The sequence below is a fragment of the Apium graveolens genome, chromosome 4 (genome assembly GCF_009905375.1).
Source record: "Apium graveolens cultivar Ventura chromosome 4, ASM990537v1, whole genome shotgun sequence".
Classification (NCBI taxonomy): Eukaryota; Viridiplantae; Streptophyta; class Magnoliopsida; order Apiales; family Apiaceae; genus Apium; species Apium graveolens.
In genome coordinates this window covers 29,401,137-29,473,225 of record NC_133650.1, presented here as the reverse complement: position 1 = coordinate 29,473,225, position 72,089 = coordinate 29,401,137, and the positions used below count along the sequence as shown (strand labels likewise).

Below are 72,089 nucleotides of genomic sequence, written 5' to 3'. Positions count from 1 at the left end.
AAAGTACAAAGTGCAGATCAGTTCAATATTCAAGATTAACAATCAACAAATAATCCAACCAGCTGGATTGACAAGTCTACAAATAGCAGCTTGAAGAGTGTGCAAGATCAAGGGTGAAGATTAACTGACAAAGGAAGATCAAAGTTAACACAGTATGCAAAGATATGCTAAGCCAGAAATGGAAGATATACTTTTCCTAAAATGTAATGATTAGTGATAGTTTAATAAAGTAAATAGCATCTCTTATTGTAAACCAGTAGTTAACTATCATATAAAGTTAACACCGGTCCTTTGTTAGAAGTAACAATTGAGATAAGAAAAATCTTGTATTCTCTCAAGGAAGAAGCTAAGCTCTTTATCAACAAAGAGTCTAGAAATTTTGTAGCAAAACATTCTTAATTTTTAATATAAAATTAAGTGAGTTTTGAAAGATTTGTGTTCAATGTTATTGCTTGTTTAATCACAGTTTTAACACATCTCACTACAAGATTTAATTTACTTTGTTCATAACCATAAACACTTCAAGAAAAGCATAAAAACACAAAAACACATTCACCTCCCCCTGTGTGTAATTCATTACCTAACAAGTGGTATCAGAGCAAAATCTGAAAGCAAACAGATTCAAGATCTTGGAAGAATGAATACACAGAAAATCAGTAGCATCAAAATTCCTACTTTTGATAAAACTAACTACACTTTATGGAAAAAGAAAATGTTGTTGTTTATCGGGATGGCCAATCCATTATATATTCAGATTCTTAAAAATGGGCCTTTCACTCCTATGATTAGAGTTGAGGAATATACAGATGGAGACATGGTCATCCCATCTCATTATGCTCCCAAAGATCCTTCTAAGTACACTGAGCCTGAAAAAGAAAAAGTGTCCCGGGAAAGTGGCTTGCAGTTTATACTAATAGAGTCACTTGACAATGTAACGTACAATAACATTGTCAACTGTGACACTGCTAAGCAGATCTGGGAAAAGATTGAAATACTCTATAAAGGAACTGAGGAAGTTAGATTGAATCAAATAAGGATATTGATTTCACAGTATGAGGGTTTCATGGCTAAGCCAAAAGAAAGTATCACTGATATGTTTGAAAGGTTTAACAAGCTGATAAATGACTTGTAGCTCCATGACAAATACTATGAAGCTGAAGAAGTGAACTTGAAATTTTTTCTTACACTCCCTGATCATTTGGAACAGAAAATTTCAGCAATCAGAGAAGGGAGAGACTTGAGCAGAATAATTCTGGAAGTTCTGTATGGAATCTTAAAAACATATAAATTAGAGATGATTCAAAGGAAATTATTAAGAGCTAGTCAAGGGCATTTTGTAGATAGTTCAATTGCTCTAATTTTCGATGAAAGCCAGACCTCTAATGATGAGCCAAGATCCCAGACTCCAGTTGTCTCAGCAAGTGAGCAAAGAAACAATGATTCACATGAACAAAAGTCATACTGGAATTGGAAGAAGATGAGTTCTACACCCTGAATGAACTTGATGAGCTTGATCAGTCAATGGCCTATCTGGCAAGAAAGTTCTCTAATATTAGAGTAAAGAAGCCAATATTCTTCAAGGGTAAAAGACAATCATTTAACAAAGACAACAGTTGGAAAGGAAAAGGGAAGTACACATCTGATAGAAAATATGTTTACAAAACTGGATCTGTTGACGGATAAAAGATAAGGTGCTTCAACTGTGATGAACTAGGCCATTTTGCTACAGAATGCAGGATACCCAAGAAAGCAAAGAAAGACAAAGCTTATCTTGAACTAGAAGCAAAGTATGAAGCTCATCTAAAGAAACAGCAAATCAAAGCTTATATTGCAGAGGAAATAAGTTGGGATGATTCTGATAATGATGAAGATGAGGAAGTTGGAAATTATGCACTAATGGCCTTGGAGCAAGGAGAGTCACCCTCATCAAAATCACAGGTACTAACTCTCACTACCATTGATTTAAATGTGAGTCAATATAAGGAAACTGTAAAAACCCAAATTTTTGACATCGATAAAAGACCTTTATGAATAATAACCTTGCGGTTTAATAAAAACTTTTGTGACCACACCATATACGAGTTTTTAATTTAAGTTTCCGAGTTCATATTGTGGTTATACGTACTAAATGAGTGTATGCAAAAGTTGTGAGTTTTCGAAGAAAACCAATAGCTCAAATTTTACGACCCATCAAGGAATAAGAGAATTATACTACGACCAAGAAAATATTGAGAATTATAATTTCATAACTCATAACCAAGTACGAGCACTGAAAATGGTAATGATTTACGATAAGCGAAATTGTTCGACGTAGCATTTACGGGAATTGATTTAAACGTACGTGAACGAATGCGAGATAATGTAGGATGGCAATGGATCAAGTGATAACCTAGGAAAATTAAGTATTTATAAATTTATCCAATAAATAATAAATTAGGAACCTACTTACAAAAATAGATAAATAACAAATTTCAATAAACATAAAATCCAAGGAGTTTATCATGCAAGCTTTGACAAATGAGACACCTAGTTAATCCTAGACTTTGAAAATAGGATGCATCTTGTCCTACACACTTTCTATATTCACAAGAAGCCTATTTCCACCACATTTCCAAGAAGCAAGCAAGGCAATTCTCTCTCTCTCTCTCTCCAAAAACCCAATGCTGATTTCCAAGAACACCATGGAAAGAAAAATTCATATCTCATGATATACTCATTCAAATATCAAACAATTTTAACTAAAGCTTTCTCATACCATGTACAAGGTACGTTCAAAATTTCATGGCCATTGAATTAGTATAGCATAGTCAAATCCTTGCTCAAAATTGGTGGTGAATAGTAACTCCGAAAATCACTAACTTGTTTTCTTGATTTTTCATGGAAGTTTAAGGCTCCTAAAGCTAGACCAAGGATTCATCAAGGATCTTAGGAATTTATTAAGTATTAACAAGCTTCAAGGAAGGTATAAACATTCATCCAAACTTTGTTTAAGTTTTAAGTTTCAAGAAAAGTAAGGATCTTGGATATAAGTATGGTTTTGATGATTGATTTGATGTTATCTCGATGTTTAGTTAATTAGTTTTAAGATTGATGATTTTTGTCCCAAGAACATAATATTATTGAGAGGATTTAGTGTTGAGATGATGATTTGGTGATTGTTAATGGTGGTATAATGATTTAAGACGTAAACGAAACTCGAATCGTAATCGTAACCTCGTTAAAATGAACAAAAATCAACTTAAGTTTCTGCAGAACTTCCCGAATGTATAAATTGTAGTTTATTAAAACATAACACTTTATTATGATAGAAAATGTTATAAGGATCGTTTAGGAGCTTGAATCGCTTGATTCCGATTTACGGATCAAAAGTTATGACTGTTTTAGTAAAAGGGATTTACCCGACAAAACTGCTACAAATTACGAACTTTGTAAATATAAATGATCGACTTAAAAACATTTAAAAATCATGAAATATTTATAGAGAGTGATAAATAAAGTTTAGTAGCTTCCATAAAAATTTCAAGTAAAAATGTAGATTTTTCAATTTTATAAAAATGTCAGAGCCGAAGTCGCGCGGAGTACGAATGTCAAAAACAACCCCTATTAGGAAACTGCCACTTCCGGATTTTCACCCCTGTTAGTAGAAAACTATTTTCAAATTATGTGTTCTAAATTTTGTCTAGATTGCACGCGAAAACGATGTGTCAATTGAGATAACGGTTTGAGAGATATCAATATTTTAGTGAAAGCGGTTTGAATAGTAAAACTCCGTTGTTGACCGAACTTTTGAAATGCTTTTCACCTAATTAAATTCATTTTATCACAATGAAACTTTTATGATAAATATTACAATCACTCAAGAAGCTTCTTGAGGTGATTTCGTATTTAAATATTAATTTTACGATTTATTAAAAATATTAGAGTGTGAGTCGCGTAATAGTAACATACGGTAAAGTCAACTCTAGAAGACCACTTTGACCGTCCGTTTCGACCAAGTATTGATACTTATTTCGAGTCGGTCGAATATTGAAAATTATGAAGTATTGAACTTATTAGAAGTATAAGTTGGTGATGAGATTAGGAATACTGATTAAGATTATGGTATTTGTTGATTAGAAAACCCGGAACGAGAGGAAGTCAGAAAACGTATCTTGGACTCCAGGCAAGTTTTCAAACCCTACCTTTTAAAACTATTGTGTTGTGTTTGTTTTCAAATAAATGTTATATACATGATGTTGTATTATGATATTTTACGAATTGTGATATATAATATCATATGATATATTAATGATTTTGGTATATGAATATTACCGAATTTCAATCGATAACGCTTAAGAGTAGCGTTGTATATATGAGGAGTATATTTTAGACCGAGGATCGGTCAATATAATTTGATGAAAATCCGGAAGTATTCCGGAGGTGTTTTATTTAAGAATATTAACGTTATAGTAGAGTGTGATATATAAGTTGTAAGACCGAGAGTCAGTCAGTTTTGGACGATTAAAAGTCCGTACTTGTTTTATCCCAAGGGAGTCGGTGTCCACTTGTGAAGTATTAAATACCTCGAATATATTTAAAATGATTTCCAAAGATCGTATTCCCTCAACTACATTTAATTACTTGAACAACGAATATCATTTCATGTTATTCATTCAATATAGGAGAAGTATTCTCCAACGATTATTTATTTCAAACCTGATTAAGTATATTATTAAAGAATACTTTAATTATTTAAACATAAATTAGTTGGGGAATATTATTTCAAATAACCGATAACAAAAGGAAATCGTCCTTCTACTAGTAGAAAAGGTTATTATTTCTGTAGTACGACTGATCATCGTATGCGGTGGCTCCAGTGAATGTCCTATATTCTTCCAATTGGAATTGAGATGCAATACCGTAACCCAAGCCTAGGTGCTGGGTTTACCATTAAGGTATTTGCAGACTAATAAGTCAATCAAAGAATTATTTTGAAAAGAGGTGTGTATCACCAAGAAAACTACTTTGAATAAATATGTATCCTTGTACGGAGTAATATAATTTCCTTTAACAGCCTTTTCATACTGTTGATTATTATGGCTGAGCATTATTGCTCACTCTTGCTTTCTTTTAAATGTCACAACACAACAGATTACCAGTATGCCAACATGGGACTTAGTCACTTGAAATCGTGGGGAGAATCCCTTACAACTTTGTCTCAGGTGGACTAGAGTATCCAGATAAGTATAAGATCTTAGTAATAATTATTGTAACTTCATGTAGAGGTTACGAATAATTGTTTAAGATCCTGTAAAGTACATTTGAGTGTAATAAAAGAAGATTACATTTTGTACATCATTTCTAAGGCTATAACTAGTGTATGTGTGCGGGAGATTGGGGTCTGTTGGATTATTGAATCAATACAGGTTACACTTGAGTGAAGGATGGCGTGACGACCCAGATTCCTGACCCCGGATTTGGGGGCGTTACAGAAACTGTAGAGAAGATGAGCACATAAATGTTCCATATTCATACAAGTATGGTTGCTGCTAATGAAGAGGTTAGTAGACTGACAAAGATAAATGAGAAGCTTAAAAATGAGAAACAAGAAGCTGAATTGTTGTTGGTAGATCTTGAAGCTGTGAGACAAGAGAATGCATATCTGAAGAACAAGCTCAAGTGTGCAAGTGAGATTGAAGCAGTGTTAAAGGAGAAGCTGGAAAAAAATGAATTGAAGTTAAAGTCCTTCAAGAATGCATCTGAGTTGGTAGGACAATACCATGAGAAAAATAAGCCATGTGCAAATATTGCTATTGGTCTTGATTATGATGCCTTGACAGCAAGAAGAAAAATATAGGTGATAAAGGAAAAACAACAGAAAATGATAATGTTCCAGCAATGCTGAAAAAGGTTATTTCACCTATGTTCAAGGCATGTGAAGTTAACTTCAGTAAAGAAAAGTTGATTATCAAGCAAGAAATTGCTGATAAAGACAATGAGAAGAAAAATGAAGAAGCAACTCAATCTTCCAAAGCTGAAGAGAATCTCATGGACAACCAAGGTTCCAAGACGCCTGTCAAAGAAACCAAAACTGATGATGCAAGAAAGAAGAAGAAAAATAGAAATGGAAAAATTGGGATAAACAAAATCAACTATTTTGCTTATGTTGCAGATGCTTCAAGAAAGAAATGTACGAAATATGGCTCTGTGAATCATCTAACTCACCTTTGTAAAAAGAGGGTTAGCAAGCCAGTTGAAGGAGCCTGCAAATACAATGAAGCAGATGCAAATGATCCCTATTCATTCTGTGATAAGTTTGATTGCATCCCTTGCAAATTGAAAGTGATGAAAAGTTGCTACAAGCTGAGAGTAGACCTCATAGAAACAAAAATTGGGTCTACAACAGTTAGGGAAAATTTACAACAGTCAATGAATTCTATTTTATCTGATACAACTCATTCTACTTCTGCTAAATCGGTTAACAAGAAGAAAGTGCCCAACACTACTTGGGTTGCTAAACACACTTAAAACTCATTGTGTTCAGGGCAAAATGAAGGTCATACGGATCATAGACAGTGGATGTTCCGGACATATGACAGGTGATAAGGCCCTTCTATCACAATTTGAGGAGAAGGATGGCCCTTTGGTGACCTTTGGAGACAACAATAAAGGATTCACAATCGGATATGGCAATATTGTTTCTGGAAATGTTGTCATTGATGATGTAGCACTAGTAGCTGGACTTGAAGTGAATCTTCTCAGTGTTAGCCAATTTGCAGACAAAGGCATTGAAGTTTTATTCAACAAAGAAGAATACACTTTTATCAGCAAGAAAACTGGTGAAGTTGCTCTGAAAGGAGCAAGAAAAGGAAGCTTATTTGTTTTAGACTTGGACTCAGCAAATAAGGATGGAATTTGTTGCTTCTACACCAAGGCATCAGAAGAACAAAGCAAGTTATGACATAAAAAGTTGTCTCACTTGAATTTCAAGGAAATTAACACCTTGATCAAAAAGGAGTTAGTAAGAGACATGCCTAATCTGGAGTTTGCTCAAGTTGAAGTTTGTAAAGCCTGCCAGAAAGGAAAAATGAAAAGATCAAGTCATAAGTCAAAAACTGTGAATTCTATAAGTGCACCTTTACAACTTATTCACATGCACTTGTTTGGGCCAGTAAATGTCTTATCAATTTCAAGGAACAAATATGCACTTTTAATGGTAGATAATTTCTCAAGGTACACTTGGGTAGAGTCCATGCACTCTAAAGATGAAAATCCTCACATCATAATTGAGCACATAAAGAAGATAGAGAAACAGGCTAAAGATCAAAACTGTGTACAGAGATTGAGAAGTGATAATGGAATAGAATTCAGAAATGCAATATTAAGTGAATTCTGCAAAAAAAGCATTGTTCAAGAGTTCTCTACTGCTAAAACACCTCAACAAAATGGAGTAGTTGAAATAAAGAAAAGAACATTAGTTGAAGCTGCTAGAACAATGCAAGATGTCAAGTTGCCAACAAGTTTTTGGGAAGAAGCTATTAACACTGCATGTTATACTCAAAACAGATATCTCATTAACAAGGCCCATGGAAAATCACCTTACTCAATCATGTCTAAGAGAAAGCCTATTGTAAAGCATCTTCATGTGTTTGGAAGAAAGTGTTATATTTTAAAAGACAACTCTGAATATGTGGGAAAATTTGACTCAAAGGTTTTTGAAGCAATTTTTCTGGGATATTCATTGGAGAGAACTGCCTACAAGGTCTATGTGACTGATCAAAAGAAGATTATGGAAAGAACATATGTGACTTTTGATGATGACAAGTGTCTAGGCTTGGAATGCCTTGGTGATAATAAAGCTGAAGCCCTAGCATTTGAAAATCTCAACATTGATAGTGATTCTGATGGAGAAGATGAAGCTAATGCACAACAGGTGATGAATGAAGAGACTACTAAACAGGAAAATCATGGGAATGGAAGCTCATCTCAAACACCTGAATTTGATAGCACAAACTCAGGGGGAGAAAGAGAAGAAGGATCTACAAGTCATACCAATGATGAAGAAAATGATGAAGGCACAAGTCAACAAACTCACACAAGGAAGTGGGATAGAAGTCACACTAGAGAAGCAATTATTGGTGATCCTACTGCTGGTGTGAGAACTAGAAGTACAACTGCTAATTAGTGCCTACATGCATGCTTCCTGTCTCAAGTAGAACCTAAGAAAACTGAAGAAGCTCTAATGGATCCTGATTGGATATCTGCCATGCAGGAAGAGCTGAATCAGTTTGAAATGAATAAAGTTTAGGAGTTAGTTCCTACACCAAAGAACATAAGTATAATTGGAACAAAATGGGTGTTCAGGAACAAGATGGATGAAAATGGTATAATTACCAGAATTAAGGCAAGGTTGGTTGTAAAAGGCTACTCACAGGAAGAAGGAATTGATTATGATGAAACTTTTATTCAGTTGCAAGACTTGAAGCAATAAGGATTTTTCTAGCATTTGCTGCACATTCAAATTTTAAAGTGTATCAAATGGATGTCAAGAGTACCTTTCTAAATGGTGAGCTAGAAGAAGAGGTTTATGTGCAATAGCCACCTGGCTTTGAAGATCAAGAATTTTCAGATTTTGTATACAAGTTACTGAAGGCTATATATGGACTAAAGCAGGCACCTAGAGCTTGGTATGATACATTGTCAGAATTCCTAGTTAAACATAGTTTTACTAGAAGGACTATAGACAAAACTCTCTTCTATAAGAAACATGGTGATGATATGATTCTAGTTCAAATTTATGTGAATGATATCATCTTTGGTTCTACAAATAAAAAGCTTTGCCAAAGATTCTCTAGGCCTATGCAGAGTGAATATGAAATGAGTATGATGGGGGAATTAAGTTACTTTCTTGGACTTCAAGTCAGTCAAAAAAGTGATGGAATCTTCATCAGCCAAACTAAGTATGTCAAAGATTTATTGAAAAAGTTTGATATGGTTGATTGTTCACCTGCATCTACACCTATGTCTACAACAACAAAGTTGGATGAAGATAAAAAGGGCAAAAGCATAGATATTTCAAGCTATAGAGGGATGATTGGATCATTGCTTTACTTAACTGCAAGTAGACCAGACATCATATTTGCTACATATTTGTGTGCAATATTTCAAGCCAATACAAAAGTATTACATTTGATGGCTGTAAAGAGGATTTTCAGAGACTTGAAGGGGACTCCAAACTTGGGATTATGGTATCCTAAGGGAACTGGTTTTGAAGTTGTTGGCTACGTAGATGCAGATTTTGCTGGATGTAGGGTTGACAGAAAGAGTACCAGTGGAAACTGTCAATTTCTTGGATAAAGACTTGTATCCTGGTATAGCAAGAAACAACAATATGTGTCAACTTCTACAGCAGAGGCTAAATACATAGCTGCAGGAAGTTGTTGTGCTCAAGTGCTTTGGATTAGAAATCAGCTAATGGACTATGGCCTAGTGTTACACAAAATTCCAATTATGTGTGACAATACTAGTGCTATATCTATAGTGGCTAATCCAGTTAATCATTCTAAAATAAAGCACATTGATGTAAGGTACCATTTTATTAGAGAACATGCTACAAATTGTACTATTGAGCTCATTTTTGTTCCAACAGAAAAATAATTAGCTGAAATTTTTACTAAACCTTTGGATGAAGCAACTTTCACTAGACTTGTAGGTGAAATTGGAATGCTTAATTCTTCATCCTAAGGCAAGAACTCAGGTAATGTTTTGTAGCAGATTAATTTCTAGTAAATTAAAATTAATTTAATTTAATTGGAAATTAACTGAAATATAATTTATAAATATTTCAGAAATCTCTGCATCATTATTTTTCGAAAACAAAAATTTAGCTTGTAATTTTTCAAACTCTAAGAAAACTGTCTAGCTGTTAATTTACATCTTTAATATGTAGAATTAACACAAGGAAGAATCAAAGTGATCAACAGTATTTAGAGAAGTGAGTTCTCGATTAGTCTAATTGACTTATCGACAAGTCATTCTAAGACTTCTCGAGTGAGTTCTCGATAAGTCAATTTACTGACTTCTCGAGTGATTTCTCGATAAGCTTTATTATGACTTATCGATAAGTCATTGTAGAGTTCTCTAGTAGTGTTAACTCACAGAGTTCTCTATATGTATAACTTTAGACTTATCAATAACTAAGAACTAAAATAATTTAATTTAATAAATTATTTAGGTAAAATACTTTAAGCAAATTTATTCTGATTTTATTTTGATTTATTCAAATAAATTGGAAACAATTCAGTCTATTTTGGACAAACTGGGTATTTATTTGACATCTCTATAAGTTAATTTTTAGTTCTCTAAAAGAGTAATTTAAAATGACTTCTCGATATGTAATTCATTTTCAAATTGACTTCTCAATAAGTATACTCCAAACGTCTATTTTTGACTTCTCGATAAGTCATTTGCTTTTACTATAAATACATCTCGATACATATACATACTTACACCTTCTAGAACTCAAGTAAACTTAGCTTTTCAATTCAAAACCGATTTATCTCTCGTTTTCACTCATTTCTCAATAATTTCTTTTACCCACTAAACTTCATACTCATAACAATGGCGGCCAATAATATTGTACCCTTCATCCCAAAGGAGACTAACTTTCTTAGATGCAAACCAAGCACCTGAAACTTTCCAATGCTTTTTCTAGTTCTTGTCCGAGACCTACTTTGTAGGGGCTCTTACTGCTAATCCAGTACTTTACTTGGATGTGTTAGGAGACTTTTGGAACACAACAATAACAAGAACAATTGTGCATGAGAGCCAGGATGCATCAATTATGATAATCTGCACAATCAAGGGACATCATGTGGAGATCTCTAAAAATGATGTCAATCTGGCATTGGGCATTCCTACTGACAAGCTTGTGGAGGCTCCAACTCAGGATGAGCTATATGAATTCATGGACTTCATCAATTATTCTGAGAAGATCAACCTGGCCAGCATGAACAAGAAGCATTTAAGGAGGGAATGGTCCTTTCTTTTTGACTCAGTGATAAGGGCCTTCACCTGCAGGAAGTCAGGGTTTCACAACATATCAAGTGTTGTCCAGAAGCTGGTCTACTCAATGGCTCACAATAAATAGATCAATATAGGACACTACATACTGGAGCAATTGAGCACCAGGCTAACAATGCCATTGGAGTCAAGAGGTATGTTGGATATATTTGAGATATCATGTCTAATATGTTTCATGTTTAGTTTTCAGATCTTAACTAACATGAAATATCAGTACTTACTGGAATCATGACTTACTGGAAGTCAGGACTTAAGGATATCAGGACTTAGATTATCAGAAGATAATATCAGAAGATGGATATCAGAATTTAGGTACTGGGGGACTAAAAGTTAAGGAAGGAAGCTGATTCACAGGAAAGAAGATCGAGACTAATACAAGAAGAAGATATGCATGGAAATATTTAGAGGACTAGAAGAATTATATAAGATATCTGGTTGATATATTTTAGGAGACAGAATTATATTCCATATCAACTAGAAGTTATCTTGTAACTGTGTGTCTATATAAACACAGACATAGGTTTACTCTATAAGAGTTACGATCATCGAAAAGATCATATATTATAACCTAGCAGCTCTCGTGATATTTGTTCATCACTGAGAGAGAACAGTTCCATTGTAACATAGTTTATTATATCGAATACATATATTTTCTGTTACTTGTGCTTTAAATTGATTTGATTGTATTCTACACTGTATTCAACCCCCTTCTACAGTGTTGTTTGACCTAACAAGTGGTATCAGAGCACATTTGTTAACACACATACAGTAAAGATCCAAAACAATCATGTCTGAAGAAGCAGATAATCCAACCAAGCCCGCCAAAACTGAAGAAACTCCAAAGACTCAAACCCATAGTCGATATGAGACTATCAGGGTTCCCATGTTGAGACCTTCTGAGTATCCCATATGTAAAGTGAAGATGGCTATGTTTGTGGAAGCTACAGATCCAGAATACCTTGACAAAATTTATGAAGGACCACATAAGCCAACCAAGCTCTCTATTGTAGTTGCAGATCAGCCAGCAAAGACCATACCAAAGGAGAAAAGTGAATACACAGCTGAGATATCTCATCTATTGCCAAGGATGCAAAGGTAAGGCATTTGCTGCATAGTGCCATTGATAATGTCCTGTCAAATATGGTAATTCAATGCAAGACTGCAAAGGAGATATGGGATGCTTTGGAGACAAGGTGTCAGGGAACTGATGCAATCAAGAAAAACAGGAGGACTATACTCACTCAAGAGTATGAGCACTTTGACTCGAACAGTGATGAGTCATTAACTGACTTATATGACAGATTTGTCAAACTCTTGAATGATCTGTCACTGGTGGACAAGGAATATGACATTGAAGATTCAAATCTAAAATTCCTTTTAGCTCTTCCTGAAAGTTGGGATTTGAAAGCTACTATTATAAGAGATAACTATGCTCTTGATGAAACTACTCTTGATGAAATTTATGGAATGCTCAAGATTTATGAATTTGAGATAGATCAAAGAAGCAAGAGACATGGGAGAAAGTCAAGAACAGTTGCTCTTAATGCTGAGGAGGAATCCCCCAAAATGGCTATCTCAAAGAAAGGAAAAGGAAAGGCTCTCATCATAAAGTCTGATTCAGAATCATCAAGTTCTGATGATGATGATTCAGAAACTGAAAGTCTACCTGAAGTAGATGCTGATGAAGAGATGATAAAGCTGTGTGCTCTTATGGTAAAGGGTATCACAAAGATAGCCTACAGGAAATTCAGAAGAGGAAAGAAGTTTTCCAGGAAAGGTAGGAGTTCTGATAAGAAGGGCTTCAGAAAATCTGAAGGAAAAGGAGGAAAGTCTGACATAGGAGATTACTCAAATGTCAAATGCTACAACTGTGGTGAGAAAGGCCACATATCTCCTGACTGCAAGAAAGGAAAGAGTGATAAAGGCAAGGCTCTTGTCACAAAGAAGAAAAGCTGGACATACACCTCAGATTCTGAAGATGAGGAGAACTATGCCTTGATGGCAAATGCTGATAGCAGTTCTATGCTGCTGAGTTAAAGGTACCTCAGACAACTTATGCCTTTCATACTGATGATATTACTGAGTTGGGATTATATCTTCAAACCATGTTTATTAGCTATAGAGATCAAACTTTAACATGTGAAAGATTAACTTTTGAAAATCTTGCTTTTAAAAAGAGGAATGATTATTTAGAAAAAGAGTTAGTTATGTTCCATCAAACTCAGAAGGATAGAGATGATGCTTTCTATGTTAGAGATGAAGTGCTAAAAATGAATAAATCTCTAAAAACTGAGTTAGAAAATGAGAGAGAGATTATCAGAACTTGGACTAACTCTGGCAGAGCAACTCAGGATATACTAAGTAGTGGAAACTGGAAAGAGGGCTTAGGTTATGGAGATAAGAAAAGTGAAAAAGGAACTGAACAAGTTAAGCCAATTATTGTTAAATAGACTACTAAGCCAAAGGTAAATCCTATTAAACTTGTAGCTAAAACTGTAAAGTCTGATTCTGAAAAAATGAAAGATATTGAGACAGAAGTGATAGCAGAGTCAACTTCTGACAAATTAGAACAGGATAAACCAACTGAAGTTAACATAGGCTTAATGACAAAGAAGCAGCTTAAACATAAGCTGAAAGAGATTACCAGTGTAAACAAGGTAAAGGTAGCTAGGAAAAATAGGAATGGAAAGGAAGGTGTGAATAAAAGTAACAATTATATGCATGTTCCTAATGATCCTAGAAAGAAATGTTATAACTTTGGAAACTCTAACCATCTGGCTTCTTTTTGCAGGAAGAATAAGAATATAAACTCCTTACCTTCTAAGTGAGGAGTTAAGAGTCAGTCTGTTAGATTTAAGCCACAAAATCCTTATTTTCATTGTGGTAGTATATGGCATTCCATTTATACTTGTAAGGAATATCATAGTTTATACTATGACTATTATCAGATAAAACCTTCTTTGAAGAAAGTTGCTTTAATTCCTTCTAGTATAAAGTATGATGCAAAATCTGATACTGTAAATACTAAAATTGTTAGCATAAACTCTGATGTTAAATTTGCTGCAAATGTTAACAAACTTAAAAAGGCCAAAGGATCCAAGCAAGTCTGGGTCCTTAAAACTGACCATTAGTGGTCTTTATGATTGCAGGGCAATAGGAAGAACATCATAGTTCTAGACAGTGGATGTTCAGGACATATGACTGGAAATAAAGCCCTGCTATCAGATTTTGTGGAGAAAGCTGGCCCATAAGTTTCTTATGGAGATGGAAACATCGGAAAAACTCTGGGATATGGCAAGATCAATCTTGGGAATGTCATCATTGAAAAAATAGCTCTTGTCTCAGGCCTTAAACACAATCTGTTGAGTATAAGTCAAATCTGTGACAGAGGTTATCATGTGGATTTTTATGAAGAACAATGTGAAGTTATAAGTAATTCAATAGGCATAGTGGTTCTGAAAGGATACATGCATGGTAACATTTATGAAGCCAGACTTTCAACAAGTACTGATGGTTCTGCAATCTGTCTGTTGAGTAGAGCATCAATTAAAGAAAGCTGGAATTGGCACAAAAAACTCTCTCATTTAAATTTCAACAATATAAATGAGCTTGTAAAGAAAGATCTTGTGAGAGGACTGCCAAAAACAATATTTGCTCCTGATGGCCTTTGTGATTCATGTCAGAAGGCAAAACAAAGAAGATCTTCTTTCAAGAGCAAAACTGAGTCATCAATTCTTGAGCCTTATCACCTACTACATGTTGATCTATTTGGTCCAGTCAATGTCATGTCTATTGTAAAGAAGAAATATTCTATGGTTATAGTGGATGAGTTCACAAGGTACACTTGGGTGTACTTCTTGCACAAGAAGACTAAAATTACATCTACTCTAACTGATCATGTCAGATAGCTGGATAAATTGATCAAAGATTCTGTTAAAATCATAAGGAGTGATAATGGAACTGAGTTCAAGAATTCAGTCATGGAAGAGTTCTGCAAAGATCATGGAATCAAACAGGAATTTTCTGTACCTGGAACTCCATAACAAAATGGAGTTGTAGAAAGAAAGAACAGGACTCTCATTGAAGCTGCATGAACAATGCTTGATGAAGCAAAGCTACCAACCTATTTTTGGGCTGAAGCTGTGCAGACTGCTTGTTTTACACAAAATGCTACCCTTATAAACAAGCATGGAAAAATACCATATGAGATGGTGAAGAAGAAGAAGCCAAATCTGAAATACTTTCATGTATTTGGTTGCAAGTGTTTTGTTCTTAAGACTCATCCTGAACAGCTGTCAAAATTTGATCTAAAAGTTGATGAAGGAATTTTTGTTGGATATCCACTTTCCACAAAAGCCTTTAGAGTCTACAATCTGAGAACAAGAGTTGTCATGGAATCTATCAATGTATCTTTTGATGATAAGAAGATTACTAGACATGAAGATTTTGATGATCATGATCAGCTGAGGTTTGAGAATGAAGATTTAAATTCTGATTCTGGAAATTCTGATGACTTAAATCCTGATCCTGTAAGTTCTGATGGATTAAGTTCTGATGTCATTGAAACTGTGGTAACAACTCCAAAGGAAAATGTATCTGTCCAGGAGGAGCAAGCTGAAGAACCTACCACATCTCAAGACTCTCGAGAAGCATCAGAACATGTCACTGGCTCTTCAAGTTCTGATTCATCTAGTTCTGATGAGCCAAATTCTGATAATTCTGGAAGCTCTGGTTCTTCAACTCCTGTAAAATCAAATTCAATTTCTGAAGTCTCAGAGAGCATACCTACCGGGGGAGCATCAGATAAAGCTGATGGAGACAACATGGATCATGGGGGAGGGTCCAGTTCTAGAGATCAACTTCCATTTACAAGGAAGTAGACTAAAGCACATACACCTGATCTAATCATTGGGGATCCTGAAGCAGGTGTCAGAACTAGAACTGCAACTTCAAATGAATGTCTCTATCATTCCTTTCTATCTCATACTGAACCAAAGAAAGTAGAAGAAGCTCTTCAAGATGCTGATTGGGTGCAAGCAATGCAGGAAGAGTTAAATGAATTTGAAAGAAATAAAGTCTGGACCCTAGTGCCAAGACCAAAGAACAGATCAGTTGTTGGTACAAAATGGGTGTTCAGAAACAAAACTGACAGTGATGGCATAATTACAAGGAATAAAGCAAGATTGGTTGCTAAAGGCTACTCTCAACAGGAGGGTATTGATTATGATGAAACATTTGCACCAGTTGCTAGATTAGAAGCCATAAGGATCTTTTTAGCTTATATTGCTCACAAGAAGTTTAAAGTCTTTCAAATGGATGTAAAAAATGCTTTTCTCAATGGAGAATTGGAAGAAGAGGTATATGTTGAACAACCTCCAGGCTTTGTAGATCCTAAATTTCCCAATCATGTCTCCAGGCTTGACAAAGCACTTTATGGCCTTAAGCAAGCTCCAAGAGCATGGTATGAGACTTTAGCTCAATTCCTTCTGGAAAGTGGATTTCACAGAGGCACAATTGACAAGACTTTATTCTACCTCAACCATGGAAAGGACTTACTTTTGGTACAGATATATGTTGATGATATCATATTTGGTTCTACTAATTCCAAACCGTGTGAGAAGTTTGCAAAGCTAATGCAGTTAAGATATCAAATGAGTATGATGGGAGAACTCAGCTATTTTCTGGGCCTTCAAGTCAAGCAAACTGCAGAAGGCACTTTTATCTGTCAATCCAAGTATACCAGAAAGTTACTGAAGAAATTTGGAATGCAAGATTATTCAACTGCATCCACTTCCATGGCCACTGCAACCAAGTTAGAAAAGGATACTGGTAAATCAGTAGATATTACTAACTACAGAGGTATGATTGGCTCCTTACTCTATCTAACTGCAAGTAGACCTGATATCATGTATGCTACCTGTCTTTGTGCAAGATTTCAGGCTGATCCAAGAGAACCTCACTTATTAGCTGTGAAACGAATTTTCATGTACCTTAAGGGTACAGCTGATATAGGATTGTGGTATCCTAGAGAATCAGATTTTAAGCTAATTGGTTACTCAGAAGCAGATTTTGCACGATGCAAAATAGACAGGAAAAGCACTAGTGGAAGCTGCCAATTTCTTGGAGGCAGATTGGTTTCTTGGTTTAGCAAGAAACAAAAGTCAATTTCCACATCAACTGTAGAAGCAGAATATATTGCTGCAGGAAGCTGTTGTGCTCAGATTCTTTGGATGAAGAATCAGTTACTGGATTATGGGTTAGAATTTTCTAAAATCCCTATTTACTGTGATAATCAAAATGCTATTGCTATGATAGGTAATCCAGTTCAACACTCAATGACAAAGCACATCAGTATAAGGTACCATTTCATAAGGGAACATGTGGATGAATGTACAGTGGAATTGCATTTTATTCCAATAGATCAACAGCTAGCAGATATCTTCACAAAACCACTATGTGAAGCTACTTTTATAAGATTGGTAAATGAACTTGGAATGGTTTCAGGTTCTTTCTCTAAATCTGCTTAGTTTTTGTTCTCTTGCATCAGACTTTATGATCAGTGTTTACAGATTGTATTACCTATATGTAATCTGTGTTTAATTTGAAAATTCATTAAATGCTGATTGTTATATGATGTGGATTTATATACTCTGATAAGTGTTTTGAATGTTCTGTGGCTATTCAATCTAATGAGGATAGTTATGCTAGATGATGACCTAGTAGTCTTTAACATACTAGAAATTCCATGTTTGAACTAGTTGTTTATGTGGAAACTCATTAACACAAGCAGATTCTGATATTGAGTTTAGTCAAGTTTACTTTGTGTATCTTATTACTAAGTCACGAACTAGATTCTTGTTTCTTGTCTGTCAAATTATGTTATCAGTAAATCTTAAGAATAAACTAAGTGCTAATAAGCCTCACTTATCAGATGAAAAAAAAATAAAAGTCAGGTACTCCTTTGAGATCTAGAGTAAAAATGTGGAAGGGAAGACCCAAGTGCATTGCCGGTATTAAGTAATATGCATTAGAAAAGCAAAAAAAAATTCTTGCTGACTTTTCACACTCTATGATTACTGGAGAAATACTCTGATTTCAGCATAAATTCTGATAAGCAGTCGTGACTCACTTACACTGAGAAGCCACTGTAAAAAGGAATTTCAAAAGATGCATAAAATGAGCATAAATAGTTGAGGTGGACTCATGCATAAAGTTGTTCTATAATAGACATCATGACTGATGACAGATTTTAAGAATTTTTCTGAGTTATGCCTTATTTCTAAGATGTACTGAAGTTGATCAGACTTTAATCTCGATCTGATATTTTGCTGAATGCACACACTTTCACTCCATATGAATGATGAAAATTACTGTGGTGATTAAGTTACTTTTAACAAACAGTTAACTGTCATTTGCATAATTTCTGAGGACAAGTTCTGATGGAAGTTCTGATGATTAAACTCTGAAGAAAATAAGTCAGTATTTGTATGAAAAATCACAGAAAAAGATATTCACTTTTTGAGTATAGAAGCCATGTTCTGATGACTGTTAAAATCTGATATAAGTTAAGTTCTGATATTAAATCCTGATGGAATCTTTGATGCTTACGTGGTATTTTTCTTTACTTGACTTATTTGTGGTAAAATCTGAAACAGTCATATTTAAATCATAATAAATTTAGGTGAGATAAAAACAGTCATAATCATTATGGGTTAGTGGTTAACGTGTATGTCTTGAAAAACTGTATGTGCACAGTAATTGTTAATTATTTCCCGTGCCCATTAACTCTTGCTTTAGAACTTTTACGGACTGTTATTATTACACATCAGTCTAGGGAGTCGAGGGATCATTATTTTTACTTGTAATTGTTAGCCAGCCCTCGCGTCCTTTGGTATTCCATTGCCTATTTAAATGACTGATCATTCATCAGTAAAATCACATCTTTTCATTTCTCTCAAACAATGGCACACTATAGTTGGTTTTACTGCTATGGTACAGAAACTGTGACCATTTTTCGAAATGGAATTCCGACTCTATATCCTATCAACAACATTCCATTCAACATCTGGATTCAACTTCCAGGCAACATTAAAAATGATTTGATGACTTTCCAAAGAGACGTTCAACTTCGTATTCTTAAACAGCAGGAGCAAATCATTCGTCTTGCTGTTCTCTTTGTTGAAAGTAGGAAGAAGACTTAATTGTCATCTATTCGTTTCTCTTCACTGTCAGCTTTGTCAGTCTTCTTAGACTAGGACTAAGGCTGTTGATGTTAAGAATCTTAGAATAGGACTATCTTGTAATTTTTGCATGTAATTGATAAATTTCATGAAATGTACTCATCTGATATATTAATGAAATTTCCTTTAAATTGCAAGATTTGGTCTTTGTTTCTCAAGTTATGTGACTGTGCATGTTTTAATTGCAATTTGTTAATCTTTACTTCATCGATTTTTAACTTTATCCTGTGATGAATGATTTGATTCAATAATGGTCAATAATAAATTTTGATGATTTGAGGAAATAATTGAAGCACGAGTTCATGCATCTGAAACTATGATAGTTGAAGCTGAGAATGTTACTTCTCAGAAAGAGAAAGCAGCTCAAAGTTTTGATACTTTGAAAAGGATATCTGTAAATTATGATGTTGCTGAAGCAACTCCTTCATTGGCAAGGAGATTGAAGAAAATGAAGGCAAGGAGGTATTTGGCTAATATATCAGAAGATACTGAAGAAGCTGAGGAAGGGGATCAGGAATCTCTGATCTCACAAGAACCAATTATTATTGAAGCCCTTCCAGCTCAAGCCAAAGACACTGCTAATGACACAGTTGTTACCCCTCCTGTCTCTCCTATTAAAGCTACAGATGATGCTAAAGAACAAACTGATAATTCTGAAATAGATATTCATATTTTGAATATACCTAAAGTTCTTTATCTGGAAGCTCCATCTACATCAAAGAATCCAGCTCTGGAGATAAATTCTGTTGATGAGAATTTAGATGATGTTAATCCTGAATCTCCAGTTGCTTCACACAGTATTGAGCTATCAGAACAGAATGAGTCTTCCTCAAGTTCTGATGACAGTGTTTCTGTTTAGACTCCAGTACCTACTCTGGGTAAGGAAGAATTGATGAAGAAATTTTTTGAAAAGGAAGCACCTATTCCTTGGGAGGATACTCACAGAGGTGTTAAGTGGACCAAGAAGTCGAATGAATCAGATTTTATTCCATCTTCTACAATTCTGACAGAGCATATTGCAAAAGCTGATGAGTTGCTTACAAATGCTGATTTCAAGACACAACTCAAGATAACAGCTCTGTCTACAAAACATCTTCAAGGTCTACATACTTTTACTCATGAAAAGTTTAATACACTCAGGGAACAAGCTGATAAGTTCAATCTACAGATCAAGATTGACAAAAACAGGTATATCAAACCTATTTCTGAAAAAGTAGCAGCCATTGAGAAAACTCAAGAGAAGCAACATGCCCAAATTGCTGAGGTTCTGGCTAATCAAGCTTCTCAGAAAGCTCAATTGGATGAAATCCAATCTTCAGTTGAACTTCATATTTTTCTCTTACTTCCTGATGATGCCAAAAAGGGGGAGAAGGTAGTTAAGTCCAAATGCTCACCTACTCAAGAAATGAAGAAAAAGGATGATAAAGGTCATGACCAGGGAAACTCTGAAAAGAGCAGAGGTCAAAGAAAAGTTCAAGGAAAATCTTCTATTTAGAACAAGTCAAGTTCTGATGTTGTGAATGCTCAAAGATTGAAGTCAAGTGATGATAAGAAAAGTCTGATGTCAAGTTCTGATATTCTGATTCAGTCAGGATCTGAAGACTCTCAGAAGTTCTTGCAAACTCTGAAGTTAAAGGGGAAGCAGACTACTGTTTATTACAAAGATCCTAAAATCCAGATACTTGATGAGGAGATAGCAAGAAGATTATTTTTGAAACACAATCCAGGAATGGATTTAGAAACTCTCAAGGAGGAAGAAGCTAGATTTGCTGCTGAGAAGACAAATCCTATGTCTAAAGCTTCTGATACAAAGAAACCTCTAGGACCAAAGGGAAAAGGCATTGTGATCAAGTAAAAGTCATATTTTGAAACTTCAAAGGTCAAAACTAGATCACAGACTGAGAGTGATCCCAAAGACAAAGGGAAAAGAAAAATTTATAAACCAACCAAGTCACTGGACTAGAAAAATTCTCAAGATCTGATGAAACCAGTGTGTAAAATGGTTCAAGTAACTGATGATAATCTTGTTGAAGATGAAACTGTTCAATTTCTGAAAAGAAGAAAGATAATTGAAGATTCTAAAACAACCTCTGACACTGCTCAAGTTGTTATTCAGAATAAAGGACAGGAAGGTACATAAGAAACATCAAATTTTGGTCAAGCTATCAAGACATCAACTACTGACAATGCTCAAGTTGATTTGGATAAAATGACAATTGCTGATAAGAAGAAGCTGTTATGGAAGAAAGCTACTCCAGTTGAACCAAAATCCAATCTCATGATTAATCAACTTGCTACATTTGGGTTGAAAGCCAAGCAACCTAGAGATAGAGCTGGATTAGGTTCTGACGAAGAGAAGATTCAAATAGGAGTAGAGGTTACTCTAAGAGATCCTTTCATATTGATAGACAAACCATATGAACAAATCAAACAAAGGCACCTTGACAACGTGTTGTCTACTCAAGTTGTGGTAGATGCTCGTGACAAAGAGAATCTAAAAGAGAAATTGATCTTATTTCTCAATGATGGAAGGACTTATAGATTAGCTGATACTGATGTATTAAAGAAGTCTATCACAGAACTTCAACATATTCACTATCTTCTGGAAGTAAAATCTGATGTTACAAGAAGATGGTCAGAATACATTTTGAAGGCTATAAGAGATCTATTCAGAATCTCTGGTACAAAGACTTCTCATTACAGTCCAATGATTACTGAAGGTGATGGAAGAGAAATTCCTATGTTGAAGAATTCTGCTAAGGTGGAAATTATTCTGAAAGAAAGATGCTTATGTTATGATGAAAACTCTTCACATCCTAAGGTTATCAGACTTGGTGATGGACTTGAAAGAACATCCATTCAAGCTCTCAGAACAGCCATTTATCAAATTGGTGATAGTAAGGAAGAAGAACTGATGCAGGTCAAAGCACAGTTAGCTGAAGTTCTGAAGAAAGCTGAAGATAATCTGATAAATGATTTTGTTAAGAATCATTATGGATTCAGATTGATTTAGTGATGTTGGTAAAGCTGGATGTTTTGTAAGTTGTAATTAATAGTCTTATTAAACTCTTATTGCATTTGAACTTAAATGTTTTTGACATCATCAAATCTATTAACTTGTACATTTCGCATAATTTACAAGTTGGGGGAGATTGTTGGATATATTTGAGATGTCATGTCTAATATGTTTTATGTTTAGTTTTCAGATCTTAACTAACAGGAAATATCAGTACTTACTGGAATCATGACTTACTGGAAGTCAGGACTTAAGGATATCAGGACTTAGATTATCAGAAGATAATATCAGAAGATGGATATCAGAACTTAAGTACTGGAGGACTAACAGTTAAGGAAGGAAGTTGATTCACAGGAAAGAAGATCGAGACTAATACAAGAAGAAGATATGCATGGAAAGAGTTAGAGGACTAGAAGAATTATATAAGATATCTGGTTGATATATTTTAGGAAACAGAATTATATTCCATATCAACTAGAAGTTTTCTTGTAACTGTGTGTCTATATAAACACAGACATAGGTTTACTCTATAAGAGTTACAATCATCGAGAAGATCATATATTGTAATCTAACAGCTCTCGTGATATTTGTTCATCACTAAGAGAGAACAGTTCCATTGTAACAGAGTTTATTATATCGAATATATCTGTTTTCTGTTACTTGTGCTTTAAATTGATTTGATTGTATTCTACATTGTATTCAACCCCCTTCTACAGTGTTGTGTGACCTAACAAGGTTAGTAAATTTTTCTACCTAGATTCATTATGTCTGCCTTAAATCATAAAGTCAATGACATACATATGCTTGAAGGAGTAAATAGGTCACTAATTGACAACTGTAAGCAAGTATCCAAAATTCTGTTTGGATCACTTCTTACTAAGAATAAGGTTCCAGTGGGTCTTAAGTTAACACCTTTCATGATTGAAAGATATAAGACCTAGCCTTATTCTATGCTAGACATGAGAACCAGTGGAAGTAAACCTCGTGCAACAATGGTTCCTGAGCCTGTGGAAGCACAAACACATGCACACCCACAGGAACCTACCCATGTTGATCCTATTTCTTCAAAACCATTAGATGCTAAGAAACCAACCACCTCATCTTCTCAAAAGGATGAGGTGAGTAAAAAGAAGAGAAAGAAGATAACCTTAACTGTTATGAATGAGAGTGGTGAGGAACAAATAGAAGTTGAGTCACCATTGATCAAAAGGACAACGAAGGCCAAGAAATCTGAGCTGAACACTCAAACCACCTCTGTATCCTCCCAAAAGGATGCAGTTGTAAAAATGAGGACAAAACAGACTCTAGATATATCCTCTCAACAGGGTGTGTCTATTAAAAAGAGAATTTTCCCCATTGCACCTTGTACAGAGTCTGCACAGCCAACACTTGAACAAATTCAAGTGTATGGTGGAAGAAATAAGGATGGCACACACAGTGAAAGCACATCTATTAACAGGGCCGGCTCTTGGGTAAGGCGACCAAGGCGGCCGCCTAGGGCACCACCGTTCACAGGGGCACCAAAATATTTCAATAACATATGTATATAGGTGTATTTATTTTTTATATTTTTTATATTTTTTATTTTAAAATTCAAATTTTAATAGAATACAGTAACATATATGTGATTTGGGGACATATTAAAATTTTAAAATATATTATTATCTTTGTGATAACTTTATTTTAAAATTAAAATATAATTTACTTTAAAAATATAATTAATAAATTTATTTAATAAATAAAACAAAGTAAAAATGTGAAAGGTTTGGAGAAATTGAGTTTTTGGACTATACGCGTCTATACCCATTACCCCAGATGGCCAGATGAAGTCATATAACAAAAGTACAAAACCCTCTCCTTCCCTCTGCTTAGCTACTGAATAAAATACAGAACACAGATTGTTCTCTGTTCATTCTGAATATCAATTATCAAAATACTGGAAGTCATCGACTCATCGTGAAGATCGGATCATCTGTGCTTTACAATTCAGCAATTATAACACATGTATGGTTTAAAGATTTCTATTCTAATTACTTTTTTAATAATATTGTAATTTACTATTTGTTTATTATTATTTTTCAATTTAAGGATTTGATGTGAATAATTAGAGAATAATTGAGATTTTTTTTGTAAAAAGTATTATGTCTTTTGTGATTTACTGATTTAGGATTGCTGACTAAAATTAATTGCATTATTTTGTTTGATGACTAGATAATTAGAAAATGAAGCGTAACCAGTGATCAGGGCATCAAAAAAGGCAAAAGAAATTGAAAGCGGCGGAAGTAGAGAAATTGCAAATGGGCTCTCTTGACAAGTTTTTTGGGGAAAAAACAACTAATAGTGGTGATATTGGGGTTCATATTGAGAATACATATATTAGAAAAGAATCTGAGAATGAAGCTACATATACTGAATTTGAGCAGGAGACTGAAACTGAGGAGCCAGAAACTCAAAATTTAAAAGATGGGCTTGTCGAGAATAATGTAGAAGAGACTGAGAAAGAAATTTCAGATGTTAGTATCAATTATGATCCTGGTACGTGGAAGAAAATTGATCAGTGGCTACGAGATTTATTGGTAAGAAAATGACCTATCGGAATAATTTTAGAACACTTTCCAAAAGATTCAAGAAATAGACATTTTTCTTCGGTGCATTACACTCGGATTCTACCTAATGGAGACAAACAAGATAGGAAGTGACTTGTTTATTCACTCTCAACAAACAAAGTCTTCTATTTTTGTTGTATGTTATTTAAACATGATGTGGCCAAGACAAATTTTGCAGAAGATGGAATTGATGATTGGCACAATCTTGCTGCTAAGTTAAGATCTCATGAAAGCAGTAATGGTCATCTAGTAAATATGAGCGCTTGGATTGAGTTAGAAGTGCGGATGGAGAAAAATGAAACAATTGATAAGATTGAACAAGATCGGATTAAAAAAGAGATAGAGCATAGGAAAAAGGTCCTGGTTAGGATTATTGCTATGGTCCAAACTCTTGCTTGCAATAATTTAGCATTTCGAGGAGATGAAGAGAAAATTGGTAAACGCAAGAATGGATTGTTCTGTAAATTCATTGAGATGCTTGGACAATTTGATCCAATAATGGAAGTGCACGTCCGACTAGTCAAGGAAGGTACTTTACATACACATTACTTGAGCCATAAAATTCAAAATGATTTAATAATGGCACTGGAAAATGAGATCAAGGATTCAATCATAAAAAAAATTCTAGAAGCAAGATACTTTTCTGTCATTTTGGATTGTATGCCAGATAAAAGTCATGTGGAGAAAATGTCTTTAGTAATTTAGTGCGTTGATATTACTGTATCTCCAATAAAAGTTGAAGAATTTTTTATACAGTTTGTGATATTTGATGATACATCAGGTTTTGGGCTCTTTGGCAAGCTTGAAGAGGTTCTTGGTGATCTTGGACTTGATATTGATGATTTTAAAAGGACAAGCATATGATAATGGGGCAAATATGAAAGGGAAACATAAAGGGGTTCAGAAAAGACTACTTGATATGAATTCTCGAGTCGTTTAAACTCCATGTGGTTGTCACAGTCTAAATCTTGTGCTTTGTGATATGGCAAACTGTTGTAGCAAGGGGTCTAATTTTTTTGGGGTTATACAAAGATTATACACTTTGTTTTCATCTTCAACACAGCATTGGGAAATTCTCAAGAAATTTGTTAATGGCCTAACATTAAAGCCACTGTGTGCAACAAGATGGGAAAGTCACATCGAAAGCGTGAGAGCAGTAAGATTTCAGACTTCTAAACTAAGAGATGCATTGGTTCATCTTAGTAATGTAACTCAAGACTCTATGATAAGGTGTGAAGCTAGAAGTTTAGTTGAAAATGAAATTGAGAGTTTTGAGTTTCTATTTTCTATGTGCATCTGGTTTAACTTGTTAAATATCATTAATGCAGTTAGTAAGTTCTTACAACTTGACGATATTGATATTGATATTGCATTGTCAAGATTGGAAGAACTTATAAATTTCTTTAATGAGTTTAGAGAAACTGGTTATGACTCTTGTAAGAAGGAGGCAAAAGAGTTAGCTTTGGAGTTGGATGTGGAGCCTGTGTTTCCTGAAAAGCGAAAAATTCGTAGGCTTGTTCATTTTGATGATCTTGGGGTTACTGCAGCTGATGATGATCAGAACTTGAGTACTGAACAAAAATTCAGAAGGTATTATTTCTTGTATATTGTTGATCAAGGTGCTTTTCAACTCAAAGAATGGTTTAAACAGTTTCAAGATTATAAGGAAAAATTTGGTTTTTTATTTAACCTGAAGAAGCATTTATCTGGTGATGATGAGGGGTTAAAATCTTGTTGCATGAAGCTTGAGGGATTTCTTAGACATGATATGCGATATGATATTGTTGGCGCGGAGTTGTTTAACGAGTTATTAGTGCTTTGAATGGTAATACCCGATGAGATAACAGAGGCAATAGATGTGCTTAATTATTTAAGTTCTAGTTCAAGACAAATAAATTATCCAAATGCTTGGATAGCTTATAGAATCGTTGTGACCATTCCTTTTACAGTGGTAGAGGCGGAAAGGACATTTTCTAGATTGAAACTGATCAAATCTTATCTCCGTTCTTCGATGTCTCAAGATAGACTTAATGGATTGGCTTTATTGTCTATTGAAAGTGAGCTGGCAAGTTCTCTAGATTATAGCAAAATCATAGAGAGATTCACATCTCAAAAGCCTAGAAAAAAGTTTCAAAATCAATAAAGGTAAACTCATTTTTATAACTTTATTTTGACATTGTTGTGTACTAGTAATGATGACTGTTCTATATTCATGATACTACATCAGTGGCTTGCACGAGATTATTGCAGGAGGTTGAAAACTTGGATATTTAGCGTACAAGAAATTCATTATATTCACTTGCTACTTTAGATTCAAGTAAGTTTTCTTTTATACAATGAATATATCTTATTGTGATTTTTTGGTTATGAATATGGGGCACCATTTTTGAATCCCGCCTAGGGCACCCAAATACATAGGGCCGGCCCTGTGTATTAAAGCTCCCTCGTCCATTCAGGGGGAGCTGCCAACACTCGCTTCTGAATAACAAATCTTAATTTCACAAATTTCTTCTTCACATACACCACTTGATTCCATTCCTCAAGTGCAAGCTCAATCAAGTGACTTGGTTCAAGAAACCTTGCTCACCACCCAGAAACCACATTTAGTTGGTGAGAGGCTACATGTTGGGGTAGACCTTGATGAAACCAACACAAATGTAATATCCCATATTTTTAGATATTATTATTATTATTATTTGAAATTATTTATGTGATTTTTATGTGAATTATATGATAATTGGAGTTGATGTTTTTGATGTTCATATATGATATTCTTTGAGTATGCTAATTTTTATATGTCCGGCATAAAATATAGATAATTGTGAAATTTTTCTGGTTAATTGGGCTATTTTATGAATTTACAATGATTTATGGATTTATAAATTATTTTCTGAGTAATTATAAAACTATTTTATAAAACCGGGAATCGTCCAACCTCAACCGTTTTTACGTTTTTATAACCCGGAACTCGTCAAAAAACTCCTTCCTCACCTAATTTTATTATTCTGAACATTTTCCGTGTTTTGACTTTTTCGATCCGGAGTACGGTTTGACCCGTACGAGTCCCGGCGCAAAATTTTTGATACGATAATCATTTCGGTAGATCAATGAAACCCGTGTTCTCGAGATATGGGATATTTTTATATTATTTTCTCATAGGGTGTTTTATAAGAAGCTCGGTTTTGATAATTATCGAAATCTAGTATTAAATTGTATCGTTTCTATAATTACTTAGCGACTAAATAATCTATTTTCAGGTCCGATATGATCCAATTGGATACTGGTTATGTGTTTTAAAATGCATTTATATGAATCGATCTGCAATCGGGACGCGTGTATATTAGCATCTTTATCGAGGTACTCATTTTATCTCGTCTTATGTGAGTCTGAATGTATTTATGTGTTTTCGGAGTTTTCTGTTAATTTAGGAATCGTTTATGTTTTTCAAAAATCAACGGACCGGGACCCCACCGGGACGTCAAAGCCCACAAAATTCACGTTTTTATTTTTATAAAATCATTCGTATTTCAAATATCCGTTATCTTTGTTTTTTTGAAATATTCGCAATTTTTGGGAAATTTTGATATAATTTTTTTATTTTTATTACTTATAAAATCATTCCCTGTAATTATGATTTTGGGGCTTAATTATTTTAATTATGGGAATAAAACACCCTTAAGTGATTTTAGGGGTAATTATTTTCCAAAAATATAAACAGCCTAAATGATTATTATATTTTATTTTGTTTTTTATATAAACAAAAATTCAAGAACACATTTGGGGGTAAAAATACTTGAACCCAACTTTGATCAATGATTTTGGGCTACCCGGGAAACCAAATCAAGTGTTTTAATAATCAAAATCATCCTCTCAACGAGCTCTATCTATCTATACCAATTTCAGAATCTGAGATTGAGTTTCTGATGCAGATTATTCGAGTTGATGAGGACCATACGTTGGATAAAGAGTGAAATGGAATGATATTGGATATCTGGCCTCTAGCAATCACAGGAGCAGCACATCAGTGAATTGTTGGAATAAAAGACGGTGATGTCTTGAGATGTGTAATAATTCGAATTTTTGAGACCTTGTAAAACGTTTAATGAATAGTAACCCTGACAGACGGGAAAAACATTTGAGCCCACACTATGTAGTGCATGAGAAAATGAGTTTCGGAATTGATATTACGACTATACGTACCAAATGAGTGTATGTTAACACTATTAGTTTTCGAAGAAAACGAACTTTGAAAAATGACCGTATTTACGACTTATCGAGGATTACGGGAATCACAATATAATTACGGGATTAAAATCCTACGGATTTATATTCAAGTAGGATAAATAAAAATATAAGGAATAAATACGAAAGGAATTACATCGCGAACCATTTACGAGTAAGTATTACGGAGAACGTTTAAGTAACCGAGCGAACGCGTAAATGATTAAATAAACGTAGCACACTAACTAAACCATGGTAAGGAAGTAACCATGGTTACTTCATCAAATAGTGAGCTAACCATAGGATGATCAAGCGAGCTAGCAAAATAGTGTGCTAAGGAAGCTAACCTTGTAGTTAGCTTGTAAGCTAGCAAGCTACAAAGATATGTCCATGGATTTGGCAACAAAGAATAAACCTAGAATGCTATACTAGGAAAAATAAAATCAAGTTGCAATATATCAACTCACCTTCCAAGAAGCAACCTATCCAAAGCATCCAAGAGAAGCAACCAAAGTAGTATAAATACCCTCCCACCCCCATTTGTTCCATTCAGCCCTATTGAAGAAAAGGGGGAATTCAAATTCCAAACTCCAAGTTCAAAATCTTGTAAAATCACCCAATTAATTCCCAAGCCTCCTAGAAACTAAACTAAGGTAATAAAATTCTTTCATCTCTTTTTATCAAGGTTTGATGGGTGGAATAAATTCAAGAAACTCACTAGTGAATAGTATGAATAGTAACCTCTCTTTGGTTTCTTGATTTCAATGGTGGTTTTAGGTTCTAAAAATCATACCAAGCACTTCCAAGCCCCCACCATCCTCAAGAACACATCTCAAGCTTTCAAGAAAGGTAAAAATCTTTGGCCCAACTTTATTTAAAGTTCATTTTTAAGATCCATTTAGTATGTGGTAGTAAACCTAGTGTAATGGGTGTTATTGATGAAATCTTGATGATTAAGTTAAGTGTATTTAAGGTTGGTTCTTGTTTCCTCAATAACATGATGTTATTGAGAGGAGTTTGTGTGTTGATGGCAATATGATGATTTTTGGTGGTTGTATTGATAGTTAGGGCGTAAATGAAACCCCGATCGTAAACGTAACTTTGTTAAAACCAACAAATCGTAACTTTAAGTTTCTGCAGAAAGTCCCGAAGTTTTAAACTTTAGATTCTTTAAAAATAACCTTTGCTTAAGATAGAAAATGTTATAAGGATCGTTTAGGCACTTGAATCGCTTGATTCCTATTTACGGATCAAAAGTTATGGTCGTTTTAGTAAAAGTGATTTACGCGAGAAAAACTGCTACAAATTACGAACTTTGAAAATATAAAGGATAGACTTAAATGTGTTCATAAATCATGAAATTTTTACAGAGAGTGAAATATGGAGTTTTCTAACTTCCAGAAAAATTTCAAGTGAAAATAATGATTTCTCAATTTTATAAAAATGTCGGAGCCGAGACCGCGCGAGTAGAAACCGAGAGAATCCATAAGCGGAGCCGACGACGATAATGATAATGAACCTACGATACAAAATGAAGTGACCAAATTGTGTATATGACTTAAAGGAATGTTAAGGGTAGTATGAGTTGAGAGGGTGCATAATAAGTAGCGCATGAGTGCGAGTTGCCATAAATTAGAACGGAACCTAACGAAATGAAATGTGTTTATGGTTATAGATTTCCGAGTGGAACCTAGAGCATCCTCCACCTCGAGATACCCAGGCAAGTTTACAAACCCAACTCCATTTTTACTGTTCTGTTGTGAAAGAATTGTTTTACTATAATCGCATAAATACCATGTTTGCCATGATACGCAATTGTTGAATTTTCACATAATTTAGCGTTGTTGTACGATAAGTATATATCGTGAAATGTTATTTCGCTTTAAGGCGTGACGTATTATATAAGACCGAGAGTCGGTCGGGATTTAAGATAAAACCCGGGAATCATTCCGGAGATATTATGGGACGGTTATAAGTCCATAGTAGTACGTTTTAAAAGGGACTCATCGTCCACTTACGAAACATTAAAACACCTCAAACTTTTATTAAAATGATTTCCCAACGATCATATTCCCTCAACTATATTTTATTATTCGAATAACAAATATTATATACTTATTCCTTTATTATGGGAGTAGTATACTCCAACGTTTATTTATTTCAAACCCGATTAATCATTATAGATTATTAATTATGTAGACACAAACTAGTTGAGGAATATTATTTTAAATATTCTTTTAGAAAGTAAACTCATTCGAGGTTTGATTATTATCAATTATCATTTAATTATTTATTAAAGGGTTTATCATTGACTTAAAAGTCATAAATCCTGATTTACTATATACTTTCTGATTTCATAATATCATTCGAATAATTTCAGATCGTCGGTGAATATTATCCCGACATATTTAATATGTTGAATATAGTTTCGATAAGAAACTTTCCCCCTTATTAATTATCTGTTGACAACGGTCAACTCACATCCTTAGTACTTTCTCTGAAATTCTCGGAAGTACGTATATACATATATATACACTTATATCTTAGAGAGATAAGCTATTTCTATCAACAAGCAAAACGCTTGGGGAACTTCGATGTGGTTCGAGTTCTCGAGATTGATAGAATTCTTTTAAAGGACAAGGGAGGGTTAGACTCTGGTACTATGTGTGCTAGATGGACTACCAAAGGTACCGCAGGTGAAGGTACTCAGTGTACTCAGGAACTTGTGAAGTATGTGTATACCCGAAAATGGGACACGTAGCTCGAATGCGGCAATGGTGATACCCGAGAGATGACGGTTTCGTCCTTCTACTAGTAGAAAAGGTTACTTTATCGCAGTACGACTGATCATCGTATGCGGCGGCTCCAGTGAATGTCCAAACCCTTCCAATTGGAATTGTGATGCAATACTGTAACCCAAGCCTAGGTGTTGGGATTACTATTAAGGTATTCGCAGGTTATTAAAACCCCCCTTAATGAATCGTTTTCATAAAAAGGTGTGTATCACCAAGGAAAACTATTTTCGAATAAAACATAAATATCATATATGATGTTATCATACAGTCATTTTCATACTGTACATTATCATGCTGGGCATTATAGCTCACACTTGTTTTCTTAAATTGACACAACCAGGAAACGGGTAGGAAATGGCCAGCTGTTCAGTAGATTGTTTGGTGATGTACCACAGGTAGTCAGAATAAGCTGGATTAGTTTTCAGTTGTTTATAGTTCGGCTTATTTATAAGTATGACTTATGTAAGGTAAGAAACAAGAAACGTATATTTGGCCGACGGACTAACCTTACCTAAAGGTCATTCCCCGGTAAGACTAATTATATTTGGGTTGTAATAAAATTACTCTAGTAAGTGATGGTTCGTTTCCAAGACAATAACCTGTAAGTGTGTGTGTGTGAGAAGTGTGGGGTCGTGTAGCGTGAGTATTTACATATTGTAGTGTGAGTTGTGTGAGTTTAGATGGTGTGGCTTCTAAAACTCCTGACCCCGGGTTTTGAGGCGCCACAAGATGCCAGACCAAGATAATTATATTATTGCGAGTATGACTAACTGCTAAAAATCCAAAGGCAAGTATTCCTATCATCACTTATTGTTTAAGTGATATTTATTTTGAATCCTATTATGCAAGTATTGCTTTCTCTATTCTCAGTTCAGAATAGATAAATGTTTTAAATATCGTTGAATTAAATGCTTATTATGCAAGTACACTCTTCCATTCTATGTTTAGAATAGTTAAATGTTTTTTCTTATCAAATTACTGGATTTATAAACATTATGGATTTTGAGAAAGATGATTTTGTTGCGAGTATTCCTGCCCAAGTGAATGGGGAAATAAAATTATTTAGGATGTCGATTGATTCGGCTCCTTTTTCAATAAAAAGGTTTTAAGATTGGATGGTTGCTAGTTACAGTGTAGGTGATCGAGATATCGGTCCAGCTGTAATACCTTTCAAGGCGAATATATGCCTTTTTTGGCGCCCTATAGGTACCGTATGGCTGTCGGATACAGGTAGTACCTATATTTACGGTATCGATGCGGGATATCGGTGCTGTTTCATGACTGATCATCAGGAATAACATGAAATATAATTGGTTCCAATCTAAATTGATATCTAATTTTTTTTTATTTTTTTTATAATCATTGAATAAATAATTTATCAACTGTTTCTGTTTTGGATTAAAGGTGAAATGCAGTTTTGATTCAGTATCTGCTTGATGTTGATATTTAGGTTGTTGTTAAATATCAAAGGTGGTATTAGTATAGATGATTGATGTTGACTCCAGTATGGGATGTTGTGAGCATCAAAGTTCATATTGATATCTAATTTGATATGACAACAAAATAAGTATTAATATCAAGAGTTCGGTTTTGAATAAAGTTGATGATTCATTCCATAATCATTTATTCATGTTATTGTTTTTACAATATTTCCGTAAACACTGTTTTACGAGTTTTATTCTCATCAAGAATCAAAGTATTGCTGAAGCATTTCACTCCAAAATATCAAAAAGAGTTTTGAATACAGTGAGAAACAATTATCCGATTCTTTAATAAATTTTCTGTTTCAACAATTATGAATTTAAAATGTTCTGCGCTATTGCAGATGTCGGTTTTATATCAAAATGACCCTATATTTGCTATAATGAACTTGCTGAGCATTTTTTTCGCTCATACTTGCCTGTTTTCAAATTTAACCTCCAGTGAGGATTAACTTGCGCTGTTTAACCACGTAATCTAAGGAAGCAAAGAAGAAGCTTTTGGAACGTGATTAGTCCAGGGTTTGCAAACTAGTATAAGTTCTATTATGTAAAGTTGTTTATATTATATTATATTATATTATATTATATATGTATTGTATTTGGGCCTAGTATACTTCTTTTCGAAGTTATACTAGCGGATTAAGTTTTAAGGTTTTTGAATTATTGAAAATAGTTTGAAAAGAAAGTGAAAAATTATTTATGGAATTTGGAATTCTTGTTTCTAGAACTGTAACCTTAAAAGATCTTGGATTAATTGGGGTCATAGATGCTAAATATCTTCGCTGGCAGTTATTTATTGATTTAACAGGTTATTTTGGATTGAGGTTTCATAGTGACGACCAAATCCTCTAACCCCGGATTTGAGGGCGTTACAACAAAAATAGGGGATTCATCAGTTTTTACTGAAGACCCTATGAATTTCATAAATACACCTTCATGTGCAAATCATCCTTCATAGGCTGTTAGGTTTGAGGGTAGTACTCTTGAGCGGGAGCTATCTAAATCCTCTCCAATTCAATTGGAGGTTCCTCATGTAGGAACAACTCCCCTAAAAAACTAGCCAAAATCACATTAGCAGTTGATGCTAGGAGTAAAATTGCCAATGACCCTGCTATGGGAGAGGCAAGTTTATCACATTCATGTGACAGTGCTTTGCAAGAAGCACAAGGGTTTGAGACTGGTGCACATGACAGTAACCCAGTCAAATCCCCTCCAATTCAATTAGAGGTTCCCACTACATGTGAGGAATAACAACTTGTCATAACCAAAGAGCAATCTGTGAGTAAAACTGTGACTTCTATCACAGGTGGTTCTAATCCTCAACCCTCAACATCTCAACCACATTTAATCTCCCAGTGGCTTCAAGAAACTGAAAATCAACCATCAACCATTGAAGATCTTAGGGTTGATCAGCTTGGAGGCCTTGCACAAATATCACAACAGCTACTCACATCCAACATGTCAAATCAGGACTACCAACTATCATGCTCACCTACCAGGCTGATGTTGAAGAAAATTTTTAGGTCCCGAATTATCGTAGAAGGGGGGGGGTTGAATACGATAATCACTAAATTAAAAAATTCTTTCGAATTTTTTGCGGATATAAAATTTAGTGCTTCTTTAGTGGTTCCGTGTTCTTGAGAGGAATAGTTTTTGGGAATATAAAACGAGGAACACAAGATATTCAGAGAAATATATTCGTATATAAATCAGCGAGGGGTGTTGCTACACTCCGGTAAATCAATAAACCGGTTACAATCTAAGAACAACAAAGTTCCTAGCTTCTACAAAGATTTACAAATCAAATCCTATACAGTGATCTAGCTTTTGTTTGTACTAGGATTTAATTACCCGGTAACGATTATAATTCCCCTAAGAATATACAAGAGTTAAACCGGGCATTATAAAATTACTCTGGTAAGAAATTAAACGGATAATCAAAGTACTTGAACTTCTCTGAAAATCTTTGCTTTCAGCTCTTTAGGAGAGAAAATGAACAGAACAAATCTCGATTGTTGAATCTGATATGCTGCCTGTGTAGACTTTTTATCAATAATGTGTGGTTGAGGAGAGAGCTGAAATCAGGAGTAATCTTGTAACATGCGACTAACAAAAAGGTAATTGGCGACTAGTTTATTTCTTCCAACCTACGACCAACAAATAGGTAACTGGCGAATAACAAAATAAAAACTAACTTATTGGTTCTTTAATAACCAACCTGCGACTAAACATTCCTTTAAATACTTTTACCAACCTGCGACCACGTATTTGGTTGCAAGGTTTTTTTTTGTTTATTTCTTTTTTTATTTTCTTTTTTTTGTTTTCTTTTTCTTTTTTTTTTCCTTTTTCTATTTCCTTTTTCTTTTCTTTTTATATTTTCTTTTTGTATTTTCTTTTTGTTTTTCTTTTTTCCCTTTTTTGTTTTTGTTTTTTTTAAGTTTAAATTATAACTAAATTAATTTATAACTTATATAAATAAACTAATTTATATTTATAAAATAAACTTATTTAAAGTTTATAAAATAAATCATTTTAAGTTTATTAAATAAATTATATTAAAGTCCATTAAATAAATTTATTTAATTTAACAATTAAACTTTGAGCTTTGTCAGTCACTCGAGCAGTTTAACTGTATAACCCGTGCACCTCTTCTCGTACTTTAACAAATAAACATTCAATCCAAGTACGTTCCTTAACTTAACAATTCTTCTATAAATAATACCCAGATTCCTTTCATGAACTGTTGACGCCTAGTGCAACTGGTCTGGTTCACAGATGACTAACCCCGATTCAGGTCTTCGTATTATAGCCTTGATTATATTGTTAAGCTTGCAACAACTTTATTGCTTCAGACACTGACTGTCAATAAATATATGTACTTTCACTGGAATCCTTTATGGTACTTTAGACAACGTCTTCATCGCTAATACAATCTTGAATACTTCATTCACTATTCTTCACCGACGCTTGAACATATAAATGAACTCCCGTTAGTGAGTATAACTTCAAGATTGCAGCTATCTTCTTTAACCTCTGTCTATACCATGTCTTCAATTCTTTAGATTCCTATATTTCATACACTGTCTATCTTCAATCAGTGCTAATACAGTGAAATCTTCTGGTAGCACTAATACACTGAATCTTCAATATTTCTGAAAACTTGAAAGTCTTTAACCTTTATTCTTCACTGAGGCATGAACATATTAATGAGCTTCTTTCAATGACCTATAAATAGACTTCAAGCTTTCTTGTAATCTTCTGATTCTTTGTGTTTTCCTTGTCTTCATTCCTCTTAATTTCTTATGTAGACGTAGTATTATTAACCTGTCATGTTCTAGTGTTGTTCTCGTGTTGAGTTATCACGTAACTATTTATACAGCTACGCAGTCTCACCAATAATCTCCCCCTATTTGATTGTTAAAATTAACAAACAAATTAAATAGAGAGGATAACTCAACTAACAACTTGAAAAAGTAAAGTATCAGGACTTGTAAATAATGCTACTGGTTTTCTGGATCAAATTCTGCATTTCTAGATTTCTTGAGTAACTAAAATGAAAGATGCTTGTTCCTCTAGCACTGAACTGATCTTCAAGTAGTTTCATCTTCATTTCCTTGGTTCTTCAAATCTCTGCCAGATAATACTTCTCAGTCTTGAAGTAATCATCAGCAGCTTCTTTTGTACAACCATATTTCCTGTTAATAAGTACATATCTCTCTTGCTTCTCCCCTATGAGAATCAAATGCTTAAAGGAGATCACCTTCGTTTACCACCTCTCCCGTACAATAGGATCCGCAGATAAAAACCAATGGTACTCCCCTTTTGGAAAACAGCTTCTCCCATTATGAAGAATAATGATGAACAAAACCACTTCTTCTGATCACTAGGAAACCACCTTCGTGTTCCCGTATAATAGGATCCGTAGTTACAAGCAACAATAGTGTTGTGGTTATATGCTTTACCTTTTTTCCTCATGCCTGCTATTTATCCCCCTTAGTTGAGGAATCCTCCAAACTATTACTTAAACTTTTATCTCCCCCTAAGACAAGGAATGTATGCTATCGCCCGATCAACGATGTCCCTTTAAATGCTGTAATAATGACTTCACTATTAATCATCATGTTCATTAATCTTCCAACTCCTTATACCTCCCAACTGTTAGATCACCAATTATTACCAATTGTTAGCTCCCAACTTGTTAGGTACCGAAGTATTCTAATCCAATCTGTAAATATTAGGTCCCTAAGAGTTAGGTTCCAATCATAAACATATTCGAGACCCGAAGTATCAAGAACCATGTTTAGGGATAGGGAATGGGATATGGTGTTTCTCTTTCTTCCTCATTGTGAATGTGTGATTCTGTTTCGTGTACTTCACAAGTGTTTGACTCTTCTCTCCACTCGTGTTTATACTCCTTCTCACAAGTGTATCTGTTAGGAATATGTTATGAACTTGATGATAAATCACACAAAACACCTTAGTAGATTTAACTTAGTGAATTTTGTAGCACTCGAAGGATGATCAAATAGTCCCGACGGATGATTCAATATAGTCTCGACGGATGATGATTTGATATCCATCGAGTGAGTAGCTTATGTAATAATAAGTATTGTAGCACAGGTGGTGCAATGTGAGTTCGCAAATCCCCATCCTTGTTAGACTCGTCAGATAAATCCGACTCATAATCTACAAGTTGCTAGTTTCCCGTTGAGGGTTCCAGATTTGAACTCTGGGAAGGTAAACAATGATCCAAAGAATTTAGCATAAAGATTAAAGCTTCCTTCTTATGTCTATGAAGATATTTCCTTGTGACTCATCAGGTAATATCTGAATCATTGTCAATAAGTTGTCGATCTGCATCTATGTCAGATCCACTATCAGCAGATACATCTAGGGGATTTAGGCATGGGGAGGTAGACACTGACCACTGACATATGGCTATTTGATCAGTATCCTCTCCTAACACCTGTAAAGGCAATTGGTCCATTGAAGAACCTTAAACAATTGAATCTGACCATAAAATGGTTGAAACTCTTATTTCCATCAAATCTTCCTTTGTGTGTTTAACCTACCCTTGTGCATCAAGAATTATTTATGTTTGAGGTGGTGACACTACATCATATACCCTGGCCAACAGGAAAATTTCAATAAACGCACCCTGTTGAGAAAATGAATCTAGTAACTATTTTTGTGCCTTTTCAACCATTACATCTTTTTGAGAAGATGTATAGGGGGCTAGCAGTTGCCTCAGTTTAAATACTACTCATCTTCGTAGGAGTCAGAGCTGTTGGGTTGACTTCAAAACCTGTTAGGAAATGAATAACACATGGGGGGGTGAATGTGTTTTTCTGTTTTTAGGCTTTTCTTGAATGTTTTTGGCTTGGTTGAACATAGTAAATTTAATCTTATAGAAATGTGTTACTGCAGGAATTTAAACATGCAAGAATAAGGAACACAGATCTTTTCAAAACTCACTTAATTTTGTATTAAAATTAAGAATGTTTTGCTACAAAAATTTCTAGGCTCTTTGATGTTAAAGAGCTTAGCTTCTCCTTGAGAATGTTACAAGATTTCTATCTAAATTGTTACAGCTGACTAAGGACCAGTGTTAACTTTGTAACTCAGTTAACTGCTGGTTTACACAGTGTGTAATAAGACATGCTATTAGCTTTTCTAAACTATCACTTGTCATTTCTATTTATAAAAAAGTAGATCTTCCATTTCTGGCTTAGCATATCTTTAGTATATCGTGTTCACTTTAATTTTCCTCTGTCAGTTAATCTTTACCATTGATCTTGCACATTCTCCAAGCTACTTATTGTAGACTTTTCAATCCAGCTGTTGGATTATTTGTTGATTGTTTATCTTGGATATTGAACTGATCTGCAACTTTATACTTTGAGATTGTACCTCGAGATCTCCACTTTAGGTCTATAGAACACTTGACATCTCGATAAGTATATTGGCTTATCGAGATCTCTAGTACTCTATATTTAGTTTGGCTTGTAGAGGTCTTCAGCTCTCTATAAGAGATTTTAGGCTTGTCGAGATCTCTAGTCTTCACATCTTCACTTTGACTTATCGATAACTCTTAGTTCTCTAGTGGCTTTTTGACTTGTTGACATCCTAGAGTTCTCTAGTCAAATTTACCTTGTCGATATCCAAGAGTCCTCTAGTGAATTTTAACTTGTCAATATCTCTGAGTTCTCTAGTGAATTTTGACTTATCGATATCTCTGAGTTCTCTACTGGAACTTGATTTATCGATAACTCAGAGTTCTCTACTGAATGTAGACTTGTCGATAACTCTGAGTTCTCTAGCGAAGAAATGGCTTGTCGATATCTCCAATCTTCAGTTCTTCAATTTGGCTTGTCGATATCTTCTTGAGTTCTCTAGTAGCTTTCCAGACTTCTCGATAAGCCATTCTGGAGTTCTCGAATGACTTCTCTATAACATTAAATCTGTGACTTGTAGAGATCTTAACTTAGAGTAATTTTCTCCAAACAGATTTATTCATCTCCAAGCTTCTTCAAAATTCTTCTGAGGTATGATCTTCTTGATCTTCTTCCAGATATAATCCTTAGGCTTGATACTGTTTTAGGAAAAAGACTCCAGTCTGCTCCTTTATATTATTACAGACTTTAAGTTTTACAAGTACAAAATACAGACTAAGATAACAACACAACTTACTTAGGGTTGGCACCAAGCTTAGCTGATTACCAAAAATAACAGTTCATCAATCTCCACTTTAGATCAGATGTCCATTTGGATTGCTCCATACTTTGATCAGGGACACTAATGATATTGTTATCTCCAGTGATCTTTGACATTATCACTTATATATTACAATCTCCCCCAACTTGTTCATTATGGAATTATGCACAAGTTCTGATTGATGATGTCAAAACTCTAACTAAATGCAGAGATCAATCTCCCCATCTGGTCTTCTATTGTGAGGGCAACATCCATCCAGCTATTTTTGCATATAGATATATTCTCCCCCTTTTGACATTATCTCCAGGTAGAAAGATCTAGCTAGATGCACATTGTTCAAGCTTTTGTCATTGTCCATTTAGAACACTATCTGCAGCTTGAAGCTTCATTGATGTCTGTAGTGATGAGTTTATCAAGTAGAATATGAGTTTTACTTAGATCTGCAGAAGAAGTCTGTCAGTAAAAAAAGTCCTAAGCTCTCTGTTCTTTTGAATAAGTAGTATAACTACTTCTCACTGCACTAGTCTCATGACTTTTAAGAGTCAGAGTTTCCTCATAAGGATTACTAAATCCATACACTCATCTACCTCTCCATTTTCCAGGAAGGATCCCGCCTCTCTTGTTTTCTGTTTTTCTCTCAATCTTTTCTCTCATCCTCACATGAAAGGCTCAATTGTTGTTAGACTTACAGAAATAAGAGGTGGATGAGAAGAGTTGTATGTGATCATATGATTAGGGGTAATCCATATAGGTCTAATCATACTCATTTCATCAGAAGTGTGATTACCAGTTTGAGGTTGTGAGGTGGATGGTTCATCAGAAACACCTGTGACTAGGGTCACAATTTAACTCACAAATTGCTCTGTGGTTTTGATAGTGTGTTGTCCTCCACTTATAGTGGGAACCTCCAATTGAATTGGAGGGGATTTGACTGGGTTACTGTCATGTACACCAGCCTCAAACCCTTGTGTGTCTTGCAACACACTGGAACTTAAATGTGCTATTCTTGCCTCTCTCATGACAGTATCATAGGCAATTATATTTCTAGCTTCAACTGCTAAGGCAGCTTCTGCTAGAGTTATGAGGGGAGTTGTTCCTTCTTGAGGAACCTCCAATTTAATTAGAGAGGATTTACATAGCTCCCCCTCAGGAGTACTACCCTCAAACCTTTCAGTCTGTGAAGACTATTTGGCACATGAAGGTGCATAAGTGATATTCATGGAATCTTCAGTGAAAACTGATGAATTTCCATGTTTGTGGTGGTTTCTTTTCTCAAACAACAAAACAACTGAAGAACATTTTGAAGTTTCTGTCCTTTTGTAAAATAGGTTTCTTTTGAGAGTCACCTGAGTGGGATTGTGTTTGAGTTTGTGTTTGTGTTGTTGTGCCTGGGTGAACTGCAGTTTGGTTTTGAAATGTTTTAGCTGCAGTTTAGCACAAATACCAGTTGATTGATTATCTGAATTTCCTATTGTTGTCTGAATAGATTGAGTTGGACCTGTAATGCATTGAACATATATAACTTTTTGGAGTTTAATTAGACATATGCATTGTAGGATACTTAGTTGCAAGCATTATTGCAGAAAAGATAATAATCAATTCAGATATAAACACATAGTAATCATTACACAAAAAAAATTATAGAGAAAAAGTAGAATTTTCATTAATAATGGAAACAGAGTACATTAAGATATGGATTTCAACAAGTAAATCATAATCCTAACTACTTAAGTTTTTGCTTCTTCTTCTCGGCCTCTATCCTCCATGCCCGGCGCTGGTAAGCTCTAGACATGGAGTGTGCAAGAGAAATGATTCTCTCCTATAACTCAAGAGCAGCAAGGCGTTGCTGCTAAGCCACCATGGCATGTGTCTCCTGCTCCAGAGAGACTTCTCCCTCAAAGAATAGGAAGCTTATCCGATCGTCCCATGAGAGTTCGTCAAAGACATCAAGGGGAACATCAAAAGGGCTGCAAACAATCCCCTTGATGCGGATACGAAGTCCGAAAGGGTCATAGTAGACTTGGTTGTCAGCCAAATGAAGAGCGGGTTGATAAAATCCATTGAAAAGCTTGTAGAAAACTGGGGCAACCATTGGAGAGAGAGATGAACAAGAAGTGAGTTTGAAGTAGGATGTTTGTTTGAGAGAGTAGAGATGAATAATGAAGAGAGAAGGGTTTTAATTTATAGAATGAGAAAAGAAACCAAGAGACTCTTGAATTGCCCGGTTAATAAGTGTAATAATCACACAAACATACTTTACGAGTATCTAGACAATTAGAAGTGACTTAACTTTTTAGTTACTATTCCCCATGCAAGTACTCAAGAATTTTAGTTCACTTTCTAAGTTAACTATTCCCCGTGCAAATAAACAAGTACCCCTACACAAAAAAATAACCCTTCATAACAGCAAAATATTTCACTGGCTAACTCAACAAAACAAATACCGATAAGGAATTATTTTGAAGAAATTCAAAACACATAATTAGCATATAGTCAAATAAATTTAACTATTATCAGCATTCTCAAAACATCACATATAATATACTAGTCTACTTACATTAGACTAACATATTCATATTAAAAAAAATTGCACATAAGCACGTAAATGTGTCAATAAGTCTGAGTAATTATTGATAAAGTATGTCAAAAGTATTTTGCTGAACATAATTTATGAATTAAATTATTTTAGTTTTTCATACTTTTTGCTTCTTTTGATATGTTATTTATTAACTTCATATATTTAGGATATGAATTAATAAATATTCAGTTGGCTTAAAATTTTGAGAATTAATAAGTTAAAATATGTATCGAGAAGTCTGGGTATTTATAGAAAAAGTAAATGACTTGTCGAGAACTCAAAAATAGACATTTGGAGTTTGTCTATCAAGAAGTCATCTTAATAAATGAAGTACATATCGAGAAGTCATTTTGAATTACTCTTTTAGAGAACTCAAAATTGACTTATCGAGATGTCAAATAAATACTCAGTTTGTCCAAAAAGTGGACTGAACTAATTCTAACTTTTATTTGAAAAATTTTAAAACAAAATTAGAATGGATTTTCCAAAAGCATTTTACCAAAATAATTTACTTAATTAAATTATTTCAGTTCAGAGTTATTGATAAGTCAAAAATTACACTTGTAGAGAACTCTGTGAATTAACACCACTAGAGAACTCTACAAAGACTTATCGATAAGTCATATTAAGCCTATCGATAAGTCACTCAAGAAGTCAGTAATTGACTTATCGAAGACTCACTCGAGAAGTCCTAAAATGACTTGTCGAGAAGTCAATTTGACTTATCGAGAACCCAGTTCTCTATATACTTTTGGTTTTTGTAATTCTGCCTTATGTTAATTTTATATATTAAGAATGTAAATTAACAACTGAGCAGTTTACTTAGAATTTGAAAAATTCCAAGTTAAATTTAAATTTGAAAAACAAATATGCAGAGATTTCTGAAATATTTATAATTCATATTTCAGTTAATTTCCAATTTAATCAAATTAATTTTGATTTACTGAAGATTAATCTGCTGTAAAATATTAGTTGAGTTTTTGCCTTAGGATGAAGAATTAAGCATTCTAATTTTACCTACAAGTCTAGTGAAAGTTGCTTCATCCAAAGGTTTAGTTAAAATATCAGCTAATTATTTTTCTGTTGGTATAAAAAGGAGCGCAATGGTACCATTTATAGCTTGTTCTCTGATGAAATGATACATTACATCAATGTGCTTTGTCCTAGAATGATTAACTGGATTAGCTACTATAGATATAGCACTAGTATTGTCACACATAATAGGAATTTTGTGTAACGCTAGGCCATAATCCATTAGCTGATTTCTAATCCAAAGCACTTGAGCACAACAACTTCATGCAGCTATGTATTCAGCTTCTGCTGTAGAAGTTGATACAGATTGTTGTTTCTTTTTATACCAAGATACAAGTCTTTGTTCAAGAAATTGACAGCTTCCACTAGTACTCTTTCTGTCAACTCTACATCCAGCAAAATCTGCATCTGTGTAACCAACAACTTCAAAACCAGTTCCCTTAGGATACCATAATCCCAAGTTTGGAGTTCCCTTTAAGTATCTGAAAATCCTCTTTACATCCATCAAGTGTGATTCTTTTGGACTGGCTTGAAATCTTGCACATAGACATGTTATAAAACATGATGTCTGGTCTACTTGCTGTTAAATAAAGCAATGATCCAATCATCCCTCTATAGCTTGAGATATCTACACTCTTTCCCTTTCTATCTTCATACAACTTTGTTGCAATAGACATAGGTGTAGATGCAGGTGAACAATCAACCATTCCAAACTTTTTCAAAAGATCCTTGACATATTTAGTTTGGTTGATGAAGATATCATCACTTCTTTGACTGGATTAAAGTCCAAGGAAGTAACTCAGTTCCCCCATCATACTCATTTCACATTCACTTTGCATAATCTTGGAGAATCTTTGGCAAAGCTTCTCATTAGTAGAACCAATGATGATATCATCCACATAAATCTAAACTAGGATCATAACTTCACCATGTTTCTTGTACAAGAGAGTCTTGTCTATGGTTCCTCTAGTAAAACCATTCTTCAGTAGGAAATATGATAGTGTGTCATATCAAGCTCTAGGTGCTTGTTTTAGTCCATATAGAGCCTTGAGTAACTTGTACACAAAATCTGGAAATTTTGGATCCTTAAAGCTAGGAGGCTGTTGCACATAAACTTCTTCTTCTAGCTCACCATTCAGAATGGCACTTTTGACATCCATTTGATAAATTTTGAAGTTTGAATGTGCAGCAAATGCTAGGAAAATTCTTAAAGCTTCAAGTCTTGTAACTGGAGCAAACGTTTCATCATAATTAATTCCTTCTTCTTGTGAGTAGCCTTTTGCAACCAACCTTGCTTTATTTCTGGTAACTATACCATTTTCATCCATTTTATTCCTGAACACCCATTTTGTTCCAATAATGCTTCTATTCTTTGATGCAGGAACTAACTTCCAGACTTTGCTTCTTTCAAACTGATTCAGCTCGTCCTACATGGTCGATATCCAGTAGAGCTTCATCAATTTTCTTAGGTTCTACTTGAGACAGAAAACATGCATGCAGGCACTCATTAGCAGTTGCACTTCTAGTCCTCACACCAGCACTAGGATCACCAATAATTGCTTCTCTAGAGTGACTTCTATCCCACTTCCTTGTGTGAGTTTGTTGACTTGTGCCTTCATCATTTTCTTCATAATTGGTATGACTGGTAGTTCCTTCTTCTCTTTTTCCCCCCAAGTTTGTTCTATCAAATTCAGGTGTTTGAGATGAGCTTCCATTCCCATGATTTTCCTATTCAGTGGTCTCTTCATTCATCATCTGTTGTGCATTAACTTCATCTTCTCCATCAGAATCACTATCAATGTTGAGGTTTTCAAATGCAAGGGCTTCAACTTCATTATCATCAAGGCATTCAAAGCCTGGACACTTGTCATCATCAAAGGTCACATATGTGCTCTCCATAATCTTCTTTTGATCAATCACATAAATGTTGTAGGCTTTTCTTTCTAGTGAATATCCCAGAAAAATTGCTTCAAAAAACTTTGAGTCAAATTTTCCCAAATATTCAGAGTTGTCTTTTAAAATGTTGCTTCCAAACACATGAAGTTGCTTTATAGTATGCTTTCTCTTAGACATGATTCAGTAGGGTGACTTGCCATGTGCCTTGTTAATGAGATATATGTTCTGAGTATAACATGCACTGTTAAAAGACTCTTCCCAGAAACTTGTTGGCAACTTGGCATCTTGCAGCATTGTCCTGGCAGCTTCAACCAATATTCTGTTCTTTCTCTCAACTACTCCATTTTGATCAGGTGTTCTGGCAGCTGAGAATTCTTGAACAATGCCTTTGCCTTTACAGAATTCACTTGATATAGCATTTCTGAATTATGTTCCATTGTCACTTCTCAATCTTTTCACACAATTGTAATCTTCAGCCTATTTTTCTATCTTATTGATATGCTCAATTATGATGTGTGGAGTTTCATCTTTATAGTACATAAACTCTACCCAAGTGTATCTTGATAAATCATCCACCATTACAAGTGCATATTTGTTCCTTGAAATTGATAAGACATTCACTGGCCCAAATAAGTCCATGTGCACTTATAGAATTCACATTTTTTGACTTGTGACTAGATATTTTCATCTTTCCTTTCTGACAAGCTTCACAAACTTCAACTTGAGAAAATTCCAGTTTGTGCATGTCTCTTACTAACTCCTTTTTGACTAAGTTGTTAATTGTCTTGAAATTCAAGTGAGATGGCTTCTTATGCCATAACTTGCTTTATTCTTCTGATGCCTTGGTATAGAAGCAGCAAATACCATTCTTATTTGTTGAGTCCAAGTCTGCAACAAACAAGCTTCTTTTCCTTGCTCCTTTCAGAGCAATTTCACCAGTTTTCTTGCTGATAAAAGTGCATTCTTCTTTGTTGAATAAAACTTGAAAGCCTTTGTCTGCAAAGTGGATAACACTGAGAAGATTCACTTCAAGACCAGCTACTAGTGCTACATCATCAATGACAACATTTTCAGAAACAATCTTGCCATATCCCATTGTGGATCCTTTGTTGTTGTCTCCAAAGGTCACCAATGGGCCAACTTTCTCCTCAAACTGTGATAGCAGGGCCTTATCACCTGTCATATGTCTGGAACATCCACTGTAAATGATCCATATGACTTTCTTCACTTTGCCCTGCACACAATCAGATTCACGTGTGTTTAGTGACCCAAGCAATGTTGGGTACTTTCTTTTTGTTAACTGATTTAGCAGAAGTAGAGTGAGTTATTTCAGATAAAATAGAGTTCAATGATTGTTGTGCATTTTCCCTTTCTGATGTAGACTCAATTTTTGTTTCTTTAAGGTCCACTCTCAGTTTGTGGAAACTCTTCATCACTTTCAAGTTGCAAGGGATGCAGTCAAACTTATCACAGAATGAGTAGGGATTATTTAAATCTGCTTCATTATATTTGCAAGCTCCTTCAGTTGGCTTACTAACAACCTTTTTACAAAGGTGAGTTAGATTATTTGCAGAGCCACATTTTTCACACTTCTTTTCAGGAGCATCTGCAACATAAGCCGGATTATTGCTTTTGTTTATCCCTATTCTCCCATTTCTATTTTTCTTCTTCTTTCTTGCATCTTCAATCTTTATTTCTTTGACAGGAGTCTTGGTGCTTTGATTGTCCATGAGATTTTCTTTAGCCTTAGAAAATTGAGTTGAATTTGCATTTTTCTTTTCATTATCCTCATCTGCAATTTCTTGCTTGATGATCAATTCTTCTTCACTGAAGTTTACTTCACAAGTCTTGAACATAAGTGATCTAACATTTCTCAGCATTGCTGGGACATTTTCACTCTCTATTGTTTTTCCTCTGTCACTTATATTTTTCTTTTTGCTGTTCAAGGCATCATAATCAAGACCAATAGCAATATTTGCACATGGTTTATTTTTCTCATGGTACTGACCAACCAATTCAGATACATTTCTGAAGAACTTCAATTTTACTTCATTTTTCTCCGGTTTTTCCCTTAGTACTGCCTTAATCTCATTTGCAAACTTGAGATTATTCTTCAGATAACCATTTTCTTGTTTCAAGGCTTCAAGCTCCACTATCAACAATTCAGTTTCTTGTTTTTCACTTTTAAGCTTCTCATTCAACTTTGTTAATCTGCTAACTTCTTCATTAGTAGCAACCATGCTTGTATGAATGTGAAACATTTTTGTGCTCATCTTTTCAACAGTTTCCTTATATTGATTCACGTTTAAATCAGTGGAGGTAAGAGTTGGTACCTATGATTTAGATGAGGATGATTCTCCTTGCTCCAAGGCCATGAGTGCATAGTTTCCAAGTTCTTCATCTTCATTATTTTCAGAGTCATTCCAACTTTTACCTTCTGCAATATAAGCTTTTCTTTGTTGTTTCTTCAGAAGAGCTTCATACTTTGCTTCAAGTTCAAGATAAGCTTTATCTTTCTTTGCCTTCTTGGGTTTCCTGCATTCTGTAGCAAAGTGGCCTAGTTCATCACAACTGAAGCACCTTATCTTAGATCTGTCAACAGATCCAGTTTTGTAGCCATTCTTGCTATCAGAATTGTACTTCCCTTTTTCCTTTCAGCTGTTGTCATTGTTGAAAGATTGTCCTTTACTTTTGAAGTATCTTGGCTTCTTTACTCTAATGTTAGAGAATTTTCTAGCCAAATAGGCCATTGACTGATCTAGCTCATCCAATTCTTCAAGAGTATAAAACTCATCTTATTCCAGTTCCAGAATGACTTGTTCCTGTGTATCATTTGTTCTTTGCTAACTTGTTGAGGCAACTGGAATTTGAGATCTTGGTTCATCATTGGATGTTTGGCTTTCATTTACAATTAAAGTACTTGAGCCATCCATAACATGTCCTCGACCAGATCTCAACGATTGCCTTTGAATCATCTCTAGTTCATATGTTTTGAGAATTCCATATAGAACTTCCAGAGTTATTCTGCTCAAGTCTCTCCCTTCCCTGATTGCTGAGATTTTCTGTTCCAAATGATCAGGAAGAGTAAGCAAGAACTTTAGATTCACTTCTTCAGCTTCATAGTATTTGTCATGAAGCTGCAAGTCATTTATCAGCTTGTTGAATCTTTCAAACACATCAGTAATGCTTTCCTTTGGCTTAGCCATGAAACCCTCATACTGTGAAATCAATATCCTTCTCTGATTTGACCTAACTTCTTCAGTTCCTTCATAGAGTATCTCATTCATTTCCCATATTTGTTTGGCAGTGTCACATTTGACAATATTGTTGTACATCACATTGTCAAGTGACTCAATCAGTATTAATTGCAAGCTATTATCCAGGGAGATTTTCTCTCTTTCAGGATCAGAATACTCAGAAGGATCTTTTGGAGCAAAATGAGCTGGGGTGACCATGTCTTCAATTCTACTTTCTGTAGACTTTTCAATCCAGCTATTGGATTGTTTGCTGATTGTTTATCTTGGATATTGAACTGATCTGTAACTTTATACTTTGAGATTGTACCTCGAGATCTCCACTTTAGGTCTATAGAACACTTGACATCTCGATTAGTATATTGGCTTATCGAGATCTCTAGTACTCTATATTTAGTTTGGCTTGTAGAGGTCTTCAATTCTCTGTAAGAGATTTTAGGCTTGTCGAGATCTCTAGTCTTCACATCTTCACTGTGACTTGTCGATAACTCTTAGTTCTCTAGTGGCTTTTTGACTTGTTGACATCCCAGAGTTCTCTAGTCGAATTTACCTTATCGATATCCCTGAGTCCTCTAGTGAATTTTAACTTATCGATATCTCAGAGTACTCTAGTGAATTTTGACTTATCGATATCTCAGAGTTCTCTAGTGGAACTTGATTTATCTCTCTACTGAATGTAGGCTTGTCAATAACTCTGAGTTCTCTAGTGAAGAAATGGCTTGTCGATATCTCCAATCTTCAGTTCTTCAATTTGGCTTGTCGATATCTTCCTGAGTTATCTAGTAGCTTTCCTGACGTCTCGATAAGCCATTCTGGAGTTCTCGAATGACTTCTCTATAACATTAAATATGTGACTTGTAGAGATCTTGACTTAGAGTATTTTTCTCCAAACAGATTTATTCAATTCCAAGTTTCTTCAAAATTCTTCTGAGGCATGATCTTCTTGATCTTTTTCCAGATAGAATCCTTAGGCTTGATACTGTTTTAGAAAAAAGACTTCAGTCTTCTCCTTTGCAATTTTATAGACTTTAAGTGTTACAAGTACAAAATACAGACTAAGATAACAACACAACTTACTTAGGGTTGGCCCCAAGCTTAGCTGATTACCAAAAATAACAGTTCATCAATCTCCACTTTAGATCAGATGTCCATTTGGCTTGCTTCATACTTTGATCAGGGACACTAATGATATTGTTATCTCCAGTGATCTTTGACATCATCACTTATATATTACAAAACCTTCCTTATGTGGGGCACTAAGGCACTTTCTCCCTCACGCTTATTCATACATCATTTTAATGGTAAGAGAGTGTTGGTTAGTTCTATTTCTAGGTTTTTCTTTACAATCTAGGATAGAAGTTGTGGGTTTTCAACCTCATGACTATCAAATGAAAGAATGCCATTAGAGGCTGAACCTGCATCACAGAGCATATGTCAATATAGAGATAAAATTTACTTAAGATCTATAATGAATGAAAATTATGCATTTAATCTTTGAGAGAAATGATGTACAATAGTGATTTCAAAAGTTTTTAATGAAATAAGCAATCCCCACTGTAGAAAGAAGTTTGATTTTTTTTTTAAACTGTTTGAGTCCACAAGTCTGTCTTTATGCATAAAAATATAAATGATTTGATAAGACACAGACTGATGACCTAGCAGTATTAAGAAGAGAAAGAAAAATTTTATCTTTGAATATGAATGAGTTTTTGTAAAAGCATTGATCACTTAGGGTAAAGTCTAAGCAATTCTCATTCATGTCAAAAGATCCATAATCTATCTTTATAAAATTATTACCAACAACATTGTTTATTAATAAATAATCTTAATAAGAATGACTATGCTGCTGATTTTAAATTATAGTGAATCTTTCAGATATAGCAACTCATATAAATCCACTAGAACTTAAAATCTCACAATTATCTGCAACAAAATATTAACAATATATCATTTTCTGATACTTGTCAAGTATTTTAGATACCAATAATTACGTTGCATCCTACTTTAATATAATTTAAATCATGAAACTGATTTGACATGGAATTGTCTAACATCATAATTCAAATATATTAGAATAAGATATCAATGAATTAAATACCAATTATCTATCAAATAGATATTAGCATTCAATTTCATATTCTATACCATTGTTGACTCCTAACAATTGTAATATCTCAGACAATATTGGTCTGATACATAAAGCAACATTTAACCAACATTGTCTTGTTTGCAATCTTAGAAAAACATTCTAAGTTCCATATACTTTGATCCATTGAGTATGGCATTTATATCAGAGTATTTAGAAATTTTCAAATAAGTATAAAAATTATTCTAACTTGACAACATGTGGTTACTTCTAATACAACATTATCCACATTGATCATAGTTGTACTTAAGAAAGATTTTTATACTTTTTATATCAGTATAAGTGACTGGGGATAAACATTGATTACTTAGAGGAGTTCTAAGTAATGTCACAAATACTAATACTTCACAATTAGTTCATATTTAAACTCTTAACTAAGTATCATTAACTCATGTAAGTCAAGAATTAGCACACAACTAATCATGCTACAATCATGATTCTGATTTCAGTGAATTCTTGATATATAAGAATTGCTAAATTCACTAGAACCAAAATCTCATAATTAATCTATAACACAAAAGTTACAATCAATATACTATATATCAACTGTTGACAGATTTAGTTATAATCAATCATGCTGCTTATTTATTTTAAGTTAGTTTGAATTATGGAGCAAATAAAAGCATTGAATTGCTTCAATTTCCATAATTCAAACTACCCAAAATAAATATTAAATAAATAAATACTAAATATCTCTGAGTTAGATACTAGCACTTAAGTATTTTTATAATTGTCCTTGAATAAACACCAATAGGATATATGACTTATATACATGGTAATCTCTCTCTGGAAAAATAGTAATTTTAAAAATACTTTCTAAGCATATAAAATATTGAGAGTTTTATACACATAAATTAGAAAATACTTCAATCTTCAATATTAGTGATTTTAGAAATAAGCATTGATTAGTTAGAACAGAAATTTTAAATAATAACACTAATACTAAAAGTACCACAATTATTCGTACAAGATACAAATAACTATGCTGCATATTATTTTAATATAATTTAAATTATGAGACTGATAATGAATGGAATTGTCTACAATCATAATTTAAATTAATTAAAATAATATTCAAACTTAATGCTATAATACTTAACTAACACAAATGTATATGACATTGTGATTATGATAATCAAGATAGTAGCATTAAGTACGAGGTACTGGATTACTGATAAATTCACAAGTTCTTTAAATATTGAAGTTTTAATACTTGTGAACTTATATTAAGAATTCCTTACATATGGGATTTCCAACTAATATGCAATGAATGATATCCTACAAACCAGTCTTGAAAGATTAATTTTAACAAGTGATTTAATAAGTGTTTCTGCAAGTAATTCTTTGACTAAAAGACATGCTCTCAAGATAAATGATACCTGGTGTGAAGGTGCCTTGTCATAGAGTGTTCCGCATAGTTGTTGGATTTGAAGTTGTTTCTTATCATAACAAGAAATTAATCTTCTTCCACGAAGTTGATAGCTTCCCGAGATGCTTCTCCTGTCACTTAGGTTGACAGCTTCAGAGATGCTTCTCCTGTCTTTCTTACAATTTGTGTAATCTATATCTATATAGTTAAGCATAATATCTTTAGGGTACTTTACTCCAAGAGTTGATAGTCCCTTAAGATATCTAATAATCTTGTTAATAGTTATACGATTGGATTCTCTAGGATCCACTTGGAACCTTGAACTTTGGCATCTTGAGAACATTTATCACTACACATATATAACATTATGTTTGTGCCTAGTGATAAGAGAGTTACTAATATGACAACTCTACTAGTTCATATTTAACTGTAACTTCAGTTAAAGTGTCATACCATGTCCTTACTATTTCTTGAGTAAGATACCAGTCCATACTATCCTGAAGTGAGCTTGTGAAGAAGAGATATACAGAGTCCAATTGATCTGCTACTGCAAAGTCCATGAACTGTTTTGTATTGACTACTTCATTTGACTCACCAACCAGAAGTAAACTTGTTCACATTTACCAGAGTCCAATTCCAGGTAGAATGTGCAATAGGTGCCTGATATGTCATAATATCCTCAAGTCAAGTCACTGGTGCTTTGTGTCAGATATTTCTTCCAGATAATAACCTAGTATCCAGTTTGGCCTTGTCCCTCGTAATAATGCCACTGTCATCCAGTTTTGACTTATGGTTATCCTTGTACCAATTACAAAATTGTCATTTGGTTTGGATATCATCTTCCCTACAATCTGCTTGCTAATTGATTGAGTTCATCTTGCTTTGCAATCACCCAATCAGTCTGGATCTATCATAGCTTCTATAACTTTGTTAGTTTCTTCTTCAGATAGAAAACTAGAGAAATAATCATTCACACCCAGTAGCCCTGCTAATCATTACTCCACCATTTGGATCACTTAAGAACTAGACTCTGGAAATAATATTGACATCAAACCCTTTATCTCAGCAGATATGTTCTTGTATTGTCCTCTGATTTTCAATGTGGTGTTGTGTCTGACTAGTTGATCCTTATTTTGCTCCCCCTAAGCTGTTGCTGGGATTTCCTGAAAATCCTTACCCTTGTTGGCTGGCTTCATTGAAATAATGGGTTGTGTATTACACTGCCATTCCATTGCTTGGATATGAATTATCAATACCATTAATTTCTCCTTTAACAACTTGGAGCATGGAGTTGTTGAATTGTGCACTTAGACTTTCAATCATCTTCTGTTGATCAACCACAAATGCCATGTAGGTTGTATACTCCATTGAGTAGCCATGGAAAATATCCTAACTTGTCTTAGCTGCAAATGCCAAGATCTTCAAACAACTGAAAGCATTTCATTGTTTGCTTCTGTAGAATATTCTCTCCAAACACTTTCAGGTTTTCCAGTGTTTGCTTCTATTGGCCATTAACTCATTAGTGGTCTTCATGTATACATCCTGATCGAGGTCTGATCTTACTTGTTATAAACTGTGTTGACTACTTTAGCCCTTTGGTATTTAGAAAGTCTTGATTAGCTTGACATTGTCCTTGTTGCTTTAATCAAGTTCCGGTTCTTCCCTTGTACCACTCCATCATGACATGAAGCTTCCAGTGCTGAATATGTCTCAGAATATTCTTGATATTACAGATATTAATCTGAACTGCTTCTTGAATTTAGTCCCATTATCTGACCACAAGATTATTTCTTTCACAGTTGCTTCCAGCTTGATATTCTGATATGATCAATCACCATCTGTGATGTCTTATCTTGAGAATGCACAAACAACAGAGTAGTCAACCATAATCACTAAGCTATATTTTTACTTTGATGTGATGTTGTCTTTGACTCCTCTTTCTGACATGCCTCACATTTATCATCTTCTGAATTCCAGATGAGGCAGTCCTCTCACTAATCCCTTTTTATAAAAGAGTTCCTTGTGTTGATGTTCAAGGGTGAGAGCTTCTAATGCCATAGCTAAAACTTTGTCAGATGAAGCTTTACAGTAGATACCATTGACTTCACCTTTGCTGAGTTTCCAGTGCAGCTACGAGCATATTCTTTCCTTACTCTAAGTAGATCAAGCTTCTCAACCTTCCTGCTTCAGATGAGACACTAATCATTCGTTGAATTGATATTTTATCCTTTGATGCAGAACTGTCTAATAAGAGGATTTGTGCCTTTATTCTTCAGCAAGAAAGATGCTTCAACTGTTATCAGTGACTCCAATGATTAATTGTTATCGGTGATAGCAATTGCTGAATCCATGATGACATCCCTTTTTCTGTATAGCTTGTCCCGTAGTGAAAACCTTTTCCGTCATCTCCAAAGATTATTGATGGAATAGCTTTTGTCAATCACATTTGATTTTGAGGCTCTTTCTTTGATCATATGCCTTGAGTATCAAATACCAAGAATACATATGATTCAATTAACCTGTGATGTCCTGCACTCACAAATGTATTAACAGTTCTTGGTACCCAACTTATCAGTTTGGGTCCAGTTGGATTAAAGATTTTACTATAATCAGAGATAACGACACACTACGCCATAAATGCACATAGGCAACCCCTATGATACAGTTGTATAAGGCCTAAATGGTGTTGCATAAGGTAATAGGAAACACCAGGTGAGAGTTGCCAATGTGGGCGTGGTCGTAGACGCCTAATGCAACACTTTCTGCAACACTAGAAAGTGTTGCATTATGCCGCTTTTGCAACACCAAAGGCATATATGGCAACAACATTGGGTGTTGCATAAAAAAGAAGCCACATCACCCCAGAGTCCTACGTGGAAAGTGACACGTCACTTTTCCAGATCAGCAATGGTCCCTACCTTGCCACATCAGCAGGGGGCCCACTTGCCACGTCAGCAGTGGGTCTCATTTTTGCCACATCGACTGTGAGCCCCACATTTTCCACGTCAGTAGTGGGCCCCACAATATGTAATGCAACACTTATTTTTTTAATATGCAACACCAATTGTAGTCAATTGTAACACCATTATTGTAATTTGCAAAATCATTTTTCATAATATGTAACACCATATGTAGTCAAATGCAACACTTCATAAATAAAATATCGAACATAATTCTTCAATTTTTACATGATTTCTGCCAAACAAGGCTTCCAACAGTCAATCCAACAAAAAGTTTTAAAATTTACTAAATCAAACTAAATCGGGTACATACACCCAATTCTAACTTCCAAAGTACATAAAACCTAACTTAAAAAGAAAAAAATTTACTAGTGAAGATAAAAGTTATGTTTAATGAATCACTTTTTGTCATTATCTTTGGAATATTGCTCTTTGCGTCGAAGGTCAAGCTGTGAAGGTGTTTCTGTCTTCTCCACAACAAGAACCCGGTAACCCTGGTATTTGAAAAGAGATGGAACTTGAAATTTAGGTAGTTAGCACAAAAAAATATAAAATAACTAAACTGAAAATGCTGAAGCCTAAACCATTAAAAAAGTATCACGTAACAAATCTTTATTAGGGAGAAAAGAAACATGAGTTGAGGAATTCCCACAGTACTAAAAGCTTATTAAAAATAAAAAACCATAGATCCAAACTGCAATCCAAGTCCTACGACAAGAGACAGTCCCAAGCCAAGTACAAATGTCATCTGCCATATAAAAGTTTTAAGACAATTAATCTTTTCATCAATTAGCCAGAATAATAATCCTCTTTTTCTCATAGTAGCAAACCTGTAGTACTCGAGATGCAGCAGCAGTTTTCTTTTGATAATCCTTCTCAGTAAAAGCACGAGCAATGATAGCCTGTAGCAATAAATTACTTAATGTGAGTTTCTATTACTTTTTAGTATATAGTTTTGAGCTTTTACCAAAGATTATGAATTTATAAAAACTTTGGAAAGATGGTAATTACCTGTCCTGCAACAGCCAAACTATTAGCAAGAAGGGAGGATGCCATCCAAACTTGTAAGCAAATCTGAAAAGCTGTCATAGGAGTTGTACCCAACCTTGCAGCCAACGACGCGGCCAAAGTGACACATGATGTTGCTGCAATCACCCTTCCCAACAAATAAAATCCTATGATTTATAAGTAAGAACATCAACTTACATGGAAAACTGGAAACTTCAATTTAATGTTCTGTTATATCAGTGAAACACATTGACAGACAGGTAGGCAATAAACTACCATTTTTCAGAAATCGACTGAATTGCAAACTTTTGAGGCTTGGAGGTATGAGGTAAACTTGTTTCATCAATTTTCAGAAAGGATCACCAAGATTTGATACCTAAAATGAATTGTTACATGTAAGGCAGCTGTTTTACAGCATCAGGAGTTCGGTAAAAGATAACTAATTTATAGAAGCTAATAGCATAGCAATATTTTCAATTCAGTTCCCTTTTACTGAACTTACTGAGAAAGCACATGAGTAATTGCTTCACCACTAACTCCCATATGGCAAACAAATATAAGAATGGGGTCCAAAACAACATTTGCTAGATCTCCAGCAACTGTTTCAACATTAAGTGTGGGCTTAGTAGGTTCTGTGCATATATGTTATCCGTGCTCAAGTATAAGTAGTGTAATAATACATGTGGCATATAGGGGAGTTGTAGTATCCTTAAATCCTCGAAAAACTCCTTGCATGGCTAAAGAGAGAAGAACTGCTGGAGCACTCAGTGATCTTAGTTTCAAATACCTTTTTGCAGGCTCTAGCAAGGAGAATCCTGTATAAAAGAAATATCAGAAGTATAATCAAGTTTGATTTTTGGAGTGATTAAAAATAATTAACTCAAGTGCATGAAAAGAGGAGATGTACTTACAGATCTTAATCCCATAATTCCAAGTAATGGTCTAGCTAAAGAAATGAGAAAGATATTTTGAAGGATGCCTAGTTCAGCTCCCATAACCAACGTTGTGGATGTCGAGGGAATATGTCTTTTTACTCTTGCTACATTAGTTTGTGAATTGGTACTCTGATGCTTCTTAGCTTGAGTCTGAGTTTTATCCGAATCAGAACAGGCCAAATTTTGAGGCTTAGATGCAAACTAATTCAAAAAGATCTTGAGAATAAATTGGGAAGTTCTTGGCATGATAAGCATTAGCCCACCAGTAACTTATTAGTGTCATCACATAAAATGCAAAGAAAAATCCAACAATAATATTCGCAGTGGCACACCATGGGCTAGCTAAAGGGCTACCAAGGAAGGCGGAGATGGTTGCCCAGTCAAATCCCAGCGAGCCAATGCCCAAACTACGACCACCTGAACCCAACTGGTGTACAAGGACCGAATTTGGGGCCAACCAACATACCCAAGAAACTGTTGTTAACAAGCTAAAAAGATATCCAGGAAAGAGACAGTAAGCAAAACTACTGATTAAACATATTATCTTTAACCCAAGTTATGAGTTTCTGCGTTTTTGCCTAGTTTGAATGGTTAATTTTATATTTTTAAGAGCATGTTAAACATATTACTACCAAGTAGCATTAGAGTACACATCGAAAGGGCATATTATAACAGTTACCTTTTTGTGGCATCATTGCTTGACATTTTCCAAGTACCATTTGTAAGTATTAACTAGGCTATCATGAAGTGAAAGCTTGGACGTCCAACCCAATTGAGCAAGCTTCGAGCTATCAATAAGCTATGATAGTCAGTGAACTTAACGAAGATGAGTGGTTCGCCAAAATTTACCAAGTAATTTTAAAAAGCTGAAAACAATGATGATGATCAACAAATACCACATAGATACAAAGTAAGAAACATTACACCTAAACTGTGATTCTTAGTTTCATCATATAAAAAGTATTCAACAATACTGCTTGAATATATCAGTAAGGGTAAACAACTTGAAGCATATAATAATTCCATCAATCTTTACCAAGATAAAAACCACATATCATCTAGTTGAACATATATAAATTCCATGAGCAGGGCTAACATTTTCATTTACTATTCATAAGATAGAGGTCACGAGAAACATAACTCTTCCTGATGAGGTTCCAGTTGTATTCATACAAAAAGTAAAACTCGCAAAGATAATCCAAAACCCACATAACCAAAGAGATGAAACATACTAAACCAAAAATCTAAAATAAAACCTAAAATCAAATAAACCTGAATTAGTAAACTCTAATTTACATAAATCAAAAGTACAAAGTTAAATCAAAACCACGTGTAATTAGAGATTTGTTACCCATAGTAAAGAATTAACCAGAGCTTCATTTTCTATGAAAGAAGAAGAAAGAAATAAGAATATAAGAGAAGAGAGAGATAAAAGTAGGAGAAAAATGACGTGAAGTAGAGAAAGGGAGAGAGATGAGAAAAGATAAGAAGCAGCGGCAGATGGGGTAGATGGGAGGAGGGGTTAACGATACAACCTAAACCTAATTGTTTAAAATGCAGTACAGGTCCTCAAGGCCCAACCCAATAATGCAGTACATCATGTGTTTAAGTAAGGTATGGGCTAGAAGCCTATATCAATATAAAGTCCACCTTGAACCATGTCTAAGGCCCAACTACAATTACAATATATATTTAATACATATATTTTAAAAATAACATTAAAATATTACCGATTTAATTCTGATTTAACCTTCCGAAAAATCCCCACTCCGATAAATCGTAAATCGGTTGGTCAACCGATTTAGTCCAATTTCCGATTTCTGTTACCATGATAAAAATTCATAATGTATTTATTAATTTTGTAAAAATGCAGTAATTAATTTTATAACAGCTTGTTTGTTTTTCTGTAAAGATATTTAGTTTAACATATTATATTTCATAATTTTTTTATAATACTTTATTATTTTAAAAAGTAATTGTTCATTTCCAATATATTATAAAAGAGGTATAATATATAATTAGTTTGATTGTTATACAATTTCACAAAATACATCTGTAAAATTTAAAAAATAATTACATATCAGTAAAATCAGTTGCTTTTAACCTCTCTATGGTCGGATTGTCAAAATTTATTTCTTTTAAAAAATCGAACCTTTATTCGTGACAATAGTATAGTTTAGGGGTTATTCTAGTTTGCCTGATTTGATATAAAATCTAATTTTAAAAAAAAATTATACATCTCTAAAATTAGTAGGTAACATCATTCGTATGGTTGGATCGTCAAATAAGAATTTTAAAAATATAGAATCACCACTCGGGACAAGACTAGGTAACAAGAACCCGTGTTGATAGTAATTTGACTAATATAAAAACACACGATGTAAAATCTAATTTTTTAAAAAAAAATTATAAATCTCTAAAATTATTAGGTAACATCATCTGTATGGTTGGATCGTTGAACAAGAATTTAAAAAAAAAAGAATCACCACTCGGGACAAGACTAAGTAATAAGAACTCGTGTTGACCGTAATTTGACTATTATAAAAACACATGATATAAAATCTATTTTTTTTTAAAAAAAATTACACATCTCTAAAATTAGTAGGTAACATCATCCTTACGGTCAGATCAGTGCACAAGAATTTTAAAAAAATAGGATCACCACTGAGGACAAGACTAGGTAATAGGAATTCGTGTTGACCGTAATTTGCCTATTATAAAAACACATGATATAAAATCTAATTTTTTTAAAAAAAATTATACATCTCTAAAATTAGTAGGTAACATCATCCCTGCGGTTGGAACAGTGAACAAGAATTTTAAAAAAATAAAATCACCACTCAGGACAAGACTAGGTAACAGGAACTTGTGTTGACCGTAATTTGACTATTATAAAAACATAAGATATAAAATTTAATTTTTTTAAAAAAATTTATACATCTCTAAATTTATAATGTAACATCATCCATACGGTTGGATCGTTGTACAAGAATTTAAAAAAAAATAGAATCACCTCCCGGTACAAGACTTGGTAATTTGAACTCATGTTGACCGTAATTTGACTATTATAAAAATACACGATATAAAATCTAATTTTTTTTAAAATGTATACATCTCTAAAATTATTAGGTAACATCATCCGTATGGTTGGATAGTCAAAAAAGAATTTTAAAAATATAGAATTACCACTCGGTACAAGACTTTGTAAAAGGAACCTATGTTGATCGTAATTTGACTATTATAAAAACACACGATATAAAATCTAATTTTTTAAAAAAAAATTAATACACATCTAAAATTACTAGGTAATATCATCCGTATGGTTGGATCATTTAAAAAAAATTTAAAAAATTAGAACCTGAATATAAATAATAAATTTTATAAATAGTACAATAGCTAAGGCAACACTAAATAACCTACTGCAACACAAGAAAGAAAATGCAACGCTTTAAAGTGCCATGTCATCTGCCACGTCAGCATGTGGGTCGCACTTGTGCCACATCAGCATGTGGGCCCACTCGTGCCACATCAGCATATGGGCCCTATATGTGGGACCCGGTGATGCCATGTCAGCATGCCACATCAACATGCTGACCTCAGCCTGCCATGTCAGCATTTATTAAATAAAAAATTGTCTAATGCAACGCTATGACTTCTACTGTTGCATGTTGCACAACACTAACATTTATTAGCAATGGTACCTTATAGTAATGCAATGCTTTCTCCACTATATTGCAATAAACTAAAAATTTTGTTGATAGTGCAACACTTTTCGTGCAACGCTAGCTAAAAACCATTGCTTATGTGCACTTATGGGGTAGTGATAGCTGCAACCTTATCATGTTAATTCTTATCTTTGACTGATCATTTTCTCCATTTTGATACCCTTGACAAAATTGTCTCTAAGTTAGGAGAAAAATGATTCCAACCTTACATAAGGAGGACTAGCAGTCTTTGCCCTATTGTAATTCTAAACATGCTTTTTCTACAATTAATGCAAGTACTAAAAGATGCATTTATGGTATTGAAATAAGCAAGCATTGCATTGAGAATACATGGCATTCATTCAGAAACATTACGCATAAGAATTAAGCAATATAGGCATGATCTGGAACAAGAATAATTAACAAGTAAATCACTAATTCTATCTATTCCAATCTTGTTGATGAATCTCATCTAACTATCTCAATCTAATTGTAAACTAATACATCTTAACAAAAAAATCAGATTAAAAGAATAAATTATATTATAATAGGATGCAGAAGATAAGCATAAACAAAGGTCTTATATGCTGGAAAACATATATCTCACTAAAGTAATTAATCATTTTCAACAAATATTCAAACACATATTTAAGATCATCTAAAGTAACATACACAAATTAAACATCAATCCTAGTTACCAGAAAAATAATCTAGTGAACTAGTTCAACATTATCTATGTGTGATGCTATTATGCTTGTGCGAGTGTTAAACATTAAACACTAAGATCTTATCATGCACTGAATATTGAAAACATAATATTCCAGTGGTTCAAGAAATTGAAACCTGAGATATGTGAGTTGGACCATCTTCAAAGATTGCTATGAAAGCAAGATATTCATGATTCTCGTCATTTGATCCATCTCAACTCTTTCCCGTGCACCATAAGTTTTGACTGGCTGCTTCCCTAAGAAAACATTCCACCTTTGTCTCAACTCTTCAACTGAATCCCTACTCATCCTTGTTTGTCAAGCTTCTTGCTCTGTTGTAGCAAAACCCCTGATAGTTACTTGACACATATATCTTGTCATAACTGTAGCTATCAAATCTTATTTTTGTCCCAATCCTAGTCTTATAACCACCCCTTGAACTGAATCTGTAAGAATCTCTGCTTCAGAATAAATAGGCTTGATCCTTGGATATAGCTTATGTACTCTTTGTGAATCTGACCTCCATAATTTCTGGCTATATGATCTCATTGATTCCCGAATAAATGTAGCATTGGTACAAACCACTGTGTGACTGTATAATCTGGAATCATAGAGTTGTCTTAAAATCTTCGAGAAAATATGTACCCGTAGAAATTTCATTCTTTTCCTGTATCTGAAAATCCAGTGGTATCTTATGGAGTAAGCCTTTGAGGAAGTTCTACAATTTTCGTCTGTAGCTCTTCAAATTATTTTCATTGGAATAAGAAAACCATTATCTTCAAAATCTGTGTTCGGAAATTTTCTGTCTGAATAGCACATGGTCTTCGTTTTCTTCGAAAGATTAAAATCATATTTGAAAGCCCATAGGAATCTCGAGTCTACCAATACTTTCAGTACCCTTCATTTTAATATTTAAGAAAATTTAAATTTCCAAAATTTTTAAATTTCTTAGAAAATAAATTAATCAAAAATAAATATTTACGAAGAATTTAATTTTCAAGAATTTCGAATTTTCTTAAAAATTAAATAATTTTTAAATTTCTTAGAAAATAAATTAATCAAAAATAAATATTTACGAAGAATTTAATTTTCAAGAATTTCAAATTTTCTTAAAAATTAAATAAAATGTAAATTAATATTTAAGAAAAATTTAAATATCCGTCAGCTTGTTATAGAACTTGGAGTATGCAGATATAATATCTTTTCTTGAAAATGAGGCGAGAGGCCATAAATTATGCTCGAGCCTCACTCTTCTTTATTCTCAATCGGCGAAGTCTTGCCGGTAGTAGAGAGGGAAACAGCCCAGATCGTACGCTAAGGTCCCTGGCTTATCTAAAGCAGTTGATCGTAGAATTTTAAAGTTTCTGAAAAAAATAAAATAAATCAGAAATAAAAATAATGGGGTTACAAAAATTGTACAAATGCCAACCTGCGACTCAACAGCTGGCTTCCAACCCGCGACCTCCATATAACAACTGGCGACTTGGAAGTAACCTGCGACGTTTAAAAAGGCTTATCGCAGGTTACAGAAGCTCGAGTTTCCAACTCTGAATCAATTGTTGCCTTGATTTAATACCGCGCGTGCACAAAAGGCTACATGTACGTTTCTTTTCTTTTTAATCTTCGCGTGTGGCTTCCAACTGAATCAGCTGTGTTTGTTTTCATTTGCTCCCAACATTTGTTTAACAGAAGAAGTGGCACTAAACTTGCAAATAAATTCTGGTAGCCAATTGATTAACAAAAAAAAATGGCATCCCTTTTACATACGGTCGAGGGAAGAAAAAAATTGGTAATTAAAAAATTCTGAAAATTTGGACTTGAAATAGATTTAGATTAAAAAAAATTATTTACTAAAATTTAAGTAGTAGATTAATTTAGTTAAATTTATAAAATAAATTTATTTAAATTAAGTTCATACAATAAAATTATTTAAAATAAATTTATAAAATAAACTTTTTAAATCAAATTTAGAAAATAAATTTATGTAAATGAAAAATTATTAAAATACATTATTTTAAAGATCCTAATTTGTGTATCAATCAGTCTGCTCTGATACCAATTATTAGGTCCTGAATTATTGTAGAAGGTGGGGGGTTGAATACGATAATCACTAAATTAAAAAATTCTTTCAAATCTTTTGCGGATATAAAATTTAGTGCTCCATTAGTGGTTCCGTGTTCTTGAAAGGAATAGTGTTTGGGAATATAAACCGAGGAACACAGGATCATCTGGGAAATATATATTCGTATATAAATCCGTGAGGGGTGTTGCTACACTCCGGTAAATCAATTAACCGGCTACAATCTAAGAACAACAAAGTTCCTAGCTTCTACAAAGATTTACTAGGATTTGATTTGTACTAGGATTTAATTACCGGGTAACGATTATAATGCCCCTAGGAATATACAAGAGTTAAATCGGGCATCATAACGTTACTCCGGTGAGAAATTAAAAGGATAATCAAAGTTTTTGAGCTTCTCTGAAAATCATTGCTTCTATTTTCACCAACTCTTTGGGAGAGAAGATGAATAGAACAAATCTTGATTGCTGAATCTGATCTACTGCTTGTATAATGACTCGCGTATTTTTGTATTATTTAAATGTGTAATTATGGAACTATTAAATAAATAAAATATGTGTACGGATTCTGTCAGCCGTGTGTTGTTTTATTATTAGTTTCGTGTGGTTAGTGGTCTACGAGGATTATTTGCATAATTGTTTGTTGAGCTGTATTGTCTCGTTATTACTTTTAAAAGTGGTTTTATGGCAGATTTATTTGCATAAATATTTGGATTGTCTCTAAAATTGTTTTTATGATTTTATAATTTCAATAATTATTTTTAGGATTTTATAAAATTTAGAAATTAATATTTCATCAATTATTTAGCCCTATATGATTTTCTGATTGTATTTATTTGTAAAATCCGTATTTAATTCCAGAATTCTTCAAAAATTACAAAACTCGTATTTATTGAAGTTTAGAATCTTCTGAGAATTTTAAAATTATTTTGGGAATTTTTGGGATTAACTTCACCCGCGCTTCGATCTGTTTAATTGATAAAAGTGGGTATAAATTATGTTTCAGAAATTATTTTAAAATTACAAAATTTACGTTATTATTAACTTCTGGATATTTATAACATTTTAAGACTACTTTCTTGATTTTTTGAAATTGTTTTAAGTGCAGCTCGATTCATTAATCGTTAAACGCGGGTATAAGTTGCGCTTCAAAATGGGTTGAAAATTTTGAAAATTTTATTTTATTAACTCTGGAATATTTTGAGATTTTTGGTATTAAAATTTTAATTTTTCATTGCATTTTGGAAAATGCACAGCTGGTTCATTTTTTTATAAGAAAGCGAACCAGAATCTGAAAAGAAATGAATCCAGACGCATGTAGTACCTGCAGGGGGTACGTGCCACATTTATATTAAAAGGGTACAATCGGGGAAGCCCCTCAGGTCATCATTTTGCTACGTGTTAATTGCCTTAATACGTGTTGTTTGTTTAAACAATTAAAGGGAGAAGCAGATGTATAGAATTGTTAATACCCTGTAATATACTCAACCTCCCTCGTCTCTCTCTTCCGTTTTCAATCTCTGCCTAGACTCTCTCTCACCCGCCCCATTCCCTTTTCTATTCCTGCGATTTCCGTGAGTTCCCCTCCCCCGCGTGGTTCGTCACCGTTTATTTTTTTTCTGGTAACTGCTGCTTGTGTTCTTATTTTCCCTCGCCGCCGGTGTACTTTTCCGGTGAGGTTCGATTATGTTGTTATATGTGTATGTATACGCTTGTGGTTACTGCTGTTGTGATGTTTCTTTTGATTTTTTTTCCAGGTGTTTGCTTTTATTCCGGTGACCCTGCCAATTGTACTTAGTTCCAAATTTTTTTATTTCCAAATTAATATGTATATATTAATTTGGGAATTTCTTATATATTTTTCTACAGGAATTCATTGAGTAAACTTAGTGATATAAAAATATATTATGCGGGAAAATTAAGTTAATCGGTAGAACTCGTTTGGAAACCTGAATTTATCGGGCACCAACGAGTTTTGCCGCCGTCGACGATGAGCCTCGGCGAGTCGATGGTGGACCGTGATGATTATTCTGAGTCATATAATTATAAAATAATATTTAATATTTAATATGTACAATTATTTTCGAAATGTAAATATTCAGATATAATTGTTAAGGTCTGAATGGGAATTGCGATTTTACGTAGTCGGGTTGTAATTGATTAATTGTGATTGTGGGTTTGTGAATTGTGATTGTTGGTTGTTGAGACGTCAATTTATGTTTCGACGGGTAGTCCGATAAACAAAGGAGACGCTGCCTGATTTCCGGAAAATCGAACTACGGAAATACGGGAGCGTACCCGGTAATTGTCGGGACGTCGAGCGAATATATAAATACATAAATATTTTATACAAAACTTGATTGTACGATGTGATGAAATATTTTTCCTAAACCAATAACCCTATTTTTTAAAGCGACAATATATGTGTTTTTCCAAAAATGGATATCGAGTTAAGTTTTGAGTACGTGAACCCTGATTGCTGTATGTATTATAATAGTACGCATAAGTACGAGTCGGATTTGATATCGAATGGGTAGGTTTTGTTGGGTTTTGAGCACATAAACGCAACGGAAACAATAATTAAAAACGTAAAAAATCAGAATTTTCGAAACTCACCGCAAGATCCATGCGAAAAACATATATTTAATTCATAGATCAGATTGTTTACCTTAAGAAGCTTTACCAATTGGTTGACTAATGGAGATCCAAAGTTTGTTCAATCACCACGCATCCCGCTCTCGCGATCTACGCTCTATTAGTATCTACACGAATGCTTGAACTCAAGGATTGGATGTGTACTAGCACAAACTCGTTTCTTCTTGCTCTCTCCATCTTCTCCCTTGGTGGCTAAGGTTTTAGTAAAAGCCTTTTTTTTGCACACCAAAAAATCAGCCACACAAGAGATATTATAAAGAGAGTAGAAAAATGAATTATAACTCTTAACTAATGAAGAGTTATTATTAATTCGAAATTCCTATTTGTATTATAATTAAGTCTCACTTAATTATTTAACAAATAAATTTCATAAATAATATTTGTAAATTCGAATATCAATATTTATCTAATTTATTAAGTCATACTTAATTAATATTATAAATAATTCGAATTACTTTAATATAATTTAAATTTCAATTTAAATTAAATAATCCTTCAAGCATTCTTAGTGTGTGACGCTATAGGTTATTATTACATTGGCACCGAATTTTAAATCTAATTTAAAATCGTAAACAATGAGCGGCATCTAGTAATACATCATTGCTACCCAAGTAATAATAATTGAATCAGTGATCGATTAAACCTTTTATGAATAATGTACAATGTAATATAATTCCTTTAACCATATATTATAGATTAAACTAGAGGCATGTAATGTGTCATCATCATCATAGTTTAATCCAAGTTTTCTTGATCAATGAGTAGACTATCATATCAAATAAACATTTGAGCGTGGCCACGCATTTTATAGTCTAGCTCACACAAGAGGCCAATAATATCACTCCTAAAATAAGAGGGTTAAATCCCATCTAGATCACTCATATTTCTCATACAATTTATAATATACCTAATGTCCACTTTTATCATTACCCGGTCAAGGATAAATTTTAATGGAATCAATGTATATTAATTCTCGTATAGAAATATAATGACTTCAGGTCTAAGGACCATTACATCATTATCACTGTGAGAATTACTTATGACACAACAGACATGTAGAATCTCACATTGAGTCTGTTCAGCATCATGTACATATACATCTGCCTATGTTTTTTAATTTAGTATCATCATATATATGATCAATGAGATGTGATCATCAGTCAACAAACACACCAGTCTTAATGCATTATTATTGTCCGTTAATAATAATACTCGACTAGGGACCTTTAGGAATATTGGTACTATTCTCATAATCTCATTTCTAAGTCACGTACTTAGAGATATAGAATTGCATATCATATTCCAATGACATTTATTAATCTAACATTTATATCGCAGCAAATTAAGAATTAATAAATTATAAAGGGAATAATCGATAGAACATAAACAAATAATCATAATGTCTTAAACTAAAACATCATAGTGTTGTCTCTAGGGCACTAACACTAACAGGTTTGTTATTGAGGATCTGTCAAGCATACCTAGACGTCTAATATAGAGTATTTTGACTCTGTAGGTTCTAGTCGGAAGGCCCAAAAGTTGGCGTTGGAATAAAGATAACCTAGTGATCAGTCGACAAGCTCAGCATGGTTCTAAGCAAAGGACCTGAGTGTTAAAGTCGGATCCAGGATAGTCTGATAGTATAAGGTCGAGCGTCCGAGTCAATCCAAAATCAGTCAGTGATAGTTATAAGCTCTGCAAGGCAAGTACCCCGGCCATCCTTTTACGGTTTAGTATAAATGGATAGATGTGGTTTTATTCTCGTAATGGAATAGAAATATTTTAAGTGACGTATTCCCTATATCTAAAAATGTTGTTTAAATATGTTTTTGGGAAAAAGTAACTTCCGAAAGTACCTATCTCTAAAATGTGATTGAAATGAAGGGAAGTTTTAAATAGTGTGTGGTGACATAATGGTTTTTAACAAGAGATAGGTAAAAGTGAATTTGAAAGCTGGATAAAACGAATCAGATATTGGATAACGTTGCGTAAGTGGCTAATTCGGTTGCGCGCAATTCATAACCGATTAGTCCAGTATAGTTAATCAGAGACCTAGCTAGTCTCTGCGGATCCGGTTATTTTGTGTGAAAGCCTGATCAGCTTTCCTAGACATTTTGTGTGATAGCCCGACCAACTATCCTAGATAATTGTGTGGAGACCTGACCATCCGTCCCTAGATAACATAGCACACGACTGATGGTCCCCGTAACGGGACAGATGGTTTAATGGTTCCTGTAATGGAACAGTGGTTTTGGAAATGAAAATAGCATGCTAAAACTGAACTCTAATACTTATACACATCACACGACTGATGATATTGTTTTATAGAGCATGCTAGTTTTGAATATCCAGTTTTAGTGGTTTCTAAACAAGTTATGAATTTTGTTCCTATAACTGTTTTACCATAAATTGTTTTACTTATTATTCATATAGTGGTACTGCTGAGCAATTGATTGCTCACCCTTGCAGAATGTTTTATATATGTATTGCAGATGCCTAGGAGTTTCTTCCGTGGCAGTCAGGGCAGAGTTCCAGATCTTTCCGTGTCAGGCTCCTCTGAGGTAGTTGTGTTGGACCAAGAATGGTCTATTGAGTTGATGTATTAAGTTAGTTGTGTCAGGACGGTTTGTTGTAAGTCGGTTTTGAAATAGTTGTAACTTAAATCATACTTAAACCTGGAAAAGGTCTTGGTAAAGGGGTCATGGTTATATATAATTAGTGATTTGGATTATATTATGTTTGTTATTATTGTTGTTGGTGACATCAACTCCTGACCCCGGGGTTGAGGCAGTCACAGTTGGTATCAGAGCTACAGGTTTGAGTCCTTCATTTAGGTTAGGAGTAGAGTCAAAAGAGTGTAGAAAGGTATATATATAAAGTTGAGAGTCAGCAACTCAATCAGAGGAGCGAGTCTAAGAGTTTAGTCGAGGGTTTCTAAGGTGAAACCCTGACGTCTATTGAGGATTGGCTGGAACTGCCCTAGCGTAGAGTATATCTACTTCGTATACATATTATTGGTAATGTCCGATAGATAGTTCTAGTTTTCCTCCCGAGAAAATGAGTCTGATTGAGAGAATCAGCTTCTGAGGGACCTTTGATGTGTCAGCTGAAGAGACGCCAACGTTATTTCTAAATATATCGCATTTTCTATGTCAATGAATGTTACTGGACCGAGTGTGTGACCTCGGTGAGTTCAGATAGTATGATAATAGTCGGTGGCTGCTATGACAGCCAAGTTTCGTGAAGTATGGGGATCAGTACGGTTGTATAGTCCTGAACCTTTCACGCCTTTCTTGAAACGCATTGTGTTTCCAAAGTAATTGTTTACCTTTTTATAAGTTGCTTGTTTTCTCGTTAGAAAGTCAAAGCTCGAATTAAGCAACTTAAGGTCTTAGTAATTTCATTATAAATCAGATTTTCCTTTCCTATTTGTGAATTTTCTATCTAAACATTATTTCTTTCCTCGGTGACTCTTTCGATTGATTGGGGTAAATAATGCATATAATTTGACTATTTGTCTGTGTGACAAAGGGTCTGGTGGGACGCCTCTGAATTATGTGTTGTAAGCTATGCGGTACTAAGGCTGGCCATCTTATGTACTTGTATGGTTGCTCTCAGTCATACCTATGTCTTCTTCTCTTGTCCTCCTGTATCATTAATTCCTTGACTTTGAAATTTCCTTTGAAGTCCCGAGGCAATGAATTGTCAGTAGCTTTGGTAATTAGACAGTTCTGGTTAGTAAAAGTAAACAAGAGTTGACTGTCCGAAGGAATAGAAGTTTTACATCGGGTTGCTACTTGAGAAATAAAAATAGTAGAGAGGATTCATGATTCGATATTAAAGGTTGCAGCTTTAGAAAAGTCAACTCTGTGGAAGATTGTGACACCCTCAATCTCGGGGTTAGGAAATGAGGACCCACACACCTTTAATCTATGAATTAAATAAGCATAAACCACGATTAACTACCAACAGGATCAAACAAGATAAAGTTTGAGACAAGATTACAACTACCAACCATAAAATATAATTTACAACCCAAAATAAAACCAAATTTACGTAGTCGATCCCGACTTGGAATCGACAGATAATCCATTGTATCTTAACAACCTTTCGGCTAAGCGCTTGCTCACTCAAAACTTGTACTACCTGCTCTGGAAACCGGAAGCCCTTAACACGGTAGGGACCACCAGGAACGCTCTTACAAGCAGTGCGCCTAAGCCTGACCATCTTCTTGCTTAACTGCCATGGTTAGATTAAACAAAACATATGAGTATAAAACTCAGCAAGTAACTATAAAACAGTTCTACGATATAAAATCCACAATATACCATTTCTGTTTTTAGGGCATTCTACTTTAACATTTCTAGATGGCAGATTTCTATCTTTTGGGCTATGAAAGGCTTACGAAGAAAAGCTTTGGGCTTTCAAGGAACAAGGCTCAAGATAGGGTGAAAGCCGACATTCATCACAAATCATTAACATGATCACAAATGATCTTTCAAATGGAAAGGGATAATCTTTTCATCATTGGGAATCAATTATATGATCAACAGAATCAAAATCAGGGTTAGGAAATGAGGACCCACACACCTTTAATCTATAAATTAAATAAGCATAAACCCCGATTAACTACTAACAGGATCAAACAGGATAAAGTTTGAGACAAGATTACAACTACCAACCATAAAATATAATTTACAACCCAAAATAAAACCAAATTTACATAGTCGATCCCGACTTGGAATCGACAGATAACCCATTGTATCTTAACAACCTTTCGGCTAAGCGCTTGCTCACTCAAAACCTGTACTACCTGCTCTGGCAACCGGAAGCCCTCAACACGGTAGGGACCACCAGGTACGCTCTTACGAGCAGTGTGCCTAAGTCTGGCCATCTTCTTGCTTAACTTCCATGGTTAGATTAAACAAAACATATGAGTATAAAACTCAGCAAGTAACTATAAAATAGTTCTACGATACAAAATCCACAATATACCATTTATGTTTTCAGGGCATTCTACTTTAACATTTCTATATGGCAAATTTCTATCTTTTGGGCTATGAAAAAGTTACGAAGAAAAGCTTTGGGCTTTCAAGGAACAAGGCTCAAGACAGGGTGAAAGCCGACATTCATCACAAATCATTAACAGGATCATAAATGATCTTTTAAATGGAAAGCAATAATCTTTTCATCATTGGGAATCAATTATATGATCAACAGAATCAAAATCAGGGTTAACAAGCTGTAAGCTTCACAATATCACAATCAACTCTTTTCAAAACAATATAAGCCTTTTTCATTTTCAAAAATCAATTACTGAATAGGAAATTCAATTCCTTTTTAAATAGTTATGGAACCCTTGATTGGACTTATTTAACTTTCAATTCATAATAATACGGGTGATCAGCCCGTACCGAACTCCATCCGGTCTTTATGGTACCTGTGGCATAACTTTAGCCTTAAACTGGACTAGCCCCGCTAGCCTCTTAACATGACTGGACTAGTCCCACTAGTCTCTTACGTCGCAATCCAATCCATCAGGAATTCATTTGGAAAACCATGTGTTGGAAAAGAAAGATTTTACTAAATTCATTTTATCATTACCAAGAATATGAAATCATTCAGACTCTTT

General features: G+C 34.1%; 1 protein-coding gene and 1 pseudogene across 1 annotated transcript; one reads left to right on the top strand and one right to left on the bottom strand.

The window, feature by feature from the left end:
• Nucleotides 1-25,905: 25,905 nt before the first annotated feature.
• LOC141718464 (uncharacterized) lies at nt 25,906-26,745 on the top strand. Its single transcript, XM_074520850.1, has one exon. It carries the CDS (start codon nt 25,906-25,908, stop codon nt 26,743-26,745), a length of 840 nt encoding a protein of 279 aa, XP_074376951.1.
• A 29,221-nt stretch (nt 26,746-55,966) lies between these two features.
• On the bottom strand, nt 55,967-58,017 carry LOC141718463 (protein DETOXIFICATION 42-like; annotated as a pseudogene).
• Between the last annotated feature and the right edge of the window lie 14,072 nt (nt 58,018-72,089).

Coding starts and splice junctions, on each gene's coding strand:
- LOC141718464 (XM_074520850.1), top strand. CDS start 25,906: ATGGCAAACTGTTGTAGCAAGGGGTCTAATTTTTTTGGGGTTATACAA.